This window comes from Abramis brama (genome assembly GCF_963993115.1).
Source record: "Abramis brama genome assembly, chromosome: 1".
NCBI lineage: Eukaryota > Metazoa > Chordata > Actinopteri > Cypriniformes > Leuciscidae > Abramis > Abramis brama.
In genome coordinates, this window is record NC_139963.1 from 56,635,003 (window position 1) to 56,707,091 (window position 72,089).

Here is a 72,089-nt window from a genome sequence, read left to right on the forward strand (position 1 = left end):
TTATATAAATGACTTCAATTAAAAGCTGCGATCTCAAGCTTTATGCCCGTGGGTCTGTTTGCCTGTTTGACTGAATTTTCGCGGAGTTATAGATCATTTTCGAACGCGTTTCAAACGGGAGTTTACTGACAGAGAGAAGGCAGAAATCGCATCATCTTAATTTTTCTTTATTTGTCAAAAAGCAAAACACTTTATTTTTATTGTGAGTATACAGAAAAAAAATAGAAACTGAACAGGATCGATTGATGTATTACACGAAAATGAAAGATCAAAATTAACAGAGCATTTAGTGTTTATTTTCATTGCTAAAAAAAAAAAACGAGCAAAACGCGCGGGCGCGTTTTTGGTCCCCAGAGGGTTAATATTGAGAATTAAAACCTTGGAATTCATAGTCTTCGTGTTCGTCTCCTACTTCATCCACCCAAGAAGCCTGACAGATTGACCGACCGTAAAAAGAAAGGAGACTGTTTGACTGCAGTGAGAATCTTCCCTCTCTGAGTTACGGAACATAACCTCCTTCAAAGATGTGCTGGGATCAGCTCGTGAAGATGGTGAGAGAAAGTTGTGATCTGCTGGAGTTTATGGAGAAGTTTTGTGACTTGGCTGCTAACAGTGATTGGAGTGATGAAACCATTATAACAAATTTTATGATCGGAGTCGGATCCATTGATCCTCAACCATTTCCCGATTTCACAGGGCTGAACTGGAGAGAAGTAGTTGCCATCTGCCGGGAGAGTTTTATTTTCACAAATTCATTTAGCCTAGCCAAACCAACTCATACTACCAGCACAGACAAACCCACTGTACCACTCCCCACTAAGCCACAAATCCGTTCTGGACCTCTGTCTGAGATCACATGGCCCAGAGCCCGTAAGTTCATCTCTAACAGTGCTGATTTAACCTCCAAGATGTTCGACCCAGCCTTCATGTCGGTCAGAAAAGCCCGCATTTCACAGCCTCGTCCCGTCACGTCTGCCGAGCCTGCACTTCACGCCAGTCCAGCTGACCCAGCACTTCACGCCAGTCCAGCCGAGCCCGCACTTCACGTCAAATCTGCTGAGACCAAAGCAGTAGGCACCGTGCCCGCCGCCGAGCTAGAGACTGAGAACATCACGCCTGCAGAGAGGTTCTTCTCGCTGGTTCTTCCTGGCTTGAAGCTCCCTTCGCCGCTGGTTCCGCCCAGCTCAGAGCCCTCTTCGCCGCTGGTTCCGCCCAGCTCAGAGCCCTCTTCGCCGCTGGTTCCGCCCAGCTCAGAGCCCTCTTTGCCGCTGGTCCTGCCCAGCTCAGAGCCCTCTTCGCCGCTGGTCCCGCCCAGCTCAGAGCCCTCTTCGCCGCTGGTCCCGCCCAGCTCAGAGCCCTCTTCGCCGCTGGTTCCGCCCAGCTCAGAGCCCTCTTCGCCGCTGGTTCCGCCCAGCTCAGAGCCCTCTTTGCCGCTGGTCCTGCCCAGCTCAAAGCCCTCTTCGCCGCTGGTCCTGCCCAGCTCAGAGCCCTCTTCGCCGCTGGTCCTGTCCAGCTCAAAGCCCTCTTCGCTGCTGGTCCCGCCCAGCTCAGAGCCCTCTTCGCCGCTGGTCCCGCCCAGCTCAGAGCCCTCTTCGCCGCTGGTTCCGCCCAGCTCAGAGCCCTCTTCGCCGCTGGTTCCGCCCAGCTCAGAGCCCTCTTCGCCGCTGGTCCTGCCCAGCTCAGAGCCCTCTTCGCCGCTGGTCCTGCCCAGCTCAGAGCCCTCTTCGCCGCTGGTCCTGCCCAGCTCAGAGCCCTCTTCGCCGCTGGTCCTGCCCAGCTCAGAGCCCTCTTCGCCGCTGGTCCTGCCCAGCTCAGAGCCCTCTTCGCCGCTGGTCCTGTCCAGCTCAGAGCCTTCTTCGCCGCTGGTCCTGCCCAGCTCAGAGCTCTCTTCGTCGCTGGATCTGCCCAGCACAAAGCCCTCATCGCTGGATCTGCCCAGCACAAAGCCCTCATCGCTGGATCTGCCCAGCACAAAGCCCTCATCGCTGGATCTGCCCAGCACAAAGCCCTCATCGCTGGATCTGCCCAGCACAAAGCCCTCATCGTTGGATCTGCCCAGCACAAAGCCCTCACCGCTGGATCTGCCCAGCACAAAGCCCTCACCGCTGGATCTGCCCAGCACCGAGCCCTCGTCGCTGGATCTGCCCAGCACCGAGCCCTCGTCGCTGGATCTGCCCAGCACCGAGCCCTCATCGCTGCCCTGCACCGAGCCCTCTCTGGTACCCGGGACTTTTCCCAAGTATTTTTTGGGGGGGGGGCCATAGGGCTCCGTCCTGGCCACTCAAGGGGCCATGGCCACCTGAGGGGTCCTCACCACCATGGCCACCTGAAGGGTCTTCACCACCATGGCCACCTGAAGGGTCTTCTCCGCCGTGGCCACCCGAAGGGTCTTCTCCGCCATGGCCAACCGAAGGGTCTTCACCGCCGTGGCCACCCGAAGGGTCGTCTCCGCCATGGCCACCTGAGGGGTCGTCTCCGCCATGGCCGCCCGAAGGGTCCGCACCGCCATGGCCACCCAAGGGGTCGTCTCCGCCATGGCCACCCAAGGGGTCTTCTCCGCCATGGCCGCCTGAAAGGCTGTCTTTGCCCTGGTCACCTGAACTGCCAGCTCCGCCCTGGAGGCTCCCTGTCCTGCCAAGCCACGCCCTTGTCAGCCTCCAGGGCGCCCACCCTCCCACCCTATTTGTTGGTCTGTCTACGGCGCGAGGACGCGCCTACCGGGAGGGGGGAATTATGTCACAGTTCTGTTCTGTTTGAGTGTTTTTGTCACTGGTCACATGTCTTCCTTTGTTCTGTTTTCCCGCCACTCCTTGGTTTCCATGGTTACCCTCATTAGTTCATTTGTATCACCTGGTTCCTCGTTAGTCTTGTCAGCTGTGTCTTGTTTCCCTGATCTGTTCTCCCCTGTATTTAGCCCTGAGTGTTTCAGTCTTCACTTGTCGGTCAATGTTGAATGTTAGGTTTTCACTGTTCTGAGCACACGCTCCCTTTTTGTTTGTATTTGTTTAATATTGAGAATTAAAACCTTGGAATTCATAGTCTTCGTGTTCGTCTCCTACTTCATCCACCCAAGAAGCCTGACAGTTTGACCTGATGTTTTTTTAACTGTTCATCTAAATGTGAAGTGCTTGAATGTTTCTAACATGAATGTTCTTAAGCATCATGAATGAATGAAGAATAAACACCAACCTCTTTGTTCTTCAGGATCTTCAGTGTGTTTCATTCTGCAGGGTTCTGGATCACTCATGTTCTCACTGTCCTCTTTAATAAACTCAGTCTTTGCAGATTTCAGCTCTCCCTGATGCTCTGATGCTCGTCTTCACTTGTAGCTGATGGGAATTTACAGCATTTATTGGAGAATTACAGTGGGAGGAGCTTCACTGATGATGAATTACACTGGGAGGAGCTTCACTGATGATGAATTACACTGGGAGGAGCTTCACTGATGATGAATTACACTGGGAGGAGCTTAAGTGATGTTGATGATTTTAGTGTGTGAGGAGTTTATCTGCCAAAATTAAAAATATATCAGTTACTGAGTTTGTTTTTATGCTCAACGACAAACAGAATAAAATAATGTAAATTCTTTCAAATATAAATAATGGTAAGAAAAACAGCTGAAAGCATATAAATAGAATACATATAGTAACCAACAAATACACTGAAATGAGCTTTAAGTGTCAATTTACAGGAGATCTGAAGACATCAGCATAATAAATGAGGTGAAAACAGGATCTATTATCATGAAATAAAGAGTGTTTTCAGCAGATCTGTTAATATTGATGAGCCTCAGACTATCAACACTCATTCAACAAGCCATTCAGGATCACCAGCAGATCATCTCACTTTATTCTGAGTGTTTGCTGTTAGAGACACATTATTTGAGTCTGGATAGATGATAAAAGCCTGTAAAACAGCTACACTGAAAGACAATACTGTTATTTCTCACAATATGACATGGATAAATCATCTATAACAAAAATAATTAAATAAATAACCTATCTTTATGAACCTCTAGTCTACAGGCAAATAACTACCATAATATGTCAATCTAAATATAGTTCGACTTTATAATAACTAATTGCAATAAAGTAATTCAATCATTAACATATTACAGATTTGTATGTACAGAAACTTACAATGATTATAAAACTCTTAGAAATAAAGAAAATGTAACGTCTCCTGTGTCAAACTTCATTAATATTTATCAATATTCCCATGCATATAGATTTGAAATTTCCCACGTTCATTACTCATACAGGGTCAATAAAGTGTTAGAATAGATATCCATTTTAATAAGTAAATGTAATCTGCCAAAGATAAATGTCGACAAAGAAATATAGGTAAACATGAAAATGGCAACAGCAACACTTGAGATCAACTCCCCTCACAGATCTCAAACTTTAACTTGACATTCAGTAACAGTTCTCACTCCAAACATCGAGACAATCACACAAACGAACACAAAATCGCTGACTGTGCTTATCTGTAGTTCTCCAAAAGACCAAATAATAGATGTTTCCAAAACAACACAAAACAAATGAGCCTTTAGTTGGGCTCATCTCTTTTGAAGCTTGCATGGCCATAAAGTTATTAGCTGGGGGTTTTCATTGGTTAGCGTAGACTGTCTGGAGCCCACTCCATTTATGGCCCTAGATTAGACTTTTGATTTGGGGTCTGGAGTGTTGAGTTCTGTGTGGAATCATGTTTGAACGAATCACCTGGAAGATTCATTTGTGTTTAGTTCACCCTCAAATCCTACATATTGCATCAAAACATTTTGTATATTCCCCTGAATCTTATAATGTGCCAAAAAACTCACTGTGTAAGTGCAAAGAAAACCATTTAAATTAAATAACTGATCTACCAATATGATGCTGCTGTCAAAACAATATTTCAAAAACAATGATTTGTATTTATAACATATATTTGTTGTTCCATATACTTATGCAGTAAAAAGATAAGCTTGAAAAGTAAGGACCATGATAAAAATGCCTGGTGATGAAATTCAGATAATTTCACTGGTATTTTGTCAATGTTATAATAACAAACAAGAATAAAATGTATATTACCAACTTTAGAAAGCATATGGGAAGGGATAAAGTTCCAAATGGGAGTAAGGATTTCTATCAATCTGACTAAGCCAATTGTATTATTTAAAATTCAAGGTCCCGTTCTTCGTGAACCCATGTTTCAAACTTTAGTTAGTGTGTAATGTTGTTGTTAGAGTATAAATAATATCTGTAAAATTATAAAGCTCAAAGTTCAATGCTAAGCGAGACATTTTATTTAACAGAAGTCGCCTACATCGAACGGCCTGTCTGGACTACATCCCTCTACTTCCTGCTTTAATGACGTCACTAGAACCGTTTTTTGACTAACCTCCGCCCACAGGAATGCTCCCTCAACTCTACCGAAATTAAATGTACTTGCGCACTTCTAATAACTTACTGTGTTTACTCAGCTCTTTCTTACGGTGATTTTCTGAAGTAAAACTGACGCTTCATCTTTTGTGTGATGTACAATAAACTTTATTAAACTCATCAGTACATGTTTGATCATCATTCGGACCTGGTCCGAAACAGCAGACTTGTAGGCTATTAATAAATAATGGATACATACAAGCATGTCAAGTCAACTCAAGTCATCTTCATTTATATAGCGCTTTTAACAATGTAGATTGTTTCAAAGCAGCTTTACAGAGATAAGCGTATAATTTAAGGTAACAGAGATTGTTTTGGCTTTATAGCAGAGTTAAGTTATTTCCATCTAAAGTTAGTCTTGATTGATTTGCTTCCATCGCAACGATCATTTGTTATTAAATTAGGGGCCACTAAGACGACACCATTCCCTCTACACAGACTTTAAACGCGAACCCGTGAGAAACGCTGACGGCGCTCACATGCGCATTTAGAATGGGTTCTATAGTTATGTGCGTTTGAATATACACAGGTTTGGAATTCCCTACAAGCCAAGCCTAAACAAAGTACTTGTCTTTCCTTATAAATTTTGATAAAGAATTTAATTTTATTTTGTTTCTTTGGGGTAGGAACGCGAAACGAATTTTCCCGACAACGCCTTATCTGTATAGTGGTAGAGGGATCCTCCATAGGGAGAGACTAGTTGGCACTTCAGCACTGCATTGTCATCGGGTCCAGGCGCAGGTCCTTCATCAGATCTGGATACGGCCTGGATCTGGCAGGCTGCAAGAAAATCTCGGGATAAACACAGACACTAAAAGTTAGTGTAGATGCCATTCTTCTTATGATGTAACGAGTACATCAGGATATATGGGAAGTGTTCCCGGTTCCAGCTGACCTAATCTATGCAGCCTAACATTAAATTATAGAAGTCTATAGTGTATTATGTGAATGCTAGGTCAAAGAGATGTGTCTTTAATCTGGCTTTGAACTGACAGAGTGTGTCTGCTTCCCGGACAATGGTAGGAAGACTGTTCCAGAGTTTTGGTGCTAAATAGGAAAAGGATCTAGGCGTTATTGTCCGACTCAAAATGAACACCGTTACTGAGAGTTTCTGATATTATCATCATTCCGTGAGATGAATTTGTCCTGACAGACTGAGCGCGAGCTCATGAAGCTCCGCCCCCTGGGTTGTCCAGCAGCAGCTCATTTGCATTTAAAGGGCACACACTAAACCAGCGCGTTTTTATGAGCCCCCAAAAATGACAATTTAAACATGCTGTAAAAAATGATCTGTTGGGTATTTTGAGCTGAAACTTCACATACACACTCTGGGGACATCAGAGACTTATTTTACATCTTGTGAAAAGGGGCATAATACGGGACCTTTCACAATTTTCATATGAATTCACATGATTTCATTATGTAATGTATTTTGTTTTCCATATAAAGTCAAATAGTTCTTTATCAATCTCTTTACAAATGTGTCTATTCAGATGCAAAGCCATTGCTGTATAATTCAGTCTAGAAATAACGATAGCCTATGTAATTAGATCTCTGTCCCTTAAAGAAAGATCTCCCATAAGCCATTGATTTAATTTCCTTTTCACCTTTTCAACAATTGGAATGAAATTTAGTAAACACATTTTGTGCAGGTCTTTCGTAATGGCTATTCCCAAATACTGAACCTCATTTTTTCAAAGGAATACCATAATACCCTACATAGCAAGCAGTCTTGTCCCAAATTTATCCTCGATCTGGCACAACTGGCCTCCTGTGGGCAATGGCATGTCTCCTGTCAGCCGGAGCCGGGCCGTGTGTGGCAATAATGGCACAGCATGATCACGGCAAAACACATGAGGGTTGAATGTTGGTGGGAGGAGTGTGATCCAGATCAATCCAGTGATCATCTGATCTAAATCAGGAGTGTGACCTTGAGTCATATGCACTTTCCCACATAGGAAATGTGATCTGGCCCAGCTCTGTTCCACAGAACCCCTTTTCCCTCGGCCCACATAACGAAAATAATGACGGCCCTGTAGTGGCCCAGATCTGGATCAAAGACAAGGGCCACACAATGACCCAAGTCTCAGCCAATTAATAACCCACAACTGGCCCTGCACTGGGACAAAATAGGAAACAAATCCATTTAATCTACTTGGGAAAACAATTTCAGAGCAAGACAGAGTAAAATCAAATGTGACAATTTATTATGTCAGGTAAATGTATCATGCCAATTTCATAATCAGTTCAAGGATAATAAATGCAACAAAAGATAAAATTTGCTATGTGGGAAGAAGCTTCAGAACATTCCTTGATGGCCATAAGCTCACATTTAACAAAATGTATATACCAGATGTCCTTGAACATTTCCAGATTAATTCAGTAGCCACAGAAATCTGGTTTTGAATGAAGAGTTTAGTGTCATCGGCTAAATGTTTTTTCTTTATTTCTCAATCAGTGATGGTGATACCTTTCATTGGACTTGATTTAATATGAGAAGAAGCTGACTTGCTAATTGTTACATACAGCATGTGCCTGGCTATGAAACAGAGAGAGGAGACCACGCAGATTATTTGATTTCAAAAATATATTTATTAAAGATAAACAATGAGCAACGTAAAGTAAAGAAGTCAGTGTAATTGTTAAACTTAAGAAACGAAAACGTATGCAATCAGGGTATATGAAGTGTCATGCAAAAGGAAACAAAATCAGCAAAACGGTGCAGGAGAGAAGGAGAAGCAGCAGCCTCCTTCAACCAGGTCTGGAGAGCTTTTAACACCCAGGATACTGGAAACAACCACACGCGGTCCTGGAGCAATCACGCCACACCTGTGCTCCGCTCACCTATTAGGGGAGACGTAACGAACAGAGTCTAGTTAACAATCTCTGCTGACACTTCTGGGATGCGTTGTGGTCGTGTTCAAGCGCAGGTCCACCATCTGATCTGGATACGGCCCGGATCAGGCTGGCTAAATAATGTGTTGTGGTCGTGTCTAGGCGCAGGTCCTCCATCTGATCTGGATTCGGCTGGCTACAGAATTCAGAAAATTTTAGAGGACGTGGGTTTCATGACATCACCAAGTACAATAGAAGTCCCATTTCATTGGCTAGGCACCAACCAATAAAACGGCCCATTTGAACACTGCCCCATTGAACACAGCTAAGCTGTTTCAAGCTGTTTTCATTCTGAAAAAAAAAAACTCTCAAAGTTCAAGTTCCTCCTCATTGAAACGCCTCAGAAGACTCGACGGTGAAACTAAATGACGGAAAAGACGGCGTGAGCAGTGACGTCATCGGCCTCCAACGGTAGATGATCAAAGACGCGCCAAATACTGTTCAGAGCGACAAAACACCTATAAACATCAACATAATCAACACTTTAGAATAAAGGTTCATTCGTTAATGAATAACTACACAGGAACAAATGAACAACACAATGTTAACAATCTAGTAGCTACTATTAACTAACAAGAAACTCTGATTAACGAATTAGTAAGTAATAGCACACAGATGAAAATGGTAGTTCACTATTAACTAATCACTATTTTTTTAATGCTCTCCAGAGAACTACTGAACAAGTTTCATAATTCATGCAAAACCAATCAATAACTAGGACAAATTACTAGCACTACATTAACATTTTAACTGCTATTGTAAACGAATACACAAGGTTATTTACATTATCAATATTTAATAGCATAGCAGACTTATGATTTGAGAAAGCTTTCAGTATTTAGCCTATGCTTCATATAGCAATAATTAGCTAGCTCATATATACATATATGTGTGTGTGTGTGTGTGTGTGTGTGTGTGTGTGTGTGTGTGTGTGTGTGTGTGTGAATATCTACACTTTAGGATTGGCTTTTCATTAGTAACTACTGTAAGAATCATGGTAACTAACTAGTTATGACTCAAGTGTTACTGCATACTTCTATGAGTATTACTAATTATTTGGATCCGTATTATAAAGAGAAGATCCGTCTCAATTTTATATAAAAGTCAAAAATCAAAAAAGTTCTAGAAAAAAAAATCTGGTGAGCATCAGCATGTTCTTCGGCATGAAGAATGAATGAGGAATAAAGAATAAACCCCAACCTATTTGTTCTTCAGTATCATGATGTTTCATTCTGCAGGCTCTGGATCACTGGCGCTCTCTCCGTCCTCTCCTTCCAGATGCTTTCTGGTACTCAGGCTAATCACATGTTAAAAAATATACAAATAAATAAATAGGATTAGAGCACATAATCCAGATCTGCTGATTGACTGAATCTCTTGTTGCAGTGAGAACACTTGTAAGGTTTTTCTCCAGTGTGAATTGCCTGGTGTAGTTTTAAACTTGAATGCATTTTTTTCTTTTATTTTTAAATAACTAATTGTCAACCCCTAGTTTCAGGAGTTTTTGTTCACAAAATCTTGGTATTAAGTTTTAGGTTGATATAACTATATATTGCCAAGTTGATCAAAGAGGAGTTTATGTTTTACTTTCATGTTAATATTACGTTGTAAGATTTGTGACATTACTTTTTATGTAATGCTAAAACACTGCTGGTCACTTTCAGAAGTTGTAGTGAGACTTTCTTTCCAAAAAGAATGTGAAGCATTTATACTATATTGGCAAAAGTTTTGAGACATCTGCCTTTACATGCACATGAATTTTATGGATATCCCATTCTTAATCCATAGAGTTTAATACGGAGTTGTCCCGTCTTTTGCCGCTATAATAGCTTCAACTCTTCTGGGAAGGCTTTCCACAAGATTTAGAAGTGTGTTTATTGGAATTTTGGACCATTCTTCTGGAAGCACATTAGTGTGGCTCGCAGTCTTCGCTGTAATTCATCCCAAAGGTGTTTTATCAGGTTGAGGTCAAGACTCTCTGCAGGCCAGTCAAGTTCCTCCACACCAAACTCACTCATGTATGTCTTTATAGACCTTGCTTTGTGCACTGGTGCACAGTCCTGTTGGAACAGGAACATCCCCAAACTGTTCCCACAAAGCTGGGAGCATGAAATTGTCTGTAATATCTTGATATGCTGAAGCATTAGGAGTTCCTTTCATGGGAACTAAGGGGCCAAGCCCAACCCCTGAAAAACAACCCCACCCCATAATCCCCCCTCCACCAAACTTTACACTTGGCACAATGCAGTCAGGCAAGAACCGTTCTACTGGCAACCGCTAAACCCAGACTTGTCCATCAGATATCCAGACAGAGAAGCGTGATTCGTCACTCCAGAGAACACGTCTCCACTGCTCTAGAGTCCAGTGGCATCCCACGCTTTTTATTGCGCTTGGTGATGTAAGGCTTGGATGCAGAGCTCGGCCATGGAAACCCAATCCATGAAGCTCTAAGCACTAGGGGTGTAACGGTACGCGTATTCGTATTGAACCGTTCGGTGTAAGGTACGCATTTTTAAACCGAATGGTTATTTAAAATTTAGGCGCCTCGCAAGCGCGCTCTTAAAGGACAAATCAAGTGAAAAATGAACCTAGGGGTAATTAACACATGGTTACCGAGTCGATCGTTCCCTGTGATGCGTTTTCATGAAAATCGAATGTAAAGAGTTTTATTTATAAAAACAGATTAGCTCATAACACTAGTATATAGGGCAGAGAGTAAGTAAAAGTAAATCGCTAGTTACTACTTCTAACAAGGCTCAAAATAGCCTCACACTAACACAGTAGCATAATGAGGGTCCCTACATACAAACCGAAGCATTGAGAACTTTGTAAGTGTACAGACAGTTTAAAGGGATAGTTCACTTTGAAATTAATTTTTGATATGTTTTAGCTTACCTCAAGGGCATCCAAGATGTAGGTGTCTTTGTTTCCGCAGTAGTTTCAATTTTGATATTTTTAGGTCAAACTGTTCTTGTCTGTCAGTCATATAATGCAGGTCTGTGGTCACTGTCTCAAAACACAAGCACAGAGTCCAAATTAAAACAATTCCCCATCGTCCAAATGAAACAATTCCCCATCATAAGTACACATTGATGGCCTAAGACACGAAATGAGCGGTTTGTGTGAGAAAACGAACAGTATTTATATCGTTTTTAGCTCTTGAAAACAGCACACGTCCAAATGGTCTGACGGCCCGGGCGGGTATAGATGTATACATAGATGTCGCCTTGGCTACTGCAGTTCATTGGAACGAAACCGTAGCAAAGCGACATCTAGTGTATATATCTATGCGGGTATAGATGTATACACTAGATGTCGCCTTCGCTACTGCAGTTCATTGGAACGAAACCGTAGCCAAGGCGGGAGGAGCTGATCTGCCAAAAATCAGTAAATGAGGTTTTTAACTAAATGACACATCTGTAAAAAAAACTGGACATCATGTCTGTTTATCATAAAGTAACTGATGCTCATTCAATTCATAACCCTAATTATTCTCATAATTATTCTCCATCTTCATTCAAAAATTATTGTGGAGTCTGTCACTTCATTAAAAATCAATCTTGAAGTCTTTGGGTTTTGATGCCAGAAAATAAGCTTTACTATCCAAGATATTATTTTATCTCACAAAGTCAAGTGCTTTTGCAAAAGCAACTCCAGAGTCCGGTATCGAACATATACACCTCAAAGGTAATCAATACATATCATATACTTGTGTTTTAAACAGTGAAAATGAGATTAAGGGCTTCACCATATAAGAGCATTTCCATCCATTCCAGTCGCATGCTTTGCTTCTCTAATGCATAATAAAGTATAATGTCTTTGTTAACATTGTCATAGATTTCACTTAATCCAGTTAATAATATTCTACAAAATGCAGAAATAAAGAAAAACATTAATATATTTAGGTAAAGTCTTCCAAATACAAATAATGATAAGAAAAACAGTTAAACACAGAAATAAATGAACATATAGTAGCCAACAAATCCCCTCAGTCTGCTGACACCAATGAAATGAGCTTTAAGTGTCAATTTACAGGAGATCTGAAGACATCAGCATAATAAATGAGGTGAAAACAGGAACTATTGTCATGAAATAAAGAGTGTTTTCAGCAGATCTGTTAATATTGATGAGCCTCAGACTATCAACACTCATTCAACAAGCCATTCAGGGTCATCAGCAGATCATCTCACTTTATTCTGAGTGTTTGCTGTTAGAAACACATTATTTGAGTCTGGATAGATGATAAAAGCCTGTAAAACTGCTCTATAGGAAGACAAAAAGGTACAAAGTTGAACCTGTTGGTGCTATAATGATCCACTGATTATTTGGCACATGTTCTCAGTTCATTTTAGAACCTTTGTTGTGGCAGAAGGGTTCATATAAGAACCTGCCTGTTGTCAAGGTTCCTTTTTGTACCCTATAAGATGGACTGTAAGAAAAAAAAAGTATTTTGTTATTAGGCCCTTGCTTTGCTATTAGCCCCTGAACATACAAGAATGGAACTTTTAAATGTGTAGTACACATTCAAAGCACTTGATCATTAAAGGAGCATTTCACCCATGGGAACATTGATCTTCATTGAAAGTGGGTCATATATGTAGTCAAAATGTAAAATCAATTTTGAATTTGGTGCCTTCTTGACCGAGGAAAGACAGAAAGTAACTTCAGGACGCATTTGTATGAAAGACAACAACTCCCACAATGCACCACATCGCACAGCTGCGCAAGCCACTCCCACTAATCCAGAACAGCATATGAATCACTCATCCGTCTACAAGGCTAGCTACTACCGGAGCTTGAAATTCATTTCACACAAAATGTCTAACGTTAGTTAGTTGGCGAACTCATTAGTGCATTACTCCTCATTTGTATTTCTTTTGAAATGGTGAATTATTGCATGGTAACATTACCGGGATGTTTAGTCAGATGCGGTGCGAAACTAGGATGGTTCACAACACAAACGTCCGTGTCCTCGTCTGATTCAGAGATTTCGTCCAGGAGAAATTGGCATTGTTTAAATTCTTTGCAGCTGACGTACTCTATCTCTGTGTTCGTAGTTGCATAGTGAGATCACCGGCGCCACCAGTCCGCCCCCAGCTCGAGCCAGTCCGGGCTCCTCGTCCGCGACAGGCAGGTTTTCTGCCTCGGCTGCTCTTCACTATGCGGCTTGTAAAGGTAGCCACAAACACCTGATTCAAGCATCAGACTTCCGAAATCCTCTTCTTCTACATCTACATCATATTGAGTAACGTTACCCTCCGCTATTGTCATATCTTCACAGCTGGCTCCACAGTGCCTGTTAGCTTAGCTTCCAAACAAGATGGAGGATATTGCTTTTAGTTTCAGAAAGTGAAGTCCCACCCACTGATCTGTAATAGGCCTGTAGCGTGAGCGGGTCCCGCCCCCTGGAATAATGAGGAGCTAGTGTTTGTAGTCTCTACACTTTACTCTCTACACTCTACACTAATACTTTGCACAATTATAAGCAAAACTACAGCCCTGAAAAAGATGCCCTTTCAGGATCATAAATGCACATTTTTATATATAGAAAAGTCAATAAATTATAATTCAGTAAACATTAATCAAAAAACAATTTCTGTAAATTGCAAAGTGAACTTACAAACCTTTGCTCGTATCATACATGGTTAAATTGGGCCGGGGCTCTCCAGGGCTCAGCCCCAATAGGCCTAAGCATGCTCGTTTGTGTCCAGATGTGCCTGTTTGCAGTCTGGAAATTATGTCACATAAAATTTGATGAAAGTGATGCTTTTGAAAACATATTTCTGACAATAAATGAAAGATTTTTGAAATGGCATGTCTATTTTGTCTCGGCGGAACTGTGATGAGAACAATCGGGACAAGGCCGTATTCTTGTTCAGCTGCTTAATCTCGTTGTCAGTCGACCATGATCGCGCACTGTGATGATCGCGACTGATTTTTTGAATGCTTACTGAAATGTTTATTTATTCAAGAAATGCATTTGATACAGTTTAAAATGTGAGGTGAACTTTGAGAAAAGAAATTAGGGACTGAAACCCTATGAATAGCATGTGATTAGCCAGTCATTAGTAACTATAATGCAGGCAAAAGAAATGCATATTTAGAGCCATAACAAGGCTGGAGAGATGTGAATGTGTGCAGGGGGAGACTGAGACTGAATGGGGCTCGTTTGCACCACAAAACAATAGAGACAAAAGACTGGATAGATGCTTAGAAGATGACAATAAACATCAGTTGCATTTTAGAGTCAAATCAAAATAAAGTCATTTGACATGGTCTTGAAAAACATTTAAAGGGATACTTCAGGATTTAGCATTAAGCTTTGTATTAGTAGAAAACCTGTAGTATTTTCGAATTACCATGCTTTCCTCATATCCCCCGAGACGAGAGATTTATGTATTTTTTGTCTGGAAAAAATCCTCCGATGACGCAAAAATCGTCATTTTGCGTCATCTGAGGATTTTCTGGCCAGAGGCTAAAGACTACAGCCAGTAGATGGCGTTGTTCCGCATGTTTTCAGCCCGCCCATAGAGGGTGGGATCTCACTCACAGAATGTACACACAGTGTCAGCTTTGGAAGCTAAGCTAGCAGGCTCTTGTTCTGTGGAGAAAACTAAGTAGTAGGAGAAAGCTGAGTAGTAGGGGTTACCATCCTCCTTTTCCTGGACTTGTCCGGCGGACGAGATAGTTCAGAATGTCCGGGATTCAGCTTCTGCGGTCACCATTCATTGTTTACATTGTTTCAATCTAGCTGAATTCATTCCGATTGGTGAGTCTGAATGTAGTGTTTACATGAACGCTAAACAAATGATCGGTTGATGTGCGTTTTACCATTGCTACCATTGCCTGTGCTCTTCTCCCGCGGCCGTCAGCCTCGTCCTGCTCGCCACAGTAAACATGATGAATGGCGACTGTAGAACACAAAAGCCGAATCCCGGACATTTCGGGCGATCTTGAAATCACGGGCAAACTCGTCACGGAGACTCACTAAGTTAGTAGCCTAACCTTCTTGTTGTTTTCAACTGCGCTCTCTAACCGGTAGGCGTGGCCTCCTAGGGCAGCGAAGCAAGTGCATTCTGGGAGTTGTAGTCTTTCATCCACATAAGCCAAATATACATTTTCTGGCTTTTCTCAGGCTAGAAAATTCTTCACATTTCTTCTACATAAATGACCTATTTTAAATACACATTCATCTTTCCAGAGGTGAAGTACCCCCTTTAACTAAATACAGAGTTTTGGACTTATTATCTTCAGATTTTAAACATAAAATGTTTAGACATGTGGCTTTAGCTGTAGTGCATTTCTAGATTGCTACAGTGCCAACTTCAATTTTATTTTCATGAGGATGTTTCATAAAAATAAATTTCTAATAACTTTACAAAACTTTGAAGCTATTTATAACATTTTTTTTTTCATTATGACAATAATTAATTCTACATTTACAATAAACTGCCAGGTGTCAGCTTTCAAATGAGATCATACTTGTGCTGTTAGTACAAAGGGTTCATGAACTGTATCTGTTTCAGTTTGGGTATGTCATTTCTGGGGATTTTTCAAAAGTGGGGTTACAGCTTAACAGGTTTTAAAATACAGGGTGCATAAGTTTGGACACCCCTATGTTAAATTCCCATAGAGGCAGGCAGATTTTTATTTTTAAGTATTTTTAGGATACTATGCATCCTGATAAAGTTCCCTTGGCCTTTGGAATTAAAATAGCCCCACATCATCACATAGCCTTCACCATACCTAGAGATTGGCATGGTTTTATTTCAGTTAGCCTAATAGCTAGTTTGATTTGCATTGAGATCAATGCATAGTTTCCTAAAAAAAAAAAAAAAATTAAAAAATACTTAAAAATAAAAATCTGCCTGCCTCTATGGGAATTTAACATAGGGGTGTCCAAACTTATGCACCCTGTATTTTAAAGAAGAACATTTATTTATTTACGATACATTATTCATTCACAAAGAAAATTGGTGTCCTTAAAGGTTGGATTTTTCCTAATTTTTTTAATTAAGGCATTAAGTTCAGTTTCCAAAAGATGATTTTTTATTCCTCTTTTTAGTCAACTTTAGCATGGGTGTCTAAACTTATGCATAGCACTGTAGATTTTAAATACTTTTATTTATATTTTTTTTACAGTTTTATTGTATTTTTGTTTCAGATTTTAAGCCGGGACAGTTACCCGAAATGACATTTTGGGACTTTTGAGCTCAATAGTTCCTTAAAGATTAATATAATAAATTCTCACATGAGTAATTAAAGAGGGGGAGGTTGAGTCATTTAATGAAGTGCATTTAAAAATGTATACATTTTTAATATTATCAGTATGCTTTGGACACCAGAATTGACACGCCACGTCATTGACCCAGATATCAATCAATCAACAAAGTGTCCTGTGCTCACCACACACCGGCTATAGGTGGAGAGGAGAGATTTGGCTAGAGTGATGTGTGTCTAACTCACACAGAAGAGACTTTGTTGCTCAGCACATGAAAATAAACTACTTACTGTGATTTCAGACTGTGTTTAAGCGGTTTCTCCACTGGATGGATCTTCATGTGTCGCTTCAGGTGAGTTTTAAAAGAGAAACTCTTTCCACACTGATCACACGTGTGCGGATTCTCTCTGCTGTGAATCCTCTCATGTCTTTTCAGAGAAGATGAGTGACTGAATCTCTTGTCACAGTGTGAACACTTGTAAGGTTTTTCTCCAGTGTGAATAATCTGGTGCTGTTTTAAATGTTCAGCTGTAATAAAAGTCTTCTCACATTCAAAGCACATGTACTCTCTCACACCAGTGTGGATTTTCTGATGTCTATGTAAAGTTTGCAGCAGTGAAAAACTCTTTCCACACACAGAACATGAATGCGGCTTCTCCTTCGTATGAACTGTCAGGTGTGACTTCAGCTCTGATGCCCTAATAAATGTTTTCCCACACTGATCACATGAGAACGGCTTCTCTCCAGTGTGGATCCTCATTTGTCCTTTAAGGTCTGAAGATCGACTGAAATCTTTCCCACATTTTTCACACTTAAACGGCTTCTCTCCAGTGTGGATCATCATGTGTCGCTTCAGGTCACTTTTAAAAGCAAAACTCTCTCCACACTGATCACACGAGTGCGGCTTCTCTCCAGTGTGGTTCATCTCATGTGTTTTCAGATTTGATGAGTGACTGAATCTCTTGTCACAGTGAGAACACTTGTAAGGTTTTTCTCCAGTGTGAATTCTCTGGTGCACTTTTAAACAGGTCGCTGTAGTAAAAGTCTTCTCACACTCAAAGCACATGTACTCTTTTACACCAGTGTGAATTTTCTCATGTCTTTGTAAATTTTGTAGCTGTGAAAAACTCTTTCCACACACAGAACATGAATGCGGCTTCTCCTTCGAATGAACTGTCAGGTGTGTCTTCAGGTTTGATGCACAGAGAAATGTTTTGCCGCATTGATCACATGTGTACGGCTTCTCTCCAGTGTGGATCCTCATGTGACGCTCAAGATTTTTTTTGCATGAAATTCTCTTTTCACATTGATCACACTTAAACGGCTTCTCTCCAGTGTGGATCCTCATGTGAATCTCAAGACTGTGTTTGGTTGTGAAACTCTTTCCACACTGAGTGCAGGTGAAAGATTTCTTGGCTCTTCTTTTCTTTAAAAATGTCTGTTTAGTCTTTGAGCGACTCAAAGGTTTTTCTCCAGGTTTGACATGATGTTCCTCCTCCTCTTCACTCAGGTCTGGCATAAATTCAATGAGAGAAATATAAAGTGAAAGGAAATGAAAGTGAGCCGTGATGTAATATAATCAGTTTATAAAAAGGCATACAATTATCACAATATTTTATAGAAATTGTCTACTTTTTTATATGTCCTTGAAACTTTCCATGAATGAGGTAAATTTATCTTCCAATTATTATCTTTAAAACATCCCATATCCCATGTTTCTTTAGCAAGAACTATTAAATATATTTGATCAATGAAACAATTATCTAACATGATATTAACATTAAAATATACAACACTGCCATATTTTGACACCAACTTTGAGACTGATATTTATTTTACTAAAAAGGTTTTAATTACTGTACAGTGCCGATTCATCAACGCTGTTATCAACGTTACTGCAAGAAGAATCTTCTAAAAGTCTGGTAACATTGTTGCAAATTGGGAACCAGATTTAAAATAAATGTAAAATAAAACAGTTAAAATAGTATTTAGCTTGATCTGATGTTGACAATCAATATAAACATTTCTCAAACCTCCCTTTACCGACCATTTGTTGAAGAAAAAAAACCCAGAACATTCTGTATCATTTCATAGTTGAACTGTTTATCTAAAAGTGATGAAGTGCTTGAATGTTTCTAACATGAATGTTCTTCGGCATCATGAATGAATGAAGAATAAACACCAACCTCTTTGTTCTTCAGGATCTTCAGTGTGTTTCATTCTGCAGGGTTCTGGATCACTCTGTTCTCACTGTCTTCTTTAAAGGGACACTCCACCTCTGGAAAGATGAATGTGTATTTAAATTCGGTCATTTATGTAGAAGAAATATGTAATTATTTTTTAATTTGGAGCTTTCTAGACTGAGAAAAGCCAGAAAATGTATTTTTGGCTCATGTGGATGAAAGACAACAACTCCCAGAATGCAATTGCTTCGCTGCTCTACGAGGTCACTCCCAAGCCACGCCTACCGGTTAGAGAGCAGTTGTAAACAATAAAGCTAAGCTAAGTTACTAGTAGTCTAATAGTCTAGTGACTATACCACTCTTTTGCTGCAAGCCCCCAGATACCAACAAAAAAAAGACAGGCACCATTACCACCAAAGCCTGCGGGCCCAGCTCGCCCTCCCCCTCCTCCTGTGAGAGCTCTTCGTCCTCTGCCACAACGCCAGGGCTCACACCCTCCTCCATCTGCTCGAGGTGAACCAAAAACAACTGATACCAGCTCTCAGTGATACGTGTCGGGTCCCCGTTTTGATAACAGTAACTTTCTCAAATGTTTACAGAACAAGCGGGAACCCAGTGTGCCTGTATCTTTCTCTATTGCTGTTCTATTACAAGATAGAAAGTCTAAGGCCTTCAATAGCCGTACAGCAAACCAAACTAATCTGGTGCCTATTACACGTCAAACTAATATTGCTGTGGGGAAAAGTAAGTCTGTTAAGTTAGCATTCTTTAACATCCGCTCACTTAAAAATAAATCACTTTTAGTCAACGACTTAACCACAAACAACCTAGATTTTATGCTTCTAAATGAAACCTGGCTAGAAGACAGCTGCAGTGCAACAGTCCTCAATGAAGCAGCCCCTCCTAACTTTACTTTTATGAGTGTCTGCAGAGCTGGTAAGAGAGGTGGGGGTCTAGCTGCTCTTTTTAAAGATATCTATCAATGTAAGCAAATATCATTTGGGAATTACTTGTCTTTTATATCTGGGTATTGTGTCAACCTTTCTGCATCCTTGAGGACATTTTTGTCCGTTTCAGTTTTGTTTTTTTGATCACTTTGCCTGTGTTAATGCTAACTGCATAAAATTTGGCACGGGTGTGTATTTTTATTGGAATTTTACTATTTCATCACCATTTCCTTTAAAAAATCTATTTTGCACTAGTTACACAAAATACTTCCTCTCAGCGCCTTTTGGACAAAAATGGCCCCATTGAAACCCATTAACCAATCTTTTTTAATAGGCTTTCATTCTGTTGGCAAGGCTTCAAAATTGACATTTTTACAATTTTTTATCAGATGGTGCCATTTTTTCAGATTAGGCCTATAAAGCAAATACTTGCTTTATTCCTGTTTTCTGCTTCGGCATATTATAGAGCCAACTGGATAAATTATGCAACGATAATTGTGTGGGTTTGTTGGTATGGATGTCTAAGTGTGGTTTGTATGTGTGTAATAAAATAAAAAGTGTGTTTGTGTGCTTGCAGGGAACTACACTGCGACCAAAACGGTCGCATATGCGACCTTTTGAAATGCCATTGCGACCATAATTTTTAATAGGTCACAAATGTATCACTGAATTTTTTTTTTAATTACCTCATGTTTTAGGCAATATGCTATGATTTACTATGGGCATTTATTAAAACAGAAATGTGTATTTTAAAAATACGTTTTATAATGTGCACTGAGCATTCAACACATCAAGTTGGCTTCAGCCCCGCGACCCCCCCGCCCCCCGGAATGGTATAGGCGCAGGCTAACGTTGATTTAAAAACAAACACCTCTCAGACACACGCAGCAATCGCATATCTCAACATATCCTACAATCTTCACGTGTTGAAATGAAGCGGACAATTGACTCCTTTTTTAAGAAGGGAAGTTCAAGTGTAACAGAACCATCACTTGATGTCGATTCGACATGTCAAACGGAGCGAGTAAGCGGAGTGAGTGAGAATGATGAGGCTCAGAAGGATTCGTCAGGAAAAGCACACACGGGAAAAACGATACGGACATATGAATTTCGACATCAGTGGCTCGAAGAATACCAGTGGTTAAAGGGATAGTTCACTTTGAAATTAAATTTTGGTATGTTTTAGCTTACCTGAGGGGCATCCAAAATGTAGGTGTCTTTTTTTCCGCAGTAGTTTCAATTTTGATATTTTTAGGTCAAACCGTTCTTGTCTGACAGTCATATAATGCTGATGGGGGTCGATGGTCCCTGTCTCAAAACACAAGCACAGAGTCCAAATTAAAACAATTCCCCATCGTCCAAATTAAACAATTTCCCATCGTAAGTACACACTGATGGCCTAAGACACGAAACGAGCGGTTTGTGTGAGAAACCGAACAGTATTTATATCGTTTTTACCTCTTATAACACAACCACGTCGAAGTGATCTGAAGTCGCGGGCGCTTCCTGCTATGTGACGTGTGCGCAGACTGGTGCATAGATGTATATACACTAGATGTCGCATTAAAGACATTCGTTCCAATCATAGACAGTAAAAGAAATGGACACAGCGACCCCATTGGAACTCAATTGAGACAAGTGAAGCCCATTTTCAGCGATTTCTTAGCACTTCCTTTCCTGACGCGCAGACTCAAACGGAGCAAAGCGTTACACGGACCACGTGAGCAACCCGTCTGTCTTTTAGTAGCTGTGCCAAGAGAAATCTGAATCATTCCCTTCCGAATCTTGCAGAGACGGAGAGTGTGAGTAGGAGCTGTCCATAAGCTTGGAGCAGGAGAAACTTTTGCTAGGTATTCTGATTAATTATATTGTCATTTTGCCTCCACGTCCACCCGATTGCCCGCGAGCTTCTCCTCCCGTCTATACGGTAATCTCTCTAGTGTGCGACAGAGAGTCGCGTGGTTATGACGCAATCGTTAGCCTACTTTTACAAAAACTGCTTCTACGGGTCCATAACATAAGCTACAAGGTAATGGAGCATTTTATACATTGTCGTGTATCTTTAGAAATAAATAATGGACAAATGGAGTCTTTAAACGCCTCAGATGTAAAGTTATTCGCTGTCAAAGTGACGCCAAAATGAATGGGAGTCAATGGGATGCTAACGCAAGTGAAGTTCTGCTACAAGATGTCGGCACCCGGCCGACTTCAACTTCCGGTCGACTTCCTTCCCGCCTGGTTCCAATGAACTGCCGTAGCCAAGGCGAAATCTAGTATATATATCTATGCGCCAGTCTGCGCACACGTCACACAGCAGGAAGCGCCCGCAACTTCAGATCACTTCGATGTGGTTGTGTTATAAGAGGTAAAAACGATAAAAATACTGTTCGGTTTCTCACACAAACCGCTCGTTTCGTGTCTTAGGCCATCAGTGTGTACTTACGATGGGGAATTGTTTAATTTGGACGATGGGGAATTGTTTTAATTTGGACTCTGTGCTTGTGTTTTGAGACAGGGACCATCGACCTGCATTATATGACTGTCAGACAAGAACGGTTTGACCTAAAAATATCAAAATTGAAACTACTGCGGAAAAAAAGACACCTACATCTTGGATGCCCTTCAGGTAAGCTAAAACATACCAAAATTTAATTTCAAAGTGAACTATCCCTTTAAGGTACCAAGACGGAGCAATGCACTGTGTGTACTGTAAATTCTGTGGGCCTTCAATTGCAGGACTGTCCAAATTTGTAACTGCGTCAAAACAATTCAAACATGAATCATTGAAGCTTCACAATGACAGTATGAAGCACGCGAAGTGTAGAGACAGGTACATATCCCGTGACGCAGCTGCACTCCCCACTGCATTTCGGCGTCAAGATTTAGCAAACCGAGCAAGTGAGGAATCTGAACTGATAATTAAGTTCAATGTAGCTTATAATATAGCCAAAGAGGAAATGCCTTTCACCAAATTTAAATTGCAAATTATTCTTTTGAAGAAGAACGGGGTGGCCATTAATCCAACTTACGCTAACCACAAATCATGTGCTGAATTTATTGGAGTAATCTCAGACACTCTCAAGCAAAAGACCTGTGCCAAAGTTTCATCGACCCAGTACTTGTCATTCATGATAGACGGCGATACCGACGTCTCCACGAAAGAGTGTGAAATTGTTTATGCTCGAGTCATTGAAAAGGGAAGACCTTCCAACATCCTCATTGGCCATATTGAGGTTCAACATGCCCATGCAAAAGGTAATTTTCATTACTCATATACATTGATTTATGTAGGCCTACTGTACAATTCTAAAAAGCAGTAAAACACTACATTTTTTTTTTTTTATCTTAGGTATTTATGCTGCAACTAAGGCAGCCTTTACTGGTCTTGGGCCACAATGTGTGGACTGGCTTGACAAGACAGTTTCTATGGGGGCAGACGGTGCTGCTGTTAACCTGGGCCACAAAGGGGGAGTAATAGCCCTCCTACAAGCAGATGCTGGAGACTTTATCATCCCGTTTCACTGTATGCCTCACAGGTACACTCTAGTACAATTGTGTTTTACAAAATGATTATTAAATAATTTCCTTTGCATTATTTTAGGTCTGACAACAACTCCTTTTTTTTGTTATTTTGACCAGTTGTCATTTTGTGCAAATAAATACTCTGAATGTTATTTATATATTTTGACTTTGAGAAATGTTGTAAGAAGTTTATGGAACAAAACAAACTTGTTCATATTACTGAAACACATACCTTTTAAAAGTAAAAAAAGAGAAACATTGCTTTTGTAGTGGTCTTTTAATTTTTTTCAATAGCTTTATATATATTTTTGGTGCTGTTAATTACATTAAAAAAAAAAAAAAAAAAAAACATTCCTCAAACAAGGAAAAGACCGCACTCTCCAAAGCCCAGGACAGTTTACTGCTGTTTATTTGCATATGGACCACCTGGCAGGTGCCTCAGCCAATGCGGAAATTGCTGGAAGAGCCAAAAAGGTAATACTTTTCACATGGTGACAAGTGTTTCAGTATTTTATAATTTCAGAATGATTAAGTAATTTTTTACATAGGCAGGTATGATTAATAATGTGGTTGATCTGTGTGTTTACATTACATTGCAGATCAAACTCACTATGGAGGACTGGACTTTTGTAGCATTCTGCCATTTCCTGGCAGACCTTTTCTCTTATATTAGTCAGTTCAGCCTACTTTTGCAGAGAAATGATATCATCCTACCTCAAGTAAGTGTTGGGTAAGAGGAGGTTTGGGTCAAATACATGTTATTAATCATTAATAAACATACATGCTAAACAAATGATTGTGTGCCAGGCTGTCAGTGGGATTGAAAACCTTTTAGTCACCATAGAAGCCTTGGCAGCCCAACCCAAACCTGGTGGAAAACTAAGCACCTTCTATGCTGCCATGCAAGAGCAGCACCACCAGAATCAGGACAATGAAAGACAGGAGTTCAAGTTTCAAGTAAATATATTTAGGTTATCTGGCGTTTAATATTAGAAATAAACTGTAAAATGTACAGAATGTTCTACTATTTCATATTTTATTTTAATCCAGGAAGTCAACCTTTCAAAAGGGGACGCTGCAAAACTGGTGGAAGGCGAATCCATCAGCCAAGCTGCCCCCAGACTGCAGAGAGCAATCGAAAGGACATGTGAGTCCACTGTGAAACACCTGAGAAACAGATTCAAGTAGCCTGCTGGGTAAGTTGTTTGTAATACTGCTATTACATCCAAAAGGACACACTTAACTTCTATGTTGATATAATGCATTCATTGAAACTCATAATTTGTCTTTAATTTGTGCTGATAGAGAAGAAAACAAAGGACACACCAACAACCACAGCGGTGCAGTCCTTTAATGCCTTCAACCACCATGCCTGGCCAGATGACAAACGTAGGCTCTGGGACCACGGTGTGAAGGATGAAGAGTTTCTCTTGGACCACTTCTCCACAGTCCTGAGAAGGTGTATATGTAACACACACACACCCTTCAGACTGTTTTCAAGTTAACATAATATAACACAATATGATTAACTATGTTAAATGTCAATTAAAAATCCCAGGAATGGGTGCAATCCAGAACTGGCCAAGGAAGAATTTCAGGCCATGATATACACATCTGTTAAAGACGAGAGCTACCTTGGACTCTGGGAGGTGATGCCAACCACTGAGCCATACTGCTCAGATTATAAGGCAAGTGGTTTTGTTTTTAGCAGATTATACACACACACACACATTTCTAATCTATATATATATTTATACCTGTTTGTGTGTGTGTGTTTTTAGAACATCCTACACCTGATCCAGGTCATGCTGGTACTCCCTATTTCTGCTGCTGTCTTTGAGAGAGGTTTCTCTACACAGAAAAGAATTAAATCAGACATAAGAGCAAATCTTCACTCAGACACTGTAGAAGACCTTATCAGAATCAGTGTAGAGGGGCCTGAACTGACTGACTTTGATGCCAGAGAGAGTGTGCAGAACTGGCTCTCACAGGGGCAAAGGGCAAGGAGGCCCAACTATACACAATGGCCAGTCGATTTTAGCATGTGAGGGGGATGTTCTGTGAAGTGTACATGCATTGATTTTTTTGTATTTTTAATACCGAAAAGTCAATAGCTGCTGAAAATCTATTATTATATCATTTTATGGATTATATTTATTTTATTTTTCCTTAAGAGTTCAGGAGTCTGCCCATCTGTTCAACCATAGCATGTTGAAATGAAATTAAAAATAAATTAATTTTTCACTTTATTGTGTACTGTATTTTCTATTGCAGTAAATCTATACCAACCAATGTTAAAGAAAACAAGAAGGTATGTGGTTAAATAGATGGCAAGTAAAATAAAAAGCACATCTGTATGCAATACAGTTTCATTATTGTTCATTATTATCCAGAGCGGCTTACTATAAATAATTTGTGCGACCAAATCATGTTTTGCGCCAGTAACTGAAAAAGTTAGTAGCACAAGTGCCACCAGTGGAAAAGGTTAGTGTAGTTCCCTGGCTTGTAATATTTGAGAGAGAAAAACTCAACTGCAAATCGAAAATCCAATCACTGTGTTCACCAGTGGAGTTTTGCTGGCATCCAATGGGGAAAGTCTGGTACTGCGCCCAAACAAAATCTTACTGAAAGCTCATTTTTTGAGATATCATCCTCAAATTCGGAACACAACCTGTTTAGATTTATGGCTCTGAATTTATATCAGTTTAAGAGTTCCAAATGTTTCATCAAATATATATTTTATATAAAATATTGATTATAATGTTCATAAATATTTTTCATAAACTTAAACTTCTATAACATTTTTTTGGTTGCACTTTTTTTTTTTTTTTCACTTCAACAGCAATCTGCCAAGGGTCTTTTTTAAAATGAGACCAAACGTAAAGGGGGGGTGAAATGCTATTTCATGCATACTGAGTTTTTTACACTGGTAAAGAGTTGGATTCCCATGCTAAACATGGACAAAGTTTCAAAAACTAAGTTGTACGTTTGAAGGAGTATTTTTGTTCCAAAAATACTCCTTCCGGTTTGTCACAAGTTTCGGAAAGTTTTTTTCGAGTATGGCTCTGTCTTACGTAAGATAGAGCGGAATTTCCTTATACGGGTCCTAAGCATACCTGTCAACCCTCCCGTTTTTCCCGGGATTCTCCCGTATTTTACATTGCTATCCCGCTATCATCCCGTTTAAATATTTTCCCGTATTTCTCCCGTATTTTTAATCTTTCTATAAAAAAAATTCAAAAATCCCAATGGGCGCAAACCAGTTAAGCGGAAATCCCGCCCTGCAGCTAATTTCATTGGTTAAGGTTACAATGACGGGTAGGTTTAGGGATCAGTGTTTGGTGTAGGCAATGTGTGATTCACATGACCAATAAAATCTTTAGAATCGGCTGCAGGGCGGGATTTCCACTGAAGTAGTTTGGGGGGGAAAATCGCGCAAAGAAGAACAGCAGCATCCGAGGATGGATGAACATGAGAGAGATGGCATTAACACACGCAATTATGTCAAAATGTCCGTTTTGTCGAGTATCCTCATAAGAGCAGTCTGAGCAGTCTTAAATTAGTTAAAAAAAAGTCGTAAATGAAAGCAAAGAGTTGTGAGAGAATGAGACGCGTGTGAGATCCGTCAGCGGCTGTTTTTAAAGAGACAGTAGCCAATAAAGCTTTCTGTCAGTAAAGTTAATCAAAGAACAAAGGTAACAGAGAAAAGCACTCACTGCTCTTGACTAAAGATCTTATTTTACTTTAATAAGGATTAATCTATGTACAATTTAAATTGTATGCAGTGCAAACTGTTTGATAACTTCAATTTCTGTATATTTTTCCTACCTGTTAGACAAATATTTAAAATACTTTTTTATGTTTTTCTACATTAATTTGGAGATTAATTGTGAAATGATTACATTATAAAATATGTTAAAAAATAAGTTTTTTTTAATGGAAATTAACCGTGATTAATTAATGTAGTTAATTGTTGCAATTGATAAAAATAAATAAAGAAACATGAATAAGTCTTATTTATGTTTATTTTAATTGAATAGTATGTATTTATTTATGTTAATATCTGCGCAATTAATGTCTATTTAGCCTGCCTCTGTGTCTCTGACAACACACAAATGTCTCTGTGTGTTGTCACTAGCTCGGCGCGTTAGCACAGCTTTAGCTCCGCCCGCACGGCCCGCCCCCAGCCGCTCGTTTTTTTCCGGAAAGACTCGGTACAGCCTATCTTTCTTTAAAAAATATAATAAAACAAAAGACTTTTTGGAGATATGAAGGATGCAATACTACTCTAAAGGTACTCAAGATTAACAGGAGATTGAGTGAAAATGAGCATTTCACCCCCCCTTTAAGTATTTGCTCCCAAGCATAACATTTTTATGAGAGTTTTTTGACTTGGACACATTTTTGTCCCTTTTGGACCTATGTGTAAGTTTTTTTTATTTTTTTATGTTAACTGCATGAATTTTGGCACAGGTGTGTATTTTTATTGTAATTTTACTATTTCACCCCCATTTCATTTGAAAAAAAAAAATTGCATGTTACACAAAATACTTATTTATATTTTATATAAAATATTGATTATAATGTTCATAAAATATTTTTCATAAACTTAAACTTCTATAACTTTTTTTGGTTGCACTTTTTTCACTTGAACAACAATCTGCCAAGGGTCTTCTTTAAAATGAGACCAAACTTAAGTATTTGCTCCCAAGCATAACATTTTTATGAAAGTTTTTTGACTTGGACATTTTTGTCCCTTTTGGACCTATGAGTAAGTTTTTTTTGTTGTTGTTGTTAATGTTAACTGCATGAATTTTGAGCTATTATAGAGCCAGTTGGATAAATTATGCAATGATAATTGTGTGCGTGTGTTGGTATGGATGTCCCAATGAGCCAAATAATGAGAAAGAACCAAATTGCTTACCACAGCTATGCAGACGACACACAGCTCTACTTAGCCCTATCGCCTAACGATTACAGCCCCATTGACTCCCTGTGCCAATGCATCGATGAAGTCAACAGCTGGATGTGTCAAAACTTTCTTCAGTTAAACAAAGACAAAACTGAAGTCATTGCGTTTGGAAACAAAGATGAAGTTCTCAAGGTGAATGCATACCTTCACTCTAGGGGTCAAACAACTAAACATCAAGTCAGGAATCTTGGTGTGACACTAGACTCAGACCTTAGTTTCAGTAGTCATGTCAAAGCAATAACTAAATCAGCATACTATCATCTGAAAAATATTGCAAGAATTAGATGCTTTGTTTCCAGACAAGACTTAGAGAAACTTGTGCATGCTTTCATCACCAGCAGGGTGGATTATTGTAATGGACTCCTCACTGGCCTTCCCAAAAAGACCATAAGACAGTTGCAGCTCATACAGAACGCTGCCGCCAGGATTCTGAGCAGAACCAGAAAATATGAACATATCACACCAGTCCTCAGGTCTTTACACGGGCTCCCAGTTAAATTTAGGATTGATTTTAAAGTATTATTACTGGTATATAAATCATTCAATGGCCTAGGACCTCAATACATTGCAGATATGCTCACTGAATATAAACCCAACAGATCACTCAGATCATTTGGATCATATCAGCTAGAAATACCAAGGGTTCACTCTAAGCATGGCGAATCTGCTTTTAGCTATTATGCCAGCCGCAGCTGGAACCAGCTTCCAGAGGAGATCAGACGTGCTCCTACAGTAGTCACTTTCAAATCCAGACTCAAAACAAATCGGTTTAGCTATGCATTTACTGAATGAGCACTGTGCCACTGTTCGTCCGAATGTTTGTACTGTATTTTATTTTTTATTTTTCTAAACTGTTTTTATTATTCTTATTTCTTTTTCTTATTTTAATTTCTTCTGTGTAAAGCACTTTGAATTGCCATTGTGTATGAAATGTGCTATATAAATAAACTTGCCTTGCCTTGCCTAGTAGTCACAAAATGTCCGGGATTCGGCTTTTGCATTCTACAATCGCCATTCATTGTGTTTACTGTGGCGAGCAGGACGAGGCTGACGGCCTCGGGAGAATGACGCGAGGCCGGTGGCGTGATTACTGATGACCGACACCTGTGATGCACTGGTCTCGTATCTCTCACGGAGGAGCGGGTATTTTCTTAGCAATGGTAAAACGCACATCAACCGATCACGCCACCGGCCTCGCGTCTTTCTCCCGCAGCCCTAGCCTCGTCCTGTTCGCCAAAGTAAACATGATGAATGGCGACTGTAGAACACAAAAGCGGTGGCGTGATTACAGATGAGCGCCTGTGCGGCGCGCCGGTCTCGTGGGCTATCTCTCATTGAGGAGCGGGTATTTTCTTAGCAATGGTAAAACGCACATCAACCGATCACTTGTTTAGCGTTCATGTAAACACTACATTCAGATTCACCAATCGGAATGAATTCAGCTAGATTGAAACAAAAGGTGTGCATGTAAACAATGAATGGCGACCGCAGAAAGCAAAGCCTAATCCCGGACATTTTGGACTATCTCGACGGCCGGACATGCAGGTTTCTGCCAGTGAAATCAAATGCACTGGCACTGATCTGTGATAGGTCTGTGATAGGCGCCAGAGTTCACAGGGGAGGCGCGGGAGCGGATATGCTTTGAGATGAATAAAGATGCATAAAATGTTCCACTAATAATTTTATATAAAAATAGTTTTTCAAAGTTTTTAAAAAAATCATAAGCTAACAATGCCGATTTCAATTACAATTTCGTTATTTCAAATGTAAGCGCGTTGTGCGTGGTAAGCGCGCTCATAATGTAAGAGACACCGGCGCAACTACAACATTACCCAACATCAAATGGCAAACATAATGCAAGCGGAACGAAACTGCTCGTTATTGTGTGGTTGAAGGACCGTTTATCAGTTTGGACCAGTGCAGCACGAGCCGATGGTGATCATGCAACACTGTTAATACACAGCGCTAAGAGATCCAGTAAAGAAAGCATTTGAATTCGCCACAGAAGTAATAACAGCGCTGCGAGATCTAGTGAGAAACATTCACATTTCTCCGTTATTAACGGTTCAAACAGCGCATGGAAACCAGGAAGAAACATTGTGCCGCCCCATGAATGAACTGTCCAGTGTCCACGGATCTGCAACATTCACCATGGATTTACTGTAGTAACACTAACTGCAATGGAAGTTTGGCAGGAATAGTAGGCTATAATGCCTTCAAGTAACATTACGTCGGTTTTATTTTGACATTATGAATACAATTGAAATAATAATCGGAAATAAAATTATCCTTTGTTTATAACTACTACAGTATTACATTTCATTTTTTCCAAGGAGCTGTTTTGTTTATATGCTCATAAGAAGAGTGAATTATAGCTATAGAATTGCTCAAAGTAAAAAGAAAAAAATCATACTTTATGATGTTAGTTTTAATATAAAAAAGAATAAAAAAAATTAAATCAAGGAAATTTCTCTGGCATTTCTTTCTTTTTGCTGTATCAAAAATGTACCGAACCGAACTGTGACACAAGTGTATCGTAACGAGCCGTGAATTTTGTGAACTGTTACACCCCTAATATATATATATATATATATATATATATATATATATATGGGGGGGGGGGGTCACGGATTGTTAAATATGTACACAGGGGGGGCCCCAAGGAAAAAGGTTGGGAACCACTGTGTTAGCGCATTAGGTCCAACCTCCTATGGGCGGGTTTGAAAGGGTGGGAACTAGTGCTTGTAGTCTCAACAGAAATCCCCCCCTCTTACACTTCCTCCAACAATGACGCAAAATGACGATTTTTGCATCATTGTAGGAGGAAGTGTAAAGAGGTAAATACAGATTTCTCTCGTCTCAGGGGAAAATGTTGCACGACCATTCAATAGTATGACTGGGTTTCTAACATTGCAAAGCTTAATGCAAATGGCTGGAGTGTTCCTTTAACTCTTTGCAGATTTCAGCTCTTCCTGATGCTCGTCTTCACTTGTAGCTGATGGGAATTTACAGCATTTATTGGAGAATTGGTGAGGCCAAAATCTAGCCTAAATCAAAAATATCAATTACTGAGTTTGTTTTTATAATAAATGACACTTCTAAGTGTAGCTGGCGCGGTCTGCACTTCGCCGACTACTGCGTTGTGTTCTGGTGCACTGATGACAGGGTCGTATCTAGCGAAACAATCAGTAATTAAAAAAAAAAAAGTATACTTTTAACGACAATTGTTCATCTTGTGCTGGTCTGCGACGCGCCAGGCATTACATCATCACGTTGGAAAGGTCAAGCTAGACGTGAGCGGATGTACCGCCCCATTGTTTGTCCGCCCAAGGAGGACAGGTTTTTTTTCTAGCTTGACCTTTCCAACGTGATGATGTAATGCCTGGTGCGTCACAGACCAGCACAAGACGAACAATTGTGGTTAAAAAGTATACGTTTGACTGTGACTGATCGTTTTGCTCAGCTGGGATCGTGCAGAGCCATTTGAAGCACTTTAAAGTCTTTTGAAACTGCATTGATTTGGACAACATCTTGGTTATCATTGAAGTCCATTGTGTGGAGAAAAATCCTGAAATGTTTTCCACAAAAAAAAACATAATTTCTTTTCCACTGAAGAAATAAAGACATGAACATCTGGGATGGCATTGGGGTGAGTAAATTATCAGGAAATTTTCATTTTGAGGTGAACCACTCCTTTAACTATGGGCTTTTACATTAACATTATGCAACATAAAATAAACCATCTTCCTTTCAATAGTTAACACATACAGTAACATGCATGAAGCAAAATTTACATGCTTTACATCTGTGCTGTTCAGTGCCATTGGACATCAATACAAGACATCTTTTAAATGAACACAGTATATTCTAAACCTGGTATTTGGAAGTACAATTTCAAAAATAGCAAAAGTTTAGGATTCTATTGTCAATCAGAATCAGTCTAGCTCAGTGGTCTTCACTATATTTTTCATGCGAGCCGCAGTGATAGGACAAAGTCAGTAGGAGAGCCATTTTACCGCAAAGTATAAAAAGTTACATCCAGTCATAAATACCATGTCTGCCTATCAATCTGTCACCCCTGAACAATACAATATGCAATGCAATAAATACAAAAGGGTGAAAAAAAAAAAACATTATTTATGATTTATCAGTCAAATTTGTAACTGAGACAAGATGATTTCCTTTAATGAAAAAAAAAAAAAAAAAAAAAAAAGGGATTTCCAGAAAATATTCATCCCAGAATGACCTTAAGTTATTTTTTTCTATATTATCCCATCTTGTAGGCCTATCTAACCAACCAAGAGCGCATGCAGCGTTAAGAGCTGGAAAAACCGCCATATAACTGGCATCTCTGCAGAGACTGGATATTTACATGCACAACTTCTGTTTCAGTCGGACTGAATTCATTCCGATTGATGAATCTGAATGTATTGTAGTTTACATGAACGCTAAACATCGTGATGTGATACATGATCGGGTTGATGTGCGTGTTTATAAGTCAAAAGTTTCAAATCGGAATATGAACATTGTGCCGTTGTGCCGTGCTGTTTGTATTTATCACGCAATAAAAATGCCCAAAGTCGTCTGTATGATAATCTGAAACAAGTACTGGTGAGCCGTTGTCCTGCTTCACTTCACAGATGCTGAGTGAAAGGAGAATTATAGAATGACAGGACACTCATTTATGTGACACTTTATTCATCAGGAGAACAGCTCGTTCCGCGCGTCAAACGTCACTTAGGTAAAGTTGGTTTTATATTCGCATATTCGCACATTCGCGGACTTCCGCGTTCAATAACTCGTGAACTAAACGTCGTTGCTACACAAAACACCTATCACATATAACTACAGATTAAACATCAGAAGCTACAACATAATTTTCCTCAAAACGATCTTTCCTTCTCACTGGACAAAATACATTGATCTCTATGCGCAGGCTGCTAAGAAGGGACCATCTGCAAAGTGCAAACCCGAAGGAAAGCTCATTTTAAGAAGAAGATTTAAATATTAAAACAATGTTATTTGTGAAGTAACAATATTCAGCTCACAAGATATTGAACGCAGAACACCACAAATATACTAAGCAAATATAAAAAGCAATACCCAAGTTGCAGACTTGATCATAAGACCTTCACTATGAACATAGTCAAGTTTAAAAAAAAAAAAAAATAGTTTCAGGTTTGATATTTGCTGTGTATTCACCTAGACTGCTTTAGTGTACTTTTGTGTAGGCTATTGTACATACAGTACGCAAAAATGTTTTATGTAAAAGTTACAATTATTCACCAAAGAGATTTTTTCATGTTCCAAAGGTTGTAGTATGTTCCTACTGACCAGACTGACTTACTACAGGTGGAATTTTCACAGTATCTCCCTTACTGTACGTTCAGTATACAAATATTAATTTTAAAAAAATTACAGTAATTCCCCTAAAGTATTTTTCCTGTTCCAAAGCCTGTAGTGCTTTCTTATTGACTTACACTATCCCACACTGACTTACTACAGGTGAAATTTTGACAATACCTCCCTTACTGTACGTACTGAAAGGTTGGGGTCAGAACCCCCTGTTTCTTCAATTAAATTATATATATCCTTTTGAATGATTACTTTATTCTTATTAAAAATTCAACAATCAAGTAGTATCCTTATCAGTTCTGTATTCATTTTCTTTTAGGTGCATTCCAGTGTGTGCCCTTGGGTTGTGTTCACATGCAAGGGGCCTTTTGATGACAATTGTCTTGGGATTGTCTTGGGACTCCTGGAAACTCCATCTGCATACATTCAGTGTTTTACAGCCAATTGGTCAAACACAAAATCTTGAACTGTCATTATTTCTGGAAGACCCCTTAGGACTTTCACATATAAAACTCTTCGTCTCTTTGTCCTCTTTTTCTGGACCTTTCCATCATGGCTGTATCTTCTGTATCTCGTCCGCAACACATAGACGGTAATGATGGCATTTTTCTCCTTTCTTTTGCAAAGCTCTTTCTAATACATTTTCAATTCCTCTCTACTCTGCCACCATCATCTGCTTAATAAATGCTTACAACCTTCAGTGTGGTATGCTTTTCTTTAAAAAACATTTTCATAATAAAAATATTTATAAAACAAGTTACAGTGTTTTCCTTAATAAACCAGCTTCATAATAAAAATCTTTATAAAACAAGTTCAGGTGTTTTTCTTAATAAACTATTTTCTCAATATATGGTTACAATGATTATTAATACAAGTGTTTTACACACTGTAAAAAAAAGTTGACTAAACTTAAAATTCTAAGGCAACTTGCTGCACAGATTTTTTGAGTTGACTCAACTAATAGAGTTTACTCAACTGGAGATGTTATAGTCGAGTCAACTCAACTATAGAGATGTTTTAGTTGAGTCAACTCAAAAAATCTGCAGCAAGTTGCCTTATAATTTTATAAGTCAACTTTTCTTTTTTTACAGTGCAGTAAACACTTTCTTAATACATTGTTTAACAACTACTTATGGTACCTTTCATTATAAAACCACTTTTTTATTAGTTACAATTGTGGTTTACTATAACCCATAAATACTTCATATACAACAAGCCATTATTACAATAGAATAATTGCATATTTCACAACAATATCCACATATCTTCATTTATATATCTGTCTTAGTTGACTTGTATAAGTTTGAGGGTCAATTTATACATAATTTCACCTTATTTTCATCAAGTGAACATCTCATGTGTATTTCTTTAGGGAGTGGAGTAAAGGGGCATATTATCGTTCCTGCTTTCCTGGAGTGAAATGTTTTATCAGCCTGTTTAGGTGGACTGCTCTTCTGATAATGAGCTCAGGCCTTCTTCAGCCTCAAAGAGAACTGTTGTTTGTCAGGCAGTGTTGTGTGTGTGTGTGCATTTTTTATTCTTTGCAGGTTCAGAACTTTGTGATATACAACATTCTTGGACCCTGGAAGAAGGTCACCACGGACTTAAATCTCGGAAATGGACGACAAATATTCTGATTAACGGCGATATACCCACTTAGCTATCAAAAATGTATTATTGTTTAGACTTTATGTTCTCTTAGCCAATCAGAAGTAAACGATTATGTAATGCATGTCCTTGAAAAAGGTATAATTGTGTGAGATTTGTTTGTAAGGTAGAGTTGGCTTGCGACCTTCTCGTGACTTTGACGCTGGCTCTACCAATTTAACTGCAAACTATTCTTCAGTAAAATTGTACTTATTTGATTGAATTTCACGACTCCTGGTCTTCTGTCATCATATCTGGTCTTGGGTCTTACAACTGTACCCCCCCCCCCCCCCAAACAGTACAATAATCAAATAATTTTTTCCTGTTCCAAAGGCTGTAGTGCTTTCCTTGTGACCACACTGACTTACTCCAGGTGAAATTTGGACAATAACTCCCTTACTGTATGTACAATAAACAAATACGTTTCCAAAAAAATTACTGTAATTCCCCTAAACTATTTTTTCCTGTTTCAAAGGCTGTAGTGCTTTCCTAGTGACCACACTGACTTACTCCAGGTGAAATTTGGACAATAAATCCCTTGCTGTACGTACAATAAACAAATACGTTTCCAAAAAAATGACTGTAATTCCCCTGTAACGACACTGACCGTCTGTCCGGTCAGATGTTCTGAAGTAGCGAATCATGATTGTTCTTCTCATGCTGACTAAATATGAACACTACACGTCATATTCAGAAAGCCCTAATTGACTAGCTTTCTGACACAAGTCTCTACAAGCAGGCCCTGGTTAATGTTTTACCCGACCTAATGAAATCAACGAACAGGCCCCTGTTTGTTTCTCATACTATCACGTGCTGCGACCACAATTCCCTTACTGTGTCTAACGTTTGTTCTTTGTGTACTGAAGGAAAATTGCAAGACTTACCCCATTCAGTTGTTTTGGGACAACTAGGACTATCTTGCTTCTCTCAGCAAAATTATATGACGCCTCAGGCTGTCAAGTTAGTCTGCCCACAGAACTACCTTTGTTTTTGCCGAGTAACACATTCTCAAATAGCCCCCAACCCCTCACGTGGTATGCACCACGAGATGCAACAGATGCCGACCTCACAGATACACACACACATTGACATATATGGACTTCCACTAGTAAAATTTCATTTTACTAACTATTAAAAATGTACAAAGAGTGTTCCAGGTGATTTGCATGTTCACCAGTGTGATATTAGAATAGTTGTGTTTTTGAATTACAGTAATGTAATCTTTAAGTGCCTTTGTTCAACAAAGGAATGTATCTCTATGTTGCTATCTTTGTCAATATTCGTCCTTAGTATTGTTTTGATCTCCTCTGCATGACGAAGAAGATTTTTGATAAGAGACTGTGATAAACGTTATGGTTCCATGCGTTTTTAATTCCCTGAGCATAATATCATACTTTGCCCCCTCGTGATTCCACACGAGGGTCGGGCTACATTAACACACAAGAAAATCTTCTGCTCGGAATGCTCTAAGAGGATTCGTCGACCACGAAAAAGGGGACGGCACACGGGACACTGATAAAAGCCTAAACCTTCAGTTTCCTCTCTCTCTTCTCCCTCCTCAAAAACTTTGGAAACCCAAGTCCGGACCGGCTTCGGCCTGCTTCTCTTTTCTTCTTTTTTATTTCTTTTTATGTTTTTCTATAGTCTAGTTTCGTTTTCCTATTCGCCTCTGTTCATTCACGAGCTGAATGAACTTAGCCTGAATCATTCCCGGCAACTTCACCTCAAAGAAAGAGACTCTTTGAACCTCCCGCGCTCGCGCTCGCATGGAAGACACAGCACGCGCTCACCGAAGCAAGCCCTGCTTTCTTAAAGAGACACACGCACGACTCTGCGTTCTTCAGCAACAAAGAGAACCATTTTGCAAGATAAGTTTATTGAACTTTTAATGTGATTTGATTCCTTGCTGTCTCTCAAGGTTACTGTCTGTGATTTTTGCCATGCTGAGATCATTTCGGTGATCTCTCTCATCCTGAACTTTAGTTTCACTTTCTCCCTTTCATCCTCTCCCTCTCTCATCTGTTATTCGTTTAGTCTTGTATTTTGTTTACGTGTCCTGTACATACATATTTACTCGTGTAAATTGTAGTATTTTGTATTCATTAGTTCCATGTATAGTCCAATTATTAAAATTCATACTTGATTGATTCTGTCTGCCTGCTCATAACTAAAGTCAATGAGATGTTTTCGATCTTAAGCTACAAAGCTGATTTGTTACTTTAAGTAACCTAATCTTATAAGAACAGGAGAGTTGTTTTTATGGCCAGAAAAATAGCTTTCTTCAAATTATAAGAAAGAGATAATTTTTGTTGGGAAATTGTTAAGTTAATCTTACGGCCGTTTTGCTGGACAAAGTTTTCCCGTTTGACGATTATTCATTTCCATTAAGGGTTATCTCATAATCGATCTGGAATAGGATTAGTATATGAATGATGAATTATAATTAGTTGTGATTGATTATTCAGATATACAAATCGATCTATTTTCAACTTCGAATAAATTAATGTAACTGTATTATGCAAAATATTAATCATATTCATGATTAATTATTAAAATTCCCTATAAATCATTTGAGCTAATGTTAAATGTACTACTAATGCCAGTGCGGTTACACCCCTAAACTATTTTTTCCTGTTTTAAAGGCTGTAGTGCTTTCCTAGTTACCTGACTGACTTACTCCAGGTGAAATTTGGACAATAACTCCCTTACTGTACGTACAATAAACAAATAAGTCCAAGAAAAAAATACTGTAATTCCCCTAAACTATTTTTTCCTGTTTCAAAGGCTGTAGTGCTTTCCTAGTGACCACACTGACTTACTCCAGGTGAAATTTGGACAATAACTCACTTACTGTACGTACAATAAACAAATAAGTTTAAGAAAAAATTACAGTAATTCCCCTAAAGTATTTTTTCATGTTCCAAAAGGCTGTAGTGCTTTCCTAGTGACCACACTGACTTACTACAGGTGGAATTTTGACAATACTTCCTTTACTGTACGTACAATAAACAAATAAGTTTAAGAAAAAATTACAGTAATTCCCCTAAAGTATTTTTTCATGTTCCAAAGGCTGTAGTGCTTTCCTAGTGACCACACCGACTTACTACAGGTGGAATTTTGACAATACCTCCTTTACTGTACGTACAATAAACAAATAAGTCCAAGAAAAAAATGCTGTAATTCCCCTAAACTATTTTTTCCTGTTTCAAAGGCTGTAGTGCTTTCCTAGTGACCACACTGACTTACTCCAGGTGGAATTTGGACAACAACTCCTTTACTGTACGTACAATAAACAAATAAGTCCAAGAAAAAATTACTGTAATTCCCCTAAACTATTTTTTCCTGTTTCAAAGGCTGTAGTGCTTTCCTAGTGACCACACTGACTTACTCCAGGTGAAATTTGGGCAATAACTCCCTTACTGTACGTACAATAAACAAATAAGTCCAAGAAAAAATTACTGTAATTCCCCTAAACTATTTTTTCCTGTTTCAAAGGCTGTAGTGACTTACCACACCGACTTACTACAGGTGGAATTTTGACAATACCTCCTTTACTGTACGTACAATAAACAAATAAGTCCAAGAAAAAAATGCTGTAATTCCCCTAAACTATTTTTTCCTGTTTCAAAGGCTGTAGTGCTTTCCTAGTGACCACACTGACTTACTCCAGGTGAAATTTGGACAATAACTCACTTACTGTACGTACAATAAACAAATAAGTTTAAGAAAAAATTACAGTAATTCCCCTAAAGTATTTGTTCATGTTCCAAAAGGCTGTAGTGCTTTCCTAGTGACCACACTGACTTACTACAGGTGGAATTTTGACAATACTTCCTTTACTGTACGTACAATAAACAAATAAGTTTAAGAAAAAATTACAGTAATTCCCCTAAAGTATTTTTTCATGTTCCAAAGGCTGTAGTGCTTTCCTAGTGACCACACCGACTTACTACAGGTGGAATTTTGACAATACCTCCTTTACTGTACGTACAATAAACAAATAAGTCCAAGAAAAAAATGCTGTAATTCCCCTAAACTATTTTTTCCTGTTTCAAAGGCTGTAGTGCTTTCCTAGTGACCACACTGACTTACTCCAGGTGGAATTTGGACAACAACTCCTTTACTGTACGTACAATAAACAAATAAGTCCAAGAAAAAATTACTGTAATTCCCCTAAACTATTTTTTCCTGTTTCAAAGGCTGTAGTGCTTTCCTAGTGACCACACTGACTTACTCCAGGTGAAATTTGGACAATAACTCCCTTACTGTACGTACAATAAACAAATAAGTCCAAGAAAAAATTACTGTAATTCCCCTAAACTATTTTTTCCTGTTTCAAAGGCTGTAGTGCTTTCCTAGTGACCACACTGACTTACTACAGGTGGAATTTTGACAATACCTCCCTTACTGTACGTACAATAAACAAATACGTTTAAGAAAAAATTACAGTAATTCCCCTAAAGTATTTTTTCATGTTCCAAAGGCTGTAGTGCTTTCCTAGTGACCACACTGACTTACTCCAGGTGGAATTTTGACAATACCTCCTTTACTGTACGTACAATAAACAAATAAGTTTAAGAAAAAATTACAGTAATTCCCCTAAAGTATTTTTTCCTGTTCCAAATGCTGTAGTGCTTTCCTAGTGACCACACTGACTTACTACAGGTGAAATTTGGACAATAACTCCCTTACTGTACGTACAATAAACAAATAAGTCCAAGAAAAAATTACTGTAATTCCCCTAAACTATTTTTTCCTGTTTCAAAGGCTGTAGTGCTTTCCTAGTGACCACACTGACTTACTACAGGTGGAATTTTGACAATACCTCCCTTACTGTACGTACAATAAACAAATACATTTAAGAAAAAATTACAGTAATTCCCCTAAAGTATTTTTTCATGTTCCAAAGGCTGTAGTGCTTTCCTAGTGACCACACTGACTTACTACAGGTGGAATTTTGACAATACCTCCTTTACTGTACGTACAATAAACAAATACGTTTAAGAAAAAATTACAGTAATTCCCCTAAAGTATTTTTTCATGTTCCAAAGGCTGTAGTGCTTTCCTAGTGACCACACTGACTTACTACAGGTGGAATTTTGACAATACCTCCTTTACTGTACGTACAATAAACAAATAAGTCCAAGAAAAAATTGCTGTAATTCCCCTAAACTATTTTTTCCTGTTTCAAAGGCTGTAGTGCTTTCCTAGTGACCACACTGACTTACTCCAGGTGAAATTTGGACAATAACTCCCTTACTGTACGTACAATAAACAAATAAGTTTAAGAAAAAATTACAGTAATTCCCCTAAAGTATTTTTTCATGTTCCAAAGGCTGTAGTGCTTTCCTAGTGACCACACTGACTTACTACAGGTGGAATTTTGACAATACCTCCTTTACTGTACGTACAATAAACAAATACGTTTAAGAAAAAATTACAGTAATTCCCCTAAAGTATTTTTTCATGTTCCAAAGGCTGTAGTGTTTTCCTACAGACCAGGCTGACTTACTACAGGTGAAATTTTGACAAAAAGTCCCTTACTGTACGTACAGTTGACAAATATGTTTTTTTAAAAATTACTGTAATTCACCCTAAGTATTTTTTCGTGTTCCAAAGGGTGTAGTGCTTTCCTAGTGACCACACCGACTTACTACAGGTGAAATTTTGACAATACCTCCTTTACTGTACAATTATCAAATATTTGTATGTAATAAACATTATTACATGTGTTTATTGCATATGCTTATGTAATAAACTGTAATTCACCTATAGTGTTTTTTATATATATATATTCCAAAGATTGTAGTGCTTTCCTAGTGACCACACTGACTTACTCCAGGTGAAATTTTGACAATACCTAATAATACTGTTTTACATAATAATATATATAATAACTGTAATTCACTAAAGGGGTTTTTGTTTGTTTAAGGTTGTAGTACATTAATAGGGGCTACATTATTATTAACAGTAGTGACTGAACCTGTATGCATTGGTGCAGCAAATCTGACAGATAACGAACAGCAAGATCATGGAGGCATTCAAGATACTGTACAGTGCACTGTTTTATTTCTATTATCTTTCTAATTGTTCCACTGAGATTATACATAAAAGTTGTAATTAATTCCTTGTGGTTAGAGTAAAATTTCAATATCACCTCTTTAAAATTTTGCTGTTGTTGATCCTCTCTTGGTTTAAGTTGTTCTTATATTATCATAAACCCTTTAACTGATTGTTTTGTCAAGTACTTTTTACTTTACTATATTTTCTTTTAGAGAAGTGACATAAAAGTTTAAGTAAAACAAATGTGTGTGTTTGAATACAATTTTTTCAAATGTTTCCAGTCAGGACTACTTTGGGTAAACAAAAATATTTAAGCAATTGAACATTTTATTCAATATTTATTCATTGCATTATGTAATTGGTTAACACACATAACTATAACTGTTAGTGGTTTGTTACATAATTAATCCTTGTCATGTTTACCAACGTGAACAGTGCCAAAGATGGTACCCAATGTATGCTGCATTGGACTATCACCAGACAAGCTACCTGAAAAAAGATGCCCAATGGTTGTGCTCAATGTGTACCTTAAACAGTGGAACATCATTAAAGAATATCTGCTGAAACTTCTGCTTTATTGTCCTTGTTTCAATATGGATTACCACTGTATATCTGTATTTTGGGACTTACAGTTAAAGACCCAAGGACCAGATATGATTTATTAGGACCAGGAGTTAGAAGTGCACTCAATTTAAGACAAGAGTCAGAATTATAATAAATTAAAGGAAATTTTACTGAAGAATGTTTGCAGTTTCATCAGGCAGAAGTCAAGAATCAGAACCAGTGTTCAAAAGTAGGCCGCTTCCCCTTACATTTACAAAAATCACAGCAATTATACCCTTCACCAAGGTCTAAGCTTTGTCATATATCTTATATTAAGACTCTGCCGATTACAGTAGTGGCCATTTTGAAATGTACAGTGTTAATTTTTTTGTGCTACTCCTCATTCAAATTTTGTTAAATTTTTACAAAAATTGGCTCAGATGATCTTTGGACCAAGCCACACTGAAGTGACTGAACAGATTTTTTATTTTTGCTATCGTTCCTGATATACATTTCTCCAAATTTGACCTGTATTTGTTGCCTTATGGTAGTTAGCTTTGCATGCTAATTGGTTAGCATGCTAACCTGATGCCATTCTTTCTAATGTGGCTCTTCAGCTATAAGGATAACCATAAACTACATTAGCATTAAGCTAACTTAACTTGCTAACTTAACTAATCTGGTTAACATGCCTTTGTGTGCTCATTCTTACACTTAAGCCTCTCCTTGGCAGCTTAGTAAGACAGCGTCTTCTGAGTGGTGCAAGCTGCTAAACCACATGCCACGAGCCCTGAACCATTCCGGTTGTGGGTTTGAATCCTGTGTTGCTCATTCCCAGACTGCAAGAGGTATTGTGGTGTAAAAGTTGCTTCTGTTCCAGACATGGTGTCTATATGTGAGTGAACTCAATAAATACAGCATGCAGTAAATTTATACAAAAATTATTCATTTTGAATTGCTTCTCACTTGAACTACTGGACCTTCTTCATCTTACCAAAGACGCAACTTCCCAGTGGCGCAATGATATGAGTGACAGGTATCTGACCCAGAGATAATGGGTTCAAGCCCCGCGTGGGATGATTTAAAAACAATTGTGTGTAATGTTGTGTCATGCCGATTCCTTTATTATTCTACGTTGTATTAATCTTTCTTCCTTTTGGATTAATATATATATCTTCTTCATTATATGTTTATTCTCATCTGAACTTCTGTTCATTATGAGTTCATTTTCACCTATACTTCTAAACCAGCTCTTTTTTCTTCAATTTCTGCTGTTTTTACTATTACTGCTCTTGATGCTGCTTCAGGGGCTTGGCCCCGTATCGCTGCTTGCAGCTATATTTCCACTTGTTCCTTAACATGTAACCAAGAATACTAACACACACAGACACAGTTTCTTCAAGATTGGATTTGGTGAGGAGGAGAGTCTTCTCAAAACATTAATATAACATGTCATTTATCTCAAGGTGAGGATACTTTAAATCTAACTGTAAAGTAAAGACTTTAACTAAGAAATGGTCTCTCAACTATAGGTTTCAATGACTCCTGAGACCATTGCTATCAGGGTAGCCTAGAAAAGCAGATGGATGTAGTGACACCTGTTAAAGAAGTCCATATTTCATCTCTGGAAGCCAGGCTAAATGAGCAAGCACTGTTACTGCATTCCGGGCATGGGCCAGACCCTTACGTTACACCTCAGATATCAAATACAGACTTATATTTAAATGATACATGAAATAACATTTTCGATAATCACACTGATAATTTATATAACAAAGTAAAATCTCATAAGCCTAGAGAAGTCATTCAACTCATTTGATATATAGAAGGAAAACTATTGATTAATACCTTGATTATAATCACTCATTAGATATACATTGAAGCAGCAGTGTGTTCCAGAATCCACTTCTTCAGGACTTCATAACAAAAACGTAACTTGAATAATTACAATAAGGGCGTTGCTTATTTATAACATTGAAAATATTATTAACCTAAAATATCTGCTATTTTTAATCAATGAAAGAATTGTGTTGTACAAGGAACAGCAGTTTTAATACATACTTTTACCTAATACATTTATCAAAGTTAATTGAGTCAAGCGATCACTGGGAACATACTATAACCTTTGGAACATGAAAAAAGGAGAAATTACAGTAACTTTTTAATAATAATATGTTTGTACTATACTTACAGTAAGGTATTGGCAGTATTTAACAAGTAGTAAGTCAGTCTGATCACTAAGAAAGCACTACAACCTTTGGAATATCTAAAAAACACTATAGGTGAATTACTGTAATTTATTTTTAATTAATATTTGTATACTGAACGTACAGTAAGGGAGGTATTGTCAAAATTCCACCTGGAGTAATTCAGTGTGGTCACTAGGAAAGCACTACAGCCTTTGGAACAGGAAAAAATACTTTAGGTGAATTACAGTAAATTTTTTATAAACATATTTGATTATTGTACGTACAGTAAAGGAGGTATTGTCAAAATTTCACCTGTAGAAAGTCAGTCTGGTCATTAGGAAAGCACTACAGCCTTTGGAACAGGAAAAAATACTTTAGGTGAATTACTGTAATTTTTTCTTAAACGTATTTGTTTATTGTACGTACAGTAAAGGAGATATTGTCAAAATTCCACCTGGAGTAAGTCAGTCTGGTCACTAGGAAAGCACTACAGCCTTTGGAACAGGAAAAAATACTTTAGGTGAATTACAGTAAATTTTTTATAAACATATTTGATTATTGTACATACAGTAAAGGAGATATTGTCAAAATTCCACCTGTAGTAAGTCAGTGTGGTCACTAGGAAAGCACTACAGCCTTTGGAACAGGAAAAAATACTTTAGGGGAATTACTGTAATTTTTTCTTAAATGTATTTGTTTATTGTACGTACAGTAAAAGAGGTATTGTCAAAATTCCACCTGTAGTATGTCAGTCTGATCACTAGGAAAGCACTACAGCCTTTGGAACATGAAAAAATACTTTAGGGGAATTACTGTAATTTTTTCTTTAACTTATTTGTTTATTGTACGTACAGTAAAGGAGATATTGTCAAAATTCCACCTGTAGTAAGTCAGTGTGGTCACTAGGAAAGCACTACAGCCTTTGGAACATGAAAAAATACTTTAGGGGAATTACTGTAATTTGTTCTTGAACTTATTTGTTTATTGTACGTACAGTAAAGGAGGTATTGTCAAAATTCCACCTGTAGTAAGTCAGTGTGGTCACTAGGAAAGCACTACAGCCTTTGAAACAGGAAAAAATAGTTTAGGGGAATTACAGTATTTTTTTCTTGGACTTATTTGTTTATTGTACGTACAGTAAGGGAGTTATTGTCCAAATTTCACCTGTAGTAAGTCAGTGTGGTCACTAGGAAAGCACTACAGCCTTTGGAACAGGAAAAAATACTTTAGGGGAATTACTGTAATTTTTTCTTAAACTTATTTGTTTATTGTACGTACAGTAAAGGAGGTATTGTCAAAATACCACCTGTAGTAAGTCAGTGTGGTCACTAGGAAAGCACTAAAGCCTTTGGAACAGGAAAAAATACTTTAGGTGAATTACTGTAATTTTTTCTTAAACTTATTTGTTTATTGTACGTACAGTAAAGGAGGTATTGTCAAAATTCCACTTGGAGTAAGTCAGTCTGCACTGTTAAAAATGTTCGTAATTTTAACAGTAAAAAACTGTAAAAAATCAACGAAAAAAAAATGTTAATTCCTTAACGGTATGTACCCTAACTATATACAGTGAAAAACTGTAATAGCTCTCACGGGACATTTCATGTAATTTTACATTAATATACTGTTAAATGTACGGATTTTGGAAGTACACTGTAAAAAAAAAAACTTACCGTTGCATTTACCGTACCTTACCGTAAAAAATACGGTAGCAAATGTTTACTAATTTTACAAAGTTTAAAGTTTTACATCATCGAACTAAAAATTACAGTGAAAAACTGCCAGCTGGTTGACAGTACTTTACCGTAAAAATACGGTATAAATATTTATGTTTTACGGCATTGAACTAAAGTTTACGGTAAAAAACTGGCAGCTGGTTGAAAGCGATTTACCGTAAAAAATACGGTAGTAATATTTTAGGTTTTACGGCAGTGATCTAAATATTACGGAAAAAAACTGGCAGCTGTGGTTGCCAGTACTTTACCGTAAAAAATACGGTAAAATTTTTTTGCTTTTACGGCACTGAACTAAAGTTTACGGTAAAAAACTAGCAGCTTGCAAGTGCTTTACCGTAAAAAATACGGTAGTAATATTTTAGGTTTTATGGCATTGAACATTGAACTGAACTTTTATATAAAAAATAAAAAATAAAAACCTGCCAGCTGTGGTTTCCTGTAATCTAATTATTGAGAATTACCAGAGGTTTAGACGTTGATGTTTTATTGAAAATAATAAAGTTTGAAGTTACCATTATGGAGATGAGTGTTTGCTTTAGTTGGGCTCTCTGACTTTTTAGCTTTAGATTTACTCTGACTGCCTTAACTGTGTGGTTATATAACACAAACGTTATGGCATGAAAATCAGAGAGAAAATGTGATCAGGTGATGTATCTCATTACTCATCATATTGTGGCCAGATTCACTGATCTCATAAAGAGTCTTATCTCTCACTTTGAGCAAGTGATAATATTAATTATAATATTAAAAATAAATATTTAATATTATTGAGTATAATAAGTAAGCAACAGATAATCTGAAGAACTTTAAAAAATACATGGTGTAGAAAAAAGGTTTTGAACTACTGCTTGATTTAAACCAGCACAGACATCAAGATTCAGCGTATGAATCTCAACAACGGTGACAATCACCTAGGGCTGGGCGATTTAAATCGCGATATTGTCATGCGCATCTCGTCAGTAAAGCCGGTTCCTTGATTAGAAGTAAATCGCCTAGTAAATCGCCTGGCTCAGCTTGTCAGTTAACTACGGCTCTTTGTACACAGCAAAAACTCAGTGTATGAGTCCACACTCAAGAGTGTTTAAGTTAATGAGATAATTAAGTGATTAATTTAGTGATGATTGAACATTATTGAAGACACCTGATGTTAACAAGCAGAATCACTGAAGGAGAAAATCACAAATTGTAAGTTACCGTTATGACGATCAATGGTTGCTTTAGTTGGACTCTTGACCCATATTATTAACTTTAGATTTTGTTTGTCTGTTGTTTCTGAATTAAAATCACCAGTTGAACAAAGAAAAAAAGTGATCTGATGGTGTTGGTTATGTTATGACAATCATCATTTGAACTTGATCACTGAACTCATTAAAATCCTTCTTTCTGACTTCGATTTATGTCGTTGGTTAGTGAATCTGCATAAATGCCCAGAATTTTTTATATAATATATAGGATTTCTTAAAAGTTGTTTAAAAAAAAAAATCATTCTTTTAGGCACACACAGATGTCAAGATTCAGTCTATGCATCTCAACAATGGTGAGGAGCAGAATATTCAATTAGGAAAAGTAAATTACATAGACAATTCAGATCATAATTTATTCATACAGCAATGCATGATGGGAGCCATTAATGAGTTGATTGGTGGCAGCCACTGCAACATGCTTTATTATTGTCACCATTGTTGAGATTCACAGGCTGATTATTTATGTCTGTGTTTTAAATGAATTTATCCGAATGTCTTTTGATCAGAACAATGTTTATTAAATATTTAGAATTATAAGTACTGATAATCATAGGCTGAAAAATCACTAAACTGCTGCTAACAAGTTAAACCAAACTATCTCAATAAGTTTCCTTTTTCAGATCACAGCATGATTATGTCAAAACATAACCAACACTATAAGATAACATTTTACTTTGTTCATTTAACTGTTATAAAACAATAACAGCAAACAAACAACTGTAATTAAAGTAAACATATAATGGTCTAGAGCCCAACTAAAGCAAACACCCATCACCTTAATGGTAACTTACAATTTGTGATTTTCTTCTTCAGTGATTCTGCTTGTTAACATCAGGTGTCTTCAATAATGCTCAATCATCACTAAATTAATCACTTAATTATCTCCTCAGCCCTAAATGCCGCTCCATCTGAAAGCAGGTGATGGTGATTTACTACTAATCAAGGAACCGGCTTTACTGAAAAGATGCGCATAACAATATCGCGATTTAAATCGCCCAGCCCTACAATCAACACAATAATCAGATAAAACTCTGAACATCACAAAACAAGCTACTAAAAAGCTGCAACAAAACAACATCAAAAATAAAAGCAGATATAATGATAAAAGAAAATACTAAGGCAATTCAGCATAATGTATTCCTGCTGCAATGCATGCTGGGAGATACTGATGTGTTTTGATTGGAGGCTCCATCAAGTGCACTGCACTTTTATCATCACCATTGTTGAGATTCATACGTTGATTCTTGATGTCTGTGTGTGTCTAAAAGACGCAGCTGTTCAAACCGTTATTGTACACAATGTTTTAAAAATTCTTCTGATTATCACAGCAATGATAGATCACATGCTATAGAATCATAGGGCTACTGAAATCAATTATGTACAAATTAATAACACATATAAATAAAGATAAGAGTTCAGTGAATCAAACATGGTGATTGCCATCACTCATACACAACCGCCATCACATGATTCTTTTTCTCTCTGATTTCCTGGCCATAATCAACATGTCTTATAAACACAGAGTTACAGCATAGACAGTAAAAGAAATGGACACAGCGACCCCATTGGAACTCAATTGAGACAAGTGAAGCCCATTTTCAGCGATTTCTTAGCACTTCCTTTCCTGACGCGCAGACTCAAACCGAGCAAAGCGTTACACGGACCACGTGAGCAACCCGTCTGTCTTCTAGTAGCTGTGCCAAGAGAAATCTGAATCATTCCCTTCCGAATCTTGCAGAGACGGAGAGTGTGAGTAGGAGCTGTCCATAAGCTTGGAGCAGGAGAAACTTTTGCTAGGTATTCTGATTAATTATATTGTCATTTTGCCTCCACGTCCCCCCGATTGCCCGCGAGCTTCTCCTCCCGTCTATACGGTAATCTCTCTACTGTGCGACAGAGAGTCGCGTGGTTATGACGCAATCGTTAGCCTACTTTTACAAAAACTGCTTCTACGGGTCCATAACATAAGCTACAAGGTAATGGAGCATTTTATACATTGTCGTGTATCTTTAGAAATAAATAATGGACAAATGGAGTCTTTAAACGCCTCAGATGTAAAGTTATTCGCTGTCAAAGTGACGCCAAAATGAATGGGAGTCAATGGGATGCTAACGCAAGTGAAGTTCTGCTACAAGATGTCGGCACCCGGCCGACTTCAACTTCCGGTCGACTTCCTTCCCGCCTGAGTTACAGCAGGCAGAAAAAAACTAATGTCAGAAAGTCAAGGGTCAAGAGCCCAACTAAAGCAGTCACTGATCTCCATCATGGTGACTTCAAATGAAACAATAAATCATCAACATCTAAACCTCTGTTAATTCTCAAACAGAACTGTAGACGTCTGACAGAAATAAAGTCAGTCTGGTTAGTAATAAGTGAAGCTGGTAATGCTGTTTGTGGAGTTGTTTAATCCTCCTTTGCTGAGATCTTCACAGATTTAATGTTTTTTATCTTCAGATGATTTCATCTGAGGCTGTGGCTGAAGTCAGTTGTAGTTCTTGTGTTTCTGCTCATCTCTTTTTTCTGTTCCTGTTGTTTCTCTAAATGGACATTCCCAGAATTCCCTGTGTGACACTTCACATTTGATGCTATTTCATTTAAATAATTATGTTTCTTCTTGGTTTTTGTTATCAGTTTTATACATTTGGGGTTTATATTACATCATATATTGTTTAATGAATGTTTATGGGATTATTTGGAGTCATGTGTATGTGTCACCATGATGGTGTTTTGTGTTTGTGTGTATGACACTGTGCACCTTCTCAATATTAACATGTGCCTCGGTTTGTGGAAAACTAATGGTATACTTAAATCATTGTGTGCTATTCTTTTTTACCACTTGTGTTATTATGATGGTTATAAGTATATTACAAAGACATAAAGCAGACTTTAATACTTCAGTGAAATTTAATGATAACTTTTATTGGTTTATGTAATATAATGGTTGCCCGTGAAAACTAAAAGGTTCTTACTGTATTTTTTATGGTAAAGTACTGGGAACCACAGCTGATTTTTTTTTTTTTACCACACATTTAAATCCTGCTGAATGATTTATTTATTTAGTTTTTTCAAAGTAAGGTTGCTACCATATTCTTTACGGTAAAATACTGCCAACCAAGCTGACGTTTTTTACTGTAAATTTCACAGTTTTTTTTACATTGTGTTGTTTTGCCCGTAAATTTAAATCCCGTAAAAACATAAATGGTTGCCACCATATTTTTTACGGTAAAATACTGGCAACCACAGCTGTAAATTTCACAGTTTTTTTTAACAGTGTGGTCACTAGGAAAGCACTACAGCCTTTTGAACATGAAAAAATACTTTAGGGGAATTACTGTCATTTTTTCTTGAACATTTGTTTATTGTACGTACAGTAAAGGAGGTATTGTCAAAATTCCACCTGTAGTAAGTCAATCTGATCACTAGGGAAGCACTACAGCCTTTGGAACAGGAAAAAATACTTTAGGGGAATAACAGTACATTTTGTATAAACATATTTAATTATTATACATACAGTAAAGGAGATATTGTCAAAATTCCACCTGTAGTATGTCAGTCTGATCACTAGGGAGGCACTACAGCCTTTGGAACATGAAAAAATACTTTAGGGGAATTACTGTAAGTTTTTCTTAAACTTATTTGTTTATTGTACGTACAGTAAAAGAGATATTGTCAAAATTCCACCTGTAGTAAGTCAGTGTGGTCACTAGGAAAGCACTACAGCCTTTGGAACAGGAAAAAATACTTTAGGTGAATTACAGTAATTTTTTCTTAAACTTATTTGTTTATTGTACGTACAGTAAAGGAGATATTGTCAAAATTCCACCTGTAGTAAGTCAGTGTGATCACTAGGGAAGCACTACAGCCTTTGGAACAGGAAAAAATACTTTAGGGGAATAACAGTCATTTTTTCATAAACATATTTGATTATTGTACGTACAGTAAAGGAGGTATTGTCAAAAATTCATGTGTAGTAACTCAGTCTGGTCACTAGGAAAGCACTACAGCCTTTGGAACAGGAAAAAATACTTTAGGTGAATTACAGTAAATTTTTTATAAACATATTTGATTATTGTATGTACAGTAAAGGAGGTATTGTCAAAATTTCACCTGTAAAAAGTCAGTCTGGTCATTAGGAAAGCACTACAGCCTTTGGAACATGAACAAATACTTTAGGTGAATTACAGTAATTTTTTCATAAACTTATTTGATAATTGTACGTACAGTAAGGCAGTTATATTTAAAATTTCACCTGTAGTAAGTCAGTCTGGTCTGTAGGAAAGTACTACAAACTTTGGGATATATATAAAAAACACTATAGGTGATTTACAGTTTATTTCATAAACATGTAATAAACATATGTAATAATATGCTCATTACATAAACATATTTGATAATTGTACACTGTTGTCAAAATTTCACCTGTAGTAAGTCGGTGTGGTCACTAGGAAAGCACTACACCCTTTGGAACACGAAAAAATACTTAGGGTGAATTACAGTAATTTTAAAAAAAAAATTGTCAACTGTACATACAGTAAGGGACTTTTTGTCTAAATTTCAGCTGTATTAGGTCAGTGTGTTCTGTAGGAAAACACTACAGCCTTTGGAACACGAAAAAATACTTAGGGTGAATTACAGTAATTTTAAAAAAAAAACATATTTGTCAACTGTATGTACAGTAAGGGACTTTTTGTCAAAATTTCACCTGTAGCAAGTCAGTGTGGTCACTAGGAACATGCTACAACCTTCGGATAGTAAAAAATCCCTTTGGTGAATTAATGTAATTTTATTCTAAAAATATTTATGTACATTATGTAAAGTGAGGCAGGTTTCCTAAATACAATCATTATAATGCATTTTTTATTGTTGCTAAAGTGCAATCAATAGCATTAGAACACATAATGTGAGAGAGATTTGCTGGTACATCTGTACTTTGCAAAAATGTAGTTGTCTGTTTGCACACAATGGAAAAAAATAGACCTTTTTAGACGGTCCCTAATCTTCTTTACCACACACATTGAATGTTCAGTGAACAGTCGCAACTTTGTATGCCATTAAAACAATATTTGCCCGTTTTGATTGATTGTGGAGAGTGTTGTAGTTCACCATCTCTGTCCTAAAGATCATGTAGCTGCTTTTATTTAGCAAAAATGTGCTCTTTTGCGCTTGTTATTGAGACGTGAAAGTGCGAATGTGCGAATATAAAACCAACTTTACCTAAGTGAAAAAACGACAACTGAAACATGTGGGCTGCATCACAAGACGATAGACTGGCGAGCGCTAGCACACAGCAAAACAAACCACGAGGTTAGCCATTTTAAGCTCTCAAAACAGCAGTTCTCGACACATCTCGACTAAATGTATGTGCACTCACCATAAAATACACGTACAAGTTACCATGTGCACTAAAACTAAAGTTACAACACGTATATTTCAGGAATATTTCAAGCTTACATTGGACTGATGTGAACACCCACCTCTCTCGGTCAATTCCAAATACTCCTCGTCTTTTTTTTTTTTTTTTTTTTTTTTTTTTGAAATTTTTTTTTTTTTTATTATTATTTTTTTTAGAATTCAATTAACAAACATACAAACATCACAGTTCGTAAACAAATAGTACACAATAAAAAATAAATATATATATATATATATATACAGATACAAAACAGAGCCATCAAATACAAGTTAATATTAAACAATAATAATAAAATATATATATATAATAATAATAATAATTACATAAAATATATATAAAAAAAAAAAAAAACAGACTTACAAACTTTATTATTTGTAAAAAAAAAAAAAAAAAAAAAAAAAAAAAAAAAGTTTTTTATATTTTCAATTGAAAAGTTTGGAATATATATCAGTTGCTGACATAGCTTTCTTATTTTTTACCAATTTAAGAGACTCAAAATATATTTCAGTTTCAGTTTGGAAGAATTTAAAGCATGGTCTTGATTTAGAAAATTTAGCTTTATGAATATGAAACTTGCCTAATAAAATAAAAATATTTACAATATTACATAAACTTCTATCTCTACAATCAAAATATGTAATAATCTGTTTCCCTTCAATTGTTATTGAATGTTTTGTTTTAAAAGCCAGATAACTTTCAACACTTTTCCAAAAAGTCGTGCAAAATGAACAACTATAAAAAAGATGAGTTAACGATTCTTGTTCTGTCTTGCAGAAACTACAAAGATTATCAACCGGTTTAAATTTTGAAATAAACAAATTTGTGGGATATATATTGTGTAATATTTTCAAATGTAATTCCTTAACTTTATTTGAGATACAAAATCTAAAAGGAACAAGCCACGCCTTATGCCAATTAATTTCAGAAAAATGAGAATTCCAGAAAAATTTCCCACGAGGTGTTATTTTCTTTAAATTTAAAAAACATTTTCTGATATGCCTATTAGTACAATTTCTACTCATAATATCCATACCGTTAATATAAAGAGTAAAATTAAAACCAAGAATTTTGTTTTGTTTTTTATAACCTTTCATTAGTTCTAATATGCCATTAGGTATAGCCTTGAAAACCGAGTTATATTCTTTGAACGTTATTGGGAATGCTTTCTCTTTGAGAAAAGATTCATAATTAAGTAATTGATTATTATCATCAAAAAGGTCTTTTAAAAAGATAATATTTCTATCTATCCATTTCTGCAAATAGAGTGACTTGTTCCCCTTAGTGATGCATTCATTATTCCAAATGATGGACTTGTGTGGAGAAAAGTTGTGCGAATGACAAAGTTTCCAGGCCAGAAGAGCTTGCTGGTAAAATTGGGACAGCTTCAGCGGCAATCTTGTAATATTGTAGTTACATTTCAATAAAAATTTTAGGCCTCCTACACTATTATAAATGTTGTTGGGGATAAAGTACCATATGGACTCAGGTGCTTTCAAACATTCCTTCAACCATTTCACCTTAAAGGTATAATTTAAGTCACAAAAGTCCAAAAGTTCAAATCCACCTTCATCCTTAGAACCAGAGAGCACTGCTTTTTTAACATGATGGTGTCTGTTTTTCCACACAAAATTTGTAAATATACTATTTATATCTTTACATATTGAATCATTAACATCAAGAGAGAGAGCAGGATAAATAAATCTTGAAATCCCTTCTGCTTTAGTCAAAAGAATCCTTCCTAAAATAGAAATATCTCTTTGAAGCCATAAATTTAGAATTGTTTTAGTTTTCTTCAATTTTGGTAAAAAATTTAGTTGTTGACGTTCCTTGTGATCCTTGCAGATATGAATACCTAAATATTTTACACATTTCTTAACAGGTAAATTAAAAAAAATTACCTCATCAGTCTGATACAGGCATAAGATTTCACATTTAGATTTATTAAGCGTTAAACCCGAAGCAGCAGAGAATTGGTCAATTATGGTTATAGCATTATCAATCTGATGTTTGTCACTCAAAAAGAGAGCTGTATCATCCGCTAATTGAGTTACTCTGATTTCTTTACCAAAAATAGACAATCCCTTAATAATAGGACAATGTTTAATATGTAATGACAGTAATTCAACCACCAGCAGGAACAAAAACGGTGAAATAGGGCAACCCTGGCGAACTGATCTCAGTACAGGAAATCTTTTTGTGGTATTTGGATATAATATCACAGAACTATCAATATTTTTATAAAGCATTTCCACTATAGATATAAAATTTGGTCCGAAATCAAAAATCTGAAGTGCTTTAAATAAAAAATAATGTTCTACCGTATCAAATGCTTTATAAAAGTCTAGAAATATTATCAGTGCCTCAGTATTAATGTTATCAGAATAATCCAGCAGGTTGAGAACAAGTCTTATGTTAGAGCTAATGTGACGGTTAGACATAAATCCTGTTTGTGTTTCACTTATTATCTCATGAAGACCCCTTTTTAACCGTTTAGCAAAAATTAACGATAAAATTTTGTAGTCAATATTTAAGAGTGTAATAGGTCTCCAATTTTCTATAATTAAATGATCTTTATCAGGCTTAGGGAGAAGACATATTAAACCTTGCTTCATACTCGAAGACATTTCCTTTTTCAAGATACATTCTTTAAATAAATCAAATATAGGATTTTCAATAATTTCCCAAAAATGCAAATAAAATTCAACTGAAAGCCCATCATTACCCGGCGATTTACCTTTTTTCATTGAACTAACAGCCTCTGAGATTTCCACTTTAGTAATGGGACGTTCGCAATCCAACTTAAACTGTTCAGATATAGTTGGTGTAAATGCATTAACTAATTCAATAAATTTATCACAATCATCAAATTGAATATTAGACTTATATATATTGCTATAAAATGTACCAACATATTTAGAAATGTCTACAGAATTAGAAGTGATGTTATTATCAATTTTAAGAGTAGTTAAATTATTTCTCTTGCGATTTCGTTTCTCTAAAGCAAAGAAATAACTCGAATTTTTTTCTCCATGCTCCAGCCATTTTGCTCGCGACCTTACAAATGCCCCTTTAGCCATTTCACTATACATATTATCAATTTCCTCTTTTAATTTTTTCATTATAGTTTCTTCTTCCTCTGAAAGATTATTCTTAGTCATTAAAATATTTAGATTATTCATAATACTTATTTCTTTTGCTATATTATTTTTTTTAATTACTTTACTTCGTTTAATTGCGGTTTCTCTAATTTTAAACTTGAAAAATTCCCATTTTTGTATGTGATTCTCTCCATTATTATCAAATATGCTTTTTGCTATTTTTTTTACTAAATCACAAAACTCCTTATCTTTTAATAAATTATTATTTAGTTTCCAATAACCACGTATATTACCATTCTGTTGTTTTGTTCCTGCTAAATGGATTGAAATTACTTTATGATCGGAAAATGGAGCATAGCTATGCGATGATTCTGCTACAAATTGCAGACAAGAGGGAGATATAAGCCATAGATCAATTCTAGACTGAGAGGATCTACTAACATTGCTCCAGGTAAATTCGTTAATATCAGGGTTTAGAAAACGCCAAACATCTATAACTGCCAGTTGTTCACATATGTATGCAGTACTTTTGAATCTCGAATGTGGAGTTAATCTTATAGGTACTCTATCTACAAGATCATCCGGAGCATCATTATAGTCACCTCCAATAATCAAATGTGCCTCCTTATATTTGTTTTTAAGGGCTTCGAGTTTCAAACAAAGTTGTAAAAACATTATTTTTGCTTGAGCTGTATTGTTATAGTTATATAAATTACAAACTATAAAGAAGGAATTGTCTAATTTGAAAACCAAGATTATCCATCTACCCTCATTTGAGGACGCTGATTCAATGATATCTCCTTTAAATTTATTAAGTAGAATGGCGACACCTGCTGATTGTTGAGAAGCATGACAAAAATAACATATATCACCCCACTGTGCTCTCCAAAACTTCACATCATCGTCCACCGAATGAGTCTCTTGTAAAAAAATTAAATCAGCATTCTTCCGTCTACTAAATAAAAAAATGGATTTCCTCTTGGTGCTATCGCGAATACCTCTGACATTCAAAGATATTATTTTTAAGGAACCAAAACAAAAGTCTGTCATAATACAAACAAAGAAAAATAAAGAACTGGATGTTTGAAAAGTTATAAGAACTAGTTAAAGAAAAACGAAAAGAAAAAACGAACCTGAGATAAAAGTATAAAGATTAACGTTAGCTTACCTCAAGTAGAAAACTCTAAACACGAGTACCTTAATAAACTCCTAAATATTTTAACGATTGGAGTAAACATATTGCTCTTTTAACTGCCTACAAGAAGAGCAAATTAACCTATGATCGTATGACACCATTTACTTAAATTGAACCTCACATTAAGGGAAGTTTAACAAGTTATGCGGTGTGTCTCACACCGTTAATGACGACATCAGGACCCTGCCATTTCGTTTTCTTTCCGTCAGCACGCGCTTGCTTCACAAGAGGCCACAGTTTATTTCTGCATTGTCTCTCCAGTTGGGTTAAATCTTCCGTCATCCGAAGGTTCTTTTTCTTCATGACATCAGAGTTGAAAGAAGCTCTCCAAAGTTTGAATCTGAAATTGCGCATGGTGAACTGAATGATGATTGGACGTGTGCTTTTATCCTCTCTCGGGCGTCCGACCCTGTGCACAGTGTCCACCATGAAACCAAGCTTGCTCTTTTCCTCTGGAATGATTTCCGCAATAATCTCCATCACCTCCTTCCTCACATCCTCGTTGCTGCTCTCCGGAAGATTCAGAAGACGAAGATTCCACCTCCTACTGTACCGCTCCGAATCTTCTTGTTTCTCCCTCAAGATAGTCATCTGGTCACTCATCGTTTTTACTGCATCCTCAGTACCTTTCCATTGGATTTCTAGCCCTTTCACATTTTCTTGCACTTTAGCAATCTCAGCTGTGTTTTTCATGACCATTTCTTCAAACTTCAAAAAACGGTCGTTTAAGCCATTAATGGCTTTTAGGATGTCAGCATTTGTAACTGCTTCCTCTTCTTTGGTAACGTTACAAACTTTCTTAGGATTTGGGCTTTTTGTGGGAGTATCAGGAAGAGGTGTACATAAACCGGAGAACGAACTTACAGCTTCTACATCCATTATCAATCCTTCCTTTCTCACCTTCTTGGCATCTCTCTTTGACATCGTAGCACACTTGCGCACGTGTCCTGGTTTAGCACTTTGGTTAGCAACAAGCAAAAGGTCTTTTATTCAAGCGAAATAACTTACTAGATGCAAGAGCAATGATCCACTCCTTCATTTATCAATAATAAAGTCTCAAAAATACAGTTTAAATCATTGGTGCTCGGTCAGAGTCCCGGAGCTCAGAATACACCGTCTACACCGGTCGCCATCTTGGACCAACCCCCCCAAATACTCCTCGTCCTCGCTGCTGACTGTAGTGCGGTGACGTCACGTATGTGTTACCACGGTGACGCGCAAATTTACATAATATTTAAAAAAAAATTTAACTCTAAAGTAATAATGAAAGCAGCAAAAAGGAGTACATAGTTTTAACTATGCCTGATCTAAGGTAAACTTATAAGGAATTTCAGAGTATATTGTGTATATCTGTGTAGTATTTTACAGTTTTTCACATTCTGTTGCACTTCACTGTCTAAATTACTGTAAACATAATGACACCTTATATATTTCTTATTTTAATCATTCCTCTGTAATAGTTCATAATTGTTTATTTTTGTGCATTATATAGGCTAGTATAAAACATTTACTCAAATAAAGTAGTTTGAATGAAGTTAAACCAACTACATACATTTAATCTCTGTATCCCATTTTATGCATGCCAACTTAAAAAACCAAACTAATAACACTGATCAATTTTATTTCAAAACAAAGATGATAATTGTATAAAAGAAATATGTACACATACAGATAATCAAATACATACCTGCACATCAACAGACACACACACACACACACACACACACACACACACACACACACACACACACACACACAGGTGGGCAGTCCTTGTATATTGCAGTGCAAAAGCACAGAGTCAACGAGCAGGGCACCCGCAACTCTTGCTTATATTGTCTGGAAAATACACTCCAGTTCACAACACCTAATTTGTATAAAATACAGAACAAACAATGTTGAATCATTTTGAAGAAAGGCATTAACATAGTACAGAGTCATCCAAGGAATTACTTTTTTTAAGTATTTTATACATATTATAGGAAGATGTTAGACAAAGATACTGTATGTTTGAGTGTGATTGGCTTTGTCTGTAAAGTACCTAAGAGACTTACTCTGTTTGTGAACAACATAAACTAGTTTAAAAAGAAAGTTTGTCAAGAAAGGCTAGCCTAACTTTAGGTTGGCTTGAGAAAGCCTGAAAGTTTGAAATAGTTTTAAAAGCTTGAAGTTTGAAGGTTTTCAGTTTGAAGTTCAAAGTAGTTTTCAAGCTGAAAGTTTTGAAGGACGGAAAGACAGACTTTCTCAAGTACCTTTTACAGTACTCACAACTTAGATTTAAAGAACTTACTGTCCAGCCATATAAAGTGGGCCTCTTCTCTGGATTTGGGCTTGCTGACAACGTCCCTGAACATCTTGAATGTCAGTGAAAGCAAAATACGTTTAACTCTGATACTTTTTAATTAATTTTACCACAAATTTATTTAACATAACTTACAGTACATGCAATACATTCAGGAATGTAACTTTTACAGTACGATCTGATACTGAGGAACAACATTTATTTTGCAGTACATGCAACAATCAACTACATGACTTCATTAATTGAAGTCTTTCTGCTCTATGTGAAGATATCTTTCAAGCCTTAATTTGTTTAAAGGCGAATTAAGACTTTTACATAGGCTATTTTAAGATTCGCTGAAACCCTGTCATTTTGAATGCTAACATATAGGCCTATCATACAACATGTCATAACTTTTTTTTAAATATAAAACATTTATGACGCGCTCTATGGCATTTTACAATTAAAAGCCATTAACACAAAAGCACAATTGTTAAAACAGCATAAATACATTTATTTAAAAAAAAAAAAATTGCTTTAAACAACAAAACAATACAACATACATTTTAGAGCCAGGGGAGCAAAACACACATATATAAAATATATATGTATAAAATGTATGTATATACACAAGCCTACTTAATCACACTGTTATCATACTTTGAATATCCAAAAATTACTTTTTCAAAATGCAAAACAAAATTAAAGAGTACATTTTCCTTAAGAAACATAGACACCTCATACCATAACTTTTTCACATGACTATAATGCCAGAAAATGTGGGTTCTGTTTCAAAGTGCAACGATCAAAAAGTGCAACTTTTTAATACATAACATAAATACAAAACATTTAATACAAAACATAAATAATGCTTATTGACTTATTGCCATCTAATCCATCACTGGAAGTGATTGAAATGAACTGCGCGTGTGCATTATAAACAGATTTTGCACATGCGTGGTAACACATACGTGATGTACATACAGTGGGTTGAACAAGTATTTGATACACTGCCGATTTTGCAGGAAAGGGAACGTTTTTTTTTTTTTTTTTTTTTTTTTGAGGGCTCTTAATTTGGAATACAACATCAGGATGTCCTGAAACGGTGCAGGTGACTCTGTGAGAAGGTGTAGGCTACTCTCCACCTGAGGTGAAATTAGTTTGTGGAAACTAGGATTTTATTTTTTAAAAATTAGTTTCTGAATGTAAAGACACAACTGCGTATTTATGAATTTTGGAGGGCTCTTATTTTGAAAAAACATAGATGGATAGATAGATAGATAGATAGATAGATAGATAGATAGATAGATAGATAGATAGATAGATAGATAGATAGATAGATAGATAGATAGATAGAAATGACAGACAGACATACGTAAATACAGATAGATAGATAGATAGATAGATAGATAGATAGATAGATAGATAGATAGATAGATAGATAGATAGATAGATAGATCTAGTGTTTACATTCTCTTTCCCATTTCCCCAAATTATTCCAGCTCCAACCAAATGTACACATTCCCATTTCACCTGGCGGTGTGCACTAGAGATGCGCGGATGGGCTTTTATTTTATCCGCAACCGCATCACAAAACTCATCATCCGTCCGCCATCCATCCGCACCAACGTTTTTGACCACTTTTTCAAAACCGCACCCGCCCGCCATCCGCTGAATGTATACATATATTTTTCATTTGATTGCTTCATTTGATTGGTTCAACCGCCCGCCACCCGTCCGAATTTAATTAAAATATTATTTTTCGTCAAGTCATCCGCCCGATCCGCGGTTTATCCGCGGCTGTAACCGCTAACCGCGCATCTCTAGTGTGCACGGCAGATTTTGTAACAGCGCGCGCGGCTCCGCATCCAAAGATGAACGACTTCGAGCCGAATCTGGCCGAGCTCGAACTTCTCACCACACCGGTGTAACAGTCACCGCCTGTCACAGGGTTTCTTTTAGTTCAATTGTGGGTGATATTTTTTTTTCCATAGCCACTAGGGGGATACAAGAGGGCACATTGGCTGTTTCTCAATTCCAAGAACGCAGAGAACGGACTTGTGTTCTCGTGGAGAGCGGTCTTGCCAAGCTTCCTTGGAAGAACGAACTCGGAACCGGCCGCAATGACTTCTGGGACACCAGGCGATTTCTAGCTCAAGTCTGCATTCGATGCATCCTCGGTATCAAGAACACATCCGGGTTCTTTCATGCGTCCTCTGTACTTGCGTTCTTGAGAATTGGGTCTGAACTTCGACGGTTAATGATGACGTAAAACGAGAACACAAGGACGCAAGATCGCTGAAGAACGCATATTGAGAAACACCCATTGTATGAGATAAAACAGGAAGCAGTAGAATAAGTGCTAAGGTCTGTTTGATGCTGCCTCATTGTTGTTTGATTACTGGTTAATTATTAATTATGTAATTATTATATATATATATATATTAATTTATTATTATATTAATTATGTAATTAGCATTACACCGGCACGCACTTAACCCAGCGCCACCAATTAAGCAAAACGAATGGGCCACCGATGTACGAGTTTTATGGTCCGTTAAGACAAAAAACAGAAAAAGGAAAAAAGTATGAGATGTCGGCCCAAAAGGCACGTCAGCCCACTGGGAATCTCCCGGTAGTCCCGATGGCCATGTACTTGCTGCCTGGGTATAGAGTGCATTTCACGCGAATATTTTTGTCCTTTCGAGCAATAAACTGAAAGTAATGTGAATATCGCCACTGGCCGAAACCCCCTGTCTCCGTTTCCATTTCCCGCTCCTCTTCACACCAGCAGCTATTATTATTATCATTATTGTTGCATACTCACTTTTTATAGTTCAATTATATCTTTAACATGTACAATAGTGATATTATAAGTCTATTTCTGTCCCCATTTAGGAATTTGGATCCTGTTATCCGTCACTTCTCACTTAGGTGTTTAATTTGGTCTAATATCTGTTATATATTATACATTCTGTTTCTGTTTCTCTACTTTTCTCTAATTCAAGCTAACTTATCAGTTTTATTAATACCAGATCACTGTGTTTTCTTTAAAATTGTCTGGTTGGGGTATAAAAGATGTGAAGTCCTCCCAACATTTCTTGAATCTTTTAAGCCAAATCAGTAAGTCAGGTTTATTTACCTGGAAATTTGGCATAACAACCTTATTTTTTTTCCAGTTTAAATCAAAACGTGTTTGTACATGTATTGTCTGTTGCTGGGATGTGTGTTAAACTGTTTCTGAGTGTCCTTGAGATTCTCCCGTGAGCTCTGTGTACTGTGGGCTGTGCCTGGAGAACTGACTCCCTGATCTCTGAAGCTTCTTTCATTTACTGAAAACTGAGTTCCCAAACGAGTCTGTCCTCAGTGCACATAGTTTTACAAACAATTGTACTTAAAAAAAGTCCTCATTGTGATTTTTCCACATTTGACGCTTTCTAACTGTAATTGTTTGTCAGACGAGCGACTTATCTTCAGACCTCGGTCCAAACATTTCAACTGGGAATATCTTTTACAAAGAACAGCTACAACATTTTTAACAGAAGCAATCACAATGGATTTCCTTCATTGCCAGTTTTGATTCAAACAGGTATGTTGTTTTCTGTTTAATTGATATCATATTGTATCGATATTAAAATCTATTGCCTGATGTTTTGTTACTCACTAGTTTTTGTAACTGATTACAACGGCTGATTTTACTGCACTAACATTTCTTTGGCTTATTTCTGTTTAGTTTAGTTCCTCTTTTATGAAAATAGGCTTCTCCATTCCTATAGCAATAACATGTTTTAATGTAACCCATTAAGCTGTATAATATTTGATTAAACACTTTTCAAATTCCAAAATCCTGAAAACTCAAACTCATTAATAATAGATATATTGTTAATGAATGTATTACTTATTACATTGCAGTGAGTTATTATTAGAAAATCCAACTATGTTTTGATTAATATATATGTTGTAACACATGAGTGTTATAATTGTTTGTTTTTGCATTTTTGATATTTTATATGTGTCAAATTGTGAGATAACAATATTATCTTCCAATAGATCAGCTTGTGCTTTTATCATCTATCCTGACTCAAATAATGTGTTTCTAACAGCAAACACTCAGAATAAAGTGAGATGATCTGCTGATGATCCTGAATGGCTTGTTGAATGAGTGTTGATAGTCTGAGGCTCATCAATATTAACAGATCTGCTGAAAACACTCTTTATTTCATGACAATAGTTTCTGTTTTCATCAGGAAGAGCTGAAATCTGCATGAGTTTATTAAAGAGGACAGTGAGAACATGAGTGATCCAGAACCCTGCAAAATGAAACACACTGAAGATCCTGAAGAACAAAGAGGTTGGTGTTTATTCTTCATTCCATTGGCGTAAGAAGCACACACACACATGTATGTATATATATATATATATATATATATATACGGGTGGGTCCTTCCCCAGAGATTTTTTTTACTGGAGTAGAATGTTTTTTATCATGACTGTGATATGAACGGGATTGTTAAGAGACAGCTATCAGCTCTACACGCGACGTGAGTCCCGTGGATATAAAAGGAATATGGACATTTCATTCTACCGAACTACACGAGTGCAGAATTACAACTCACAGGGCAGTTTATTAGACAAATTAAACTTGTGAGGTAACGCAGCGCTGTTTCACTTGGTCTAACATTACACTAGCACACTAAACTGCATTTGAATGTTTTGAAATGTATGTGTTAGTCTGTCTGTATGAGACTAGCAGTAAACTAGATCAACATTATAATAACATACAGATCATATTCTAACATGTTATCATTGTTGAACTATATAACATTGATTAGTTTTATGTAAATGTACTCACCTGTTTAATAAAGTACATGTAGAAGCGGTCGAAGTCTCGGACGTGGAGCTCTCGTTTATATACTGTCTATGGGAGCTCTCGGCATCTCGAAAACACCGTACTGATATTGATTCTCGTTTTAGTTCTCCTTTTTTATCCAAAGTCTGCTTGCCATAATGTTTGAACGAAACAACAACAGCGTGCAGATAGACATTGATAGTGAACTACATTGTCCACGTCTGTCGCTTTGGTTACTATCAGAGGGCTCTGGTTACCATGGTAGCACGAGCGGAAACCAGGGACAATGCGGATATGATGCCATTGACGGCGACAAAACGGAAATAAAGAAACGGGACGTGTCTTCGAATTAAATTACAAATTTCTCCTGGTTTGAAAGTTGTTGGAAACAGTCGGGATAATGTAAGTACACAACTAAAAAAAATATATAACATAGATAAGATATAGTGATTTTTTGCTATTTTTAAAGCAAAAAAGTTACATATTGTGCCTTTAAACATCAAGTGCAAAAAGACTTGAACTCGTGCTGTTTTGTGTGCACACACACACAGAGCCACACAGACAGAATGAAGTTCATGAACACTGAATTCCCTTCCCGTTCTTATCTATTGGTGCTTGAACAGACAAGTACACAGAAAATTAAGTCAAAATGTCCGTCTCTACGAGTTTCCTCGTAAAAGCAGTCGGTTATGAGTTGTAAACGGATAAAGAAAACGAATGCTTGTTATTACCGGCATTGGATAGTGCATTCATCTTAAAGTGACAGCAGCCCAATATACATTAATCAAAGTTAATCAAACATCAAAAGAGAAAGAGAAAACCCCTTTTGTAGTTTTAACAAAGATAACTGTATTAATTATATGTATCATATTTAATTTATACAGTGAAGACTATGCAGTGTTATTTGACATTTGATTATTTGGATGATGTCTGTACCTGAAAATAGTTAATTTACCTGAGAAACATAAACCACTGCTTATTTAACCTGTGTCTTTGTTCTGCTGTTATTATCTATGTTTGTAATTTGTTTATTATTTTCTATCCAGATGCACTACCCTACACAATTACCCCAATTAATCTAGAATGATTCATTATTCAAATCATCAGGTGAAATTGTTTTCATGTCGCAATATATGTCGCATAAAAACAAAATATTGCAAAGTCAGTTTTTTCCAGTTTGTTCAGGCCTAGTTAATATAATATTTGATAATTGTGTTGTTGATCAAATATAATTAACAGTTCTCACTTCAGAAACATGGGAAAACATGGGATTTGCGCCTATAATGTTTTAAAAATAATAGTTGGAAGATCAGTGTACCTCATTCATAGAAACTTTCAGGGATGTGTAAGTCATTTATAAAATGGCGTATAAAAGTGATTGTAATGTTTTATAAAAGTTGTCTACTTTCTGCTATTACATTAGGGTTCACTTTTACATTTAATCATTTAGCAGACGCTTTTATCCAAAGTGACTTAACATTGAGGGAGCAATAGAAACAATCAAACTAACAATAGGGCAACAATATGCATGTGCTGTGACCAGTCCCAGTTAGGCTAGCACAATACACATAGCATTTGTTTAAATGTTTTTTACTTGAAGATGGCTAAAGACTCAGCAGCTCGGGTTGAGTTCGGCAGGTCATTCCTCCAGCAGGGAACAGTCCAGGCGAAGGTCCGTGAAACTGGTTTTGTAGTGTAGAGCCAGTGGTTGAACTGTAGGCAAACATCAGTGCCTTGAATTTAATGCGAGGGCCAGTTGTCCTTTCACTTTTATGTCCTTTGACTTCATATTCCTCTTTTTAATTGTTTTGAGGCTGTAAAATTAAATTAACTTTTTCATGTACTGAAAACAGTCTCGGATACAGAATGTCATTAATAGGTGGGCCTGGTGAATATACGGAGGGGCCTTGGTTTTTTGAGCTTATATACACGCTAACGCGGTGTTGCACGCTTTTTTTCATTTCAGACCTGATGGAAGAGAGCAAGGAGAGTGAAGGACTGAGTGAAGTGAAGGAGGAACATCATGTCAAACCTGGAGAAAAACCTTTGAGTCGCTCAAAGACTAAACTGACATTTTTAAAGAAAAGAAGAGCCAAGAAATCTTTCACCTGCACTCAGTGTGGAAAGAGTTACACAACCAAACATTATCTTGAGATTCACATGAGAGGATCCACACTGGAGAGAAGCCGTTCACATGTGATCAATGTGGGAATAGTTTCACACAATCATCAAACCTTAGTGGTCACATGAGGATCCACACCGGAGAGAAGCCGTTCACATGTGATCAGTGCAGCAAAAAATTTCTCTGGGCATCAAGCCTAAAGAAACACCTGACAGTTCATACGAAGGAAAAGCCGCATTCATGTTCTGTGTGTGGAAAGAGTTTTTCACAGCTGCCATATTTACATAAACATCAGAAAACTCACACTGGTGTGAGAGAGCACATGTGCTTTGAGTGTGAGAAGACTTTTACTACAGCAAACAATTTAAAAGTGCACCAGAGAATTCACACTGGAGAAAAACCTTACATGTGTTCACACTGTGACAAGAGATTCAGTCTGTCATCGCATCTGAAAACACATGAGAGGATCCACACTGGAGAAAAACCTTACAAATGTTCACACTGTGACAAGAGATTCAGACAGTTATCAACTCTGAAAAGACATGAGAGGATCCACAGCAGAGAGAAGCCGCACACGTGTGATCAGTGTGGAAAGAGTTTTTCTTTTAAAACTCAACTGAAGCGACACATGAAGATCCATACAGTGGAGAAACCACATCAACACAGTCTGAAATCATGGTAAGTAGTTCATCTTTATGTGCTGAGCAACAAAAGCTGATTTTTCGTTGTCTGGCCGAATGGTTCATAGAATGGTAAGCAACGGTTCCAGTTCTGGTACGGCACGATTACAAACCGTTCCCGTCCCGGAAATTTCGTCCGACAGCTATACTCATCGATTTACACCAAAAGAGTAATTCCTGAACTTGACGCACAACGTAATGCCGACATTTGTTTGAACCGCGAGAGGCGTCAATTGCCGTCATTACGTTGTGCGTCATGTTCAAGTGTTACTCTTTTGGCGTAATTCGATGCGTACGGCTGTCTGCCTGAAGCTAGTTATTTTAGTCGATAAAGTTTTAAATATGGATATTTTTCTTACATGAACGCATGGCTTTACTTCAGAAGGCTTTATTAACCCCCGGAGACGCGTGGGACACTTTAATCATGAATAGATGGACTTTGATGGACTTTCAAAGACATACAGCCATTCACTCCCATTATCAAGCTTGGAAGAGCCTAGACATTTTTTTAATATCACTCCGGTTGTATTCATCTGAAAGAATGTCATATAGTTATTTTATATAACATATAACAGTTATTTTGTTCAAGCTGATTTTCAATAGAAACAGAGACATTCACACAGGGCTGAAATATTCACTCGCTAATGAAGCCATGCTTTTTACTTCAGAGAAAATTTCCTTTAAAGAAATGTGTTAACCAGTGAGATATAAACTTTGTCACATGCCCAAAGCTGCTGCAGATACACATTTGAGAGCATTTGGTGGCACTAGTGAAACCAGCATTAAAGACTGGAATTACTTTAAATAAATTTCATGAACACTTTGAACTACACAGGCAAGTCATGATTAGAAAGTTGTTTGTTTAAAATAGTCCAATGAAAGGCCAGTAAGATATAAACTTTGTCACATGCCCACACAGCAAAATCCCCAGTGTTAAATGATCACTCTCAGTGTTTATATGAGTCCACACTCAGAGTGTTATAAGTGACACTTGAAGCAGTGTTAAAGTTAATGAGATAATTAAGTGATTAATTGAGTGATGATTGAGCATTATTGAAGACACCTGATATTAACAAGCAGAATCACTGAAGGAGAAAATGTAATTGGTATGTTACCATTATGGTGATCAGTGTTTGTTTTAGTTGGACTGTTGACCCTTAAATCATTAACAAGAGAAAAAGTGATATGATGGTGTTGGTTGTGTTTTAAAATAATCACAACCATTAATAATAAATAAATAAATAATTATAAATAAATAATTATTTCACAACCAATTAACCTGAATCACAGAACTCATATAGAGCCAGATTTCTGAGTTAGATTTACTTTATTAATTATAGCAGCTCTGTCCTTGATGAGCATAATATTTTTAACTTCTATGATGTAATCCAAATAATTTCTTACAGTTGTTCACATCCAAAAATTTTTTTTCAATAATCATCAATATCAATAATCAGCCTGTGAATCTCAACAATAGTGACAATTATAAAGCATGTTGCAGTGCATTCTGGGTGCCACCAATCAAAACTCATTCATGGCTCCCATCATACATTGCTGCATGAATAAATAATGAGCTTATGTTCAGAGTTGATCTGTTTGTCCAGCCTGATCTCATGAAAATGCGTGTCTATTGCACGCATTGTGTTTATCGTGTAATAAATACGCGAAAATTAGTTTTTACATGCATATGATACGCAGTTTTCGCGTGCATTTGATACTTACTTTATTGCATATAATACACACGCACCCCACACACCTAATCCTACCCATGCGTATCATATGCACGTAAAAACTCATTTTGGCGTATACATTGCACGATAAACACAATGCGTGCTATAGAGACGCATTTAGTGTGATCGGGTTGGTTTGTCACCATTGTTGAGATTCATAAGCTAATTCTTGATGTCTGTGTGTGCCTACCTGAAATACATTTTAAGAAGTTTTTTGTTTTTGTAACTGATTTGATCATTTGGAGTTCATTGAAAAGGCTAAAAATGTCATGCTCTACAAGGACAGTGCTGCTATAATCCATAAGGTAAACTTAACTCAGAAATTATGCTCTCAATGAGTTCAGTGATTCAGGTCAATAATGATTATGTTGAAACATAACCTACACCATCAGATCACCTTTTCTCTTTGTTCACCTGACTGTTACATTTTACATAAATTTTCTCATTCAGTGATTCTGCTTGTTAACATCAGATGTCTTCAATAATGCTCAATTATCACACAGTTAATCACTTAATTATCTCATTAAAGGAGAACTCCGGGCAATTTTTAAGTTAATCTTGAAAAAAACAACAACTAAACTATAGAAAAAAAAACGAACCGGATTGGTGCTTGCAACACGGAGCTGCTACAGCTAATGTCCAGGGCTGCGTTCTCCGAAACTACCTTAACGCTACGTCGTTCTTAAGTTGTACCTTAAGAAGTACCTTATTGTTAATACGTGGTTTCCGAAACCTTCTTAGTTAAGTATACCTTCTGTAAGTCATACGTTCGTAAGGTTGGTCTGGAGCGCTCTTAGCTATACCTTATCGCTGCTGACGGTTCATACCGCTAGTGGCCACCACTACGCAAAAAGCTTTTTTACATCGCAGTTTAATTACACATAGAAAATTTTATATGAACATTTAATATAAAATCTGATTTAGTATTAAAATTAAATTTTTACTTTACTTTAAAATTTTACACATAAAATACTTAAGTTGTTATAGCCTACACCCAGTGTATGGAAGTGTTTTCATTAATAAAGTTTCCATACACTAATGGTTGTTAGCTTTTTTAATTACTATCCTAAGGCACATCAGCTGGCGAACCATTTGACAGAAAAGGCTTAGGAGTCTATATAACGAAAGATGAGTTTACACAAACTTTATAGCTATGGCAGCGAGACAGCGAGTACTTGTTTTAAATCAAAGACGGCGCCGTCCGCGGAGCCAGTTAGTGTATGTCAACTACTTTATAAGAGAACACTTTAGTCCACTGACTACCATGTCAGAAGAGACCATTGTAAAAAAAAAATTGCCTGCCACGGGAGCAAATTCTGCAGCTCTTGCATCTTGTTGGCCCAGATTTGTCAAGACAAACTCGACGGAGCTACCCCCTCAGCCCCGAAATTCAGGGCCCGAAATTACACAAATGAGTGATTTACGCCAATAATGTGATACGGCTGGTGGATAATCAGCATACGTTGTGGAGAACATTAACACACTTATGGCCGTGAGGGTTTGGGATTGCACACTTGCTAAATTATAAACACATACTCATATTTATTTCTGCATGTACATATTTCAATGAGCCCCGATAAATGCAGTTTGTACTATTTCTAAAACGCTTATTTATAAAGAACATTGTTTTCTCAATACTTTACCTATACCGCTGTGAAGGAAAGAGCGCACAATCGATCATCGAGGCATCGATATCAAACTATTCAGCACCTCCACCATGGACAGCAACAAATTCGGTCTGTCAACAAATTCTCTCATTTTTGCATAGCTTAGAGGCCAATCAGCTTGTGTCGTGTAGGAAACTATGTGATTGCTTACAGATCACATGTCAAGCCTGCAACATCTAGAGTTTCATGAACAAACTAGTGACTTATAACACAAATCATCTTCATGACATTAAAATAGATCATAATCGTGCACAGCAGTTGTTGACCAGATTAAAATGACCAATCATAGTTTTCAGTCTACATTGTTAAAAGCACTATATAAATGAAGATGACTTGACTTGATTTGTACCACATGTCACCATACTGTATGTTACTATTATGGTGGTGGGATGAACGTTGATTCATAGTGCCCAATGTCAAAGTCATTCCTACGCCCCTGCCTGAAACACTCAGGATGGGTTGCACCAATAAGGATTCAATTAAGCAAAAGATTAATGCTAATCAAGCATTTGTTGATTTATTTTAAATCGAGTTGTGTTTCACCACTTAATTTTAAACTTAGATTAACTACATGAAAACTATAAAATGAACTCGTCAGTGATCTCGACTTTGGGCTTCACTTATCATTTCACATTTGTCTCTCATTTGTAATTTCTCTAGATTTCATTTTTCTTTTAGACCTGATGTCGTGAACAAGAAAGAAGTGAACAAGAAAGGAAAAACAAGCCAAAAAATCTGAAGAAGAGGCCATAACACTTTTAAGAGAGACATGAATCTGCTATTAATTTTTAACTCGTTCTTTGTTTTTCATTAGAAAATCTAGTTTACTTTCACTTTTACTTAATGTTTGTATTTGCTTCAAGTATTGATTGATTAAACTCATTTTATCAACATCTCATTGTTATTGTCCATTTTTATTTTCTGCTGATTCTGCTTGCATCAGGAATCATTTTAGTTCTGAAAGTCAGGAAGTATCCTATTATGATTGTGTCTTTAGCTTTCCATGTTTTCAATTTTCTCAATAGAGGTTTTAAATGCCAAATTATATGAAAAGCATTTGGCGCGTCTTTGATCATCTACCGTTGAGGGCTGATAACATAAATTCTTTATTATATCAGTAGTTAAGGATAAAAGACTTGAGTCATTTTTAAAACATTCACGAGTCCTTTTTGTCGAGTCCGAGTCAGGTCTAAAGTCTTTAAGCTGGAGTCCGAGTCTAGTCTGAAGTCCATTAAAATGCGACTCGAGTCCGAGTCACTAAAGGTGGGCTTACACGTTTGATTTTCGCCCGATTTTGAGCTGAATTCTGACACGTGCGACTCTTTTTCGGGTCGGGCCGAGTAAGCTTCTATGTAATCTTTTATTGCATGTTGGTGCAGTGCTGGGCTATGAAATTATTGTGTGGCAAATTAATTATAATAGCCTATTAATTTAATAAAAAAAGTAGGCCATCCCTAATTATAATAATAATACAATAATACTAATAATAATTTAATACAATGCTAAATCCTCTTGATATTGATAGCTGATGCTTGTTTTGACAATATCTCTGGATACACGATATCATGGTCTATTGACACAACCCGGCACAGGGGTTTATCGCACATATTTCACACGTATATTGTGAGCAGTCAAGTCGCAGCTCGACGTTCGGACCGTGTAGTGTGAGCACATAAAACGTGAGCTTTGGCTTTATACGTATGTGTCACGTTTGTACTGAGAAACGAAGACACCAAGATAAAGTGACAATGTTTATTTATCAAGCATCAGCAACTTCAGAATACTTGAAGGCTTGTGATGTCCCACGAAGATGAAAGTCCCCGGGTATATTTGTGAAGGAGTGAGAAGGGTAGAGCTTGAAACGGGCCGCTGGATCTTACGGTAGGATACTTGAAGTGTCTGTGATCCGTGCAGGAGAAACACAGGAAGGTTATTGTGACTCTCTGGAAGCCCACTTCACGGACGCTGCAGAGGAGATATAAACAGGACGTTAGGTTATGGTATAAACCGCTTGAAGGAATACTAGATCTGAATCCGGACAAAGATCTCCAGGAACCAGAGAGTCAGGTAACGAAAGACGAGACCGGACGCTGAGTGAATGTTGACTGAGTTTTAAGAAC

At 37.2% G+C, this 72,089-nt stretch overlaps 2 protein-coding genes across 5 annotated transcripts in view; both read right to left on the reverse strand.

Annotated features, from left to right (window-relative positions):
- Positions 1 to 3,356, reverse strand: part of LOC311076073 (uncharacterized protein) — a 208,672-nt gene extending 205,316 nt beyond the window's left edge. The window contains exon 1 of the mRNA XM_084103945.1: positions 3,190 to 3,356. Within this exon, the coding sequence (XP_083960071.1) occupies positions 3,190 to 3,247 (58 nt within the window). The 5' untranslated portion in view covers positions 3,248 to 3,356. The remainder of the gene's footprint in view (positions 1 to 3,189) is intronic.
- A 4,682-nt stretch (positions 3,357 to 8,038) lies between these two features.
- On the reverse strand, positions 8,039 to 52,442 carry LOC311075259 (uncharacterized protein). 4 transcript variants are annotated; one of them, XM_084102523.1, is made up of 7 exons: positions 52,412 to 52,442; positions 18,726 to 18,817; positions 16,830 to 18,051; positions 13,943 to 14,046; positions 11,214 to 11,324; positions 9,519 to 9,615; positions 8,039 to 8,776 (listed from the first exon to the last, which is right to left on the reverse strand). In XM_084102523.1, exons 2-5 carry the CDS (start codon positions 18,757 to 18,759, stop codon positions 11,215 to 11,217), a joined length of 1,470 nt encoding a protein of 489 aa, XP_083958649.1. In that variant the 5' UTR covers positions 18,760 to 18,817; positions 52,412 to 52,442; the 3' UTR covers positions 8,039 to 8,776; positions 9,519 to 9,615; position 11,214. The 4 variants fall into 4 exon arrangements, with proteins under 4 accessions (XP_083958649.1, XP_083958650.1, XP_083958651.1 ...); XM_084102524.1 differs by lacking the exon at positions 52,412 to 52,442 and adding an exon at positions 20,861 to 21,016; XM_084102525.1 differs by lacking the exon at positions 13,943 to 14,046.
- Positions 52,443 to 72,089: the final 19,647 nt, after the last annotated feature.

Excerpts from the sequence above, each read along its gene's own strand:
- LOC311075259 (XM_084102523.1), bottom strand. The coding sequence starts at position 18,759 with ATGAAACACACTGAAGATCCTGAAGAACAAAGAG. Across the intron at positions 18,052-18,725 it reads AGATCCTGAAGAACAAAGAG|ACCTGAGTGAAGAGGAGGAG; the intron begins GTTGGTGTTTAT and ends AATTTATGCCAG. Across the intron at positions 11,325-13,942 it reads CATGTATGATACGAGCAAAG|TGACCACAGACCTGCATTAT; the intron begins GTTTGTAAGTTC and ends GTTTTGAGACAG.